The 60078-nt window shown below is 34.2% G+C and overlaps 3 protein-coding genes and 1 long non-coding RNA gene across 4 annotated transcripts; all 4 read right to left on the bottom strand.

The window, feature by feature from the left end:
- Nucleotides 1-825: 825 nt before the first annotated feature.
- Nucleotides 826-2332, bottom strand: LOC145635238 (uncharacterized). The gene is made up of 3 exons (XR_014113813.1): nt 2128-2332; nt 1862-1958; nt 826-1018 (listed from the first exon to the last, which is right to left on the bottom strand). It is a non-coding gene; the product is annotated as an uncharacterized LOC145635238 (long non-coding RNA).
- Nucleotides 2333-12748: 10416 nt separating this feature from the next.
- On the bottom strand, nt 12749-14499 carry LOC145635237 (stem-specific protein TSJT1-like). Its single transcript, XM_081686526.1, has 4 exons — nt 14172-14499; nt 13706-13946; nt 13481-13601; nt 12749-13099 (listed from the first exon to the last, which is right to left on the bottom strand). The coding sequence occupies exons 1-4, from the start codon at nt 14390-14392 to the stop codon at nt 12906-12908; spliced, it is 777 nt and encodes a 258-aa protein (XP_081542652.1). The 5' UTR covers nt 14393-14499; the 3' UTR covers nt 12749-12905.
- A 2987-nt stretch (nt 14500-17486) lies between these two features.
- On the bottom strand, nt 17487-19290 carry LOC145636283 (stem-specific protein TSJT1-like). Its single transcript, XM_081687799.1, has 4 exons — nt 18966-19290; nt 18538-18778; nt 18294-18414; nt 17487-17905 (listed from the first exon to the last, which is right to left on the bottom strand). Exons 1-4 carry the CDS (start codon nt 19184-19186, stop codon nt 17712-17714), a joined length of 777 nt encoding a protein of 258 aa, XP_081543925.1. The 5' UTR covers nt 19187-19290; the 3' UTR covers nt 17487-17711.
- Nucleotides 19291-22524: 3234 nt separating this feature from the next.
- LOC145636282 (splicing factor U2af large subunit B-like) lies at nt 22525-33538 on the bottom strand. The gene is made up of 18 exons (XM_081687798.1): nt 33298-33538; nt 32634-32806; nt 32390-32455; nt 31121-31197; nt 30474-30544; nt 30321-30365; nt 30158-30217; nt 29009-29069; nt 28766-28878; nt 27827-27942; nt 25741-25839; nt 25497-25572; nt 25041-25129; nt 23937-24003; nt 23749-23847; nt 23574-23655; nt 23342-23409; nt 22525-23025 (listed from the first exon to the last, which is right to left on the bottom strand). The coding sequence occupies exons 1-18, from the start codon at nt 33361-33363 to the stop codon at nt 22888-22890; spliced, it is 1566 nt and encodes a 521-aa protein (XP_081543924.1). The 5' UTR covers nt 33364-33538; the 3' UTR covers nt 22525-22887.
- Nucleotides 33539-60078: the final 26540 nt, after the last annotated feature.

Raw genomic sequence — 60078 nt, 5'->3', positions numbered from 1 at the left:
TTATATATTTTAATATGATCATTTAACTTTTATTTGGAGGCGAAGGATTTAGTGTTTAAAGGATTTAATATGATCATTTTTTGAAACTTGTTATGTTCATTTATAATTGTATATCAAAACTTTGTGCAGTGGGAAAAAAAGCTGATATTTCATATCTTGCTAAAGTTTTGTTTTTCTTATCTGTTTATTTAAGTGTTTGTAATTGAACATTTATATATTTTAATATGATCATTTAATTTGTTTTGCAGTCGAAGGATTTAAATATTCCTATAAATAAAAGTGTTGCTGGTGTTTCTGCTGCTCAAGCTCAATGTAATGTTCCTATAAATAAAGGTGGTGTTGGTGTTAAAAATGATGATCAAGTTAATCCAAGAGTACTAGTGCGTCTACAAAATCTCAAACTAGATATTTTGTTCCACCCGTAGTTCTTGGCTTTGTTCCAACTTCAACTCGGGATTGTTCAAACTTCAATCCAGAAATGTTTAAACCCCATTCCAGAAATGTTCAATCGACAAATGTTTAAGTTATTCCTCCCACGGTTCCAATAAATGATCAAGGTGCTCTTATTCAAAGTTCTTCAAGTGTTAAAGACATAAGAATTTGTTTCTATATAGTACCTTTCTTAGTATATTTTTTTTTTAAATTCAACATATGTAAATGATTATTTATCAATTTGAAAATGAACAAAAGTAAAGAACCAACAACCAATTTATAAAACCTAAAAATTATATATTTTTTTTCATACAAATAAAGATTAAAATGAAATATCAATTACAATAATTTTTTTAACAAATAAAATCTATAAGTCTATTTTCTTCCAAAAAAAAACATCTATAAAACTATATATAAGATGTGATCATATACACATTCATTAATGAACATATACACTTTCATAAATGAACATATAACATGTACTATTCCTTTGCAAACTTCCTTGCTTATCTTCTATTTAACCTATATTTAGTGTTTTTCTTCAAATAGCATCAGTTCCGCATCCTTGCTTCCTAATTTGGTCCACCTGTTGAACAAAATGAATTAACGAATGTTAATTATTATATACACTACTTTATAAATGAACAATATATCTTACATTATTGAACATTTATCACTTTTACATTATTTGGTTTCAAATCACAAATCTAACTCTCATTAAGTTTAGTAGTGAATGTTTCTATATGCTTCATAATGTATACTCCGCAGTTTGTATAATCAGCGTTGTTAAGCCATTTTATCTTCTCCAAAACAACTACATATTCTTCAATTCCATGTGCAAATTTATATCAAATGTGTAACTTTGGACATCACTACAATATAGCTAGATTGGTTGTAAGATATTAGTTTTAATGCATACAAATGAACATTATCAATATTATACATGAGCATAATGTATAAAAGAAATGAACATTCGTTATTTAGGCATATAAATATATATGTAAACTGAAATGAACCAATATTAACATATATTTTAAAATGAACATTACTTTATATGTAAATGAACATTATGAATTTCATAAATGATCAAAAGATTTGATAGAATAAATAAGTCAGTTTCTCAACTCAAATGAATGATTATTTATGCATTTCATAAACGTGCATAACGTATCATACAAATGAACATTATTTATTTAGGCATATAAAGTCAAATATAAACTCAAATAAATTCAAATATACAAATGAACATTTATAATTCTATATATGTTCATATATTAACTCGGAATCGTAGAAATGTTAACATCTATACCATAAGACTTTTTAATATCTTTTAAAAGTTCTAGATCTACAACTTGAGACTTTTGTTCGCTGTTTTTTTTTAAAAAAATTTTCTACTCTTGTTTAAATAGGTTTTTGAAATAATACTTACGTTTCTTCAGACTATGCCTTGTTGTGTTCAACGAACAGGATTCTTCTCTGAATCATCATTCTCTTTATCTCTCTACTTCGAAATATATTTTTCGGTTCTGTAAAAAAAAAAAAAAAAAAAAAAACACAAAACATAGTAGATTTTAATGATTTTTGCATAAAATAGTTCTAATCAAGTTAGATTATGTTTCTGAACATGTAATTTCAAAATGAAATACGTAGTAGAAAAAATAGGTTCATACAAAAAATTTTAGTAAAATTACTTACTCTTTCTGTGAATGTTGTTGCGATTGTTGAATTTCTTCGCAAATGTAGACATTTGAAGCAATTTAGCAATATTTTGAAGCAATTTCGTAGTATTTTGAAGCAATTTCGTAGTATTTTGAAGCAATTTTGGTTCATATTTTCTGGTTTTGATGAGAGAGAAAGTCTAGAGAAATGAATAAGAAGGTTTTAGAGATAACGGTGGGTAGTTACAGTAGGTTAGTGGGTTATGGGATGTGGGTAACATGATAAACGCATCGTTTAGAGGGGGGTGTAGGTATCCCTACCTACACTAGGGTCTAGTGTATACCAACTGCTTCACCCTATCCTCCCTACATGACGTCATCTTGGGCCCCATTATATTAACGACCTCTCTTTCATTTTTCCCTCTCTCTTCTCACGATTTCCCCAGTTCTTCCCTCTTTTTGACTTTCTTCTTGCAAATTTTAATTCATTTGTCGCATTTTCGCAATTTAGGATTTCAAATTCTACAATTACTACTTCAACAAATTGACAATTCAAAAACAATGGGAAAATTATGTGTAATTAGGGTTAGTGAAATCAAATTGGGGTTTTTCTTAATTCAAATTAGGGTTTTAAACATCAACCTTCATCACAACCTTCTCAATCAACTGTACAAGGCCCACAAACATAACAAAATCAGGATCAGCAGCAGCAAACTCCTAGCAGGGCCAGAGAGAACGAAGCTTCCAATTAAGAAAGACAAATATAAGACTATAGAGAGTCATCATTAGTACTCTTATTCATATATGTATGAACAAGTGACTGCATAATTTTTTGGGTTGTCTGTGATGTAATTTCAATACTTTGACCCTAATAACTAATATATAAAGCTTAAATTTTAGCTCATGAGACAACAAAACTTGACATTCTAACTTTTCACCGAGTGTCACGCCACGTAAAAACATATTTTAGAGTTTATTTTCAATAAAATTTGAATAGATTTAAAAAATAAAAAAGTTATTTGAGAGTTTTATTTTCAATAAAACTTTGATTTAGAATTTGATTTTCAATAAAATACCAATATTATTTTTATACAAAATGGCGGATCAAGAGTGGTAAGAAGAGAAAAATAAGAAAATCAAAGAGACATGTTATTATATATAAACGTTCTCTTAAGTCTTAACATGCAACCAGTCTTTCCCTAGATGGTCAAAGAAATTGAAAAGAGATCACAAATTTACACAATCATTCTTTTTAGTAGTACATTATTACTTCTAACTTTTTTTTAGATTGTCAAGTGATTATTAATCCATGAATAGAAAATTCAAATAACATATATATTTTAGATAAAAAGTTTTATTTTTAAAATTCATTAAACAATCCGAGCATCACATGGGGCACAAAACTAGTATTGTTATAATCCATTTTTTGAGAAATTTATGGTATGTTGTGAATATTCTGTGATATATATCTTGTGTAATTTAGTTATCTCATGACTAGGTTGTAAATCATATAAATATGGATTAATGAGAAAGCCTCCAATCAAGGAGAATTACACTATTCTACATGGTATCAGATTTTAATTAGGGTTTCTCCTCCCTCTCACACCCTAAACACGATCCTAGGCCTCTAGCCGTCCTCATCCACACTCGCCCAACCTCCTCCTTCGCCCTCCATGGCCGGTGATGACACTCCCCCACCACCTCCCCCTCCTCCCCCCTCTAACAATTTCCACCCTGCGTATGCCGCAACCAACATCAAAAACCTCATGACTGTCACTCTTGATCAACAAGAAGCGCACTATACCACCTGGGCCGAACTGTTTCAAATCCAGGCGTGTGCATTCAACCTCCTTGATCATATTGATGATACGGTTTCCCGTCCGACGGACATTGATGATGCAACTTGGAAAAGGTTAGATGCTATCGTGAAAAATTGGATTTATGCCTCCATATCCAAAGATCTTGTTCATACTATCATGAAGTCGGGTGCTACGGCTCTTGAATTGTGGACCTGTCTAAAGGAAATTTTTCATGATAATAAGCATACTAGGGCGGTTTATTTAGAGGAGCAGTTTAGCACCACTAAACTTGAGCAATTTGCAAATAAGTCAGATTATTGTATGCATCTCAAACTTCTTGCCGATCAATTGAGCAACGTCGACAATCCGGTTTCCGATCGAAAGATGGTTCTTCAATTGATTGCGGGTCTTCCCGAAGGGAAGTATGACACCGTCGCGGCCTTGATCTCTCAAACCGAGCCTACCCCCAACTTTAACAAGGCTCGTTCTATGTTCATCTTGGAAGAGACAAGGAAACACAAGCAAGAAGAGTACGGGCAACAAGCCCTTATTGCTCAAAGTTCTCAAGCCACCGCCTCCACCGGTTCCGGAAGCACCCAGTCTTCGCCGGCGGACCAGCAGCGCGCCACCAGCAAGGGTGGTCGCGGCCGTGGCCGTGGTAGCAACAAGGCAGGGAAGGGTAGGGGTCGTGGGAAGCAAACCAACAGCAATCCACAACAACAAAACAACTCGCCTGGGCCTCAGCAGTGGCAGGCCCAATCCCAAGCCCCACAATGGCAACAGGCCCCTCAGTGTGGCACCCAAGGTTCGTGGCAGCCCGGGCAGTGGGCCTCACCACCCTGCCCGTATCCCACGGCCCAGCAGCAATAGACCCGAAGCCCAACACCCTCTGTTTTGGGTCGTCCACCTCAGCAGGCCTACTATGCCACCCCAACTCAGCACGGTTATGGTCCTCTCATGTCTCCAACGGACTTGGGTCAAGCCTATAGTTCAATGAGTCTTCAACCGTCGGACAATGGATGGTACATGGACACCGGGGCTACTTCCCACATGACTCGTGATTCGGGTAATTTCTCTAAACTGTTTAATTTGAGTTTTCCTCAATATATTGTTGTTGGTGATGGCAAACACATTCCAATTTTAGGCTATGGCAACTCCACCACTCCTTCACCTAACCCTCCCTTCCATCTCAAGCATGTCCTTTATGTCCCTAACATAATTAAAAATTTAATCTCTGTTAGGAAATTTGCCTGTGATAATTCTGTGTCTATTGAGTTTGACCCTCTCGGTTTTTCTGTGAAGGACCTCCTTTCGGGGACAACTCTAGCGAGGTGCAATAGTGTGGGGGACCTATATCCTTTCTCAACCTCTTCTGCAACACATGGAAATAGTCATCTCTCTCTAGCTGCTATTTCTCCTTCAACTTGGCATCATAGACTTGGACACCCCGGCGATCCTGTGTTTGATCTCCTTAGGAAAAACAATTTCATTAATTGTAATAAGAGAAATAATTCTCATTTTTGTTATTCTTGTCCATTAGGAAAACATGTAAGGCTTCCTTTTAAGCCCTCTACTTCTATCACTTTTTCACCGTTTGACATTATTCATGCGGATTTATGGACGTCTCCTATCTCTAGCACATTGGGTCACAAATATTATCTTGTGTTACTTAATGATTTCTCTCATTTTCTTTGGGTGTTTCCTATGAAATATAAATCGCAAGTCTATGATATTTTTCTTAATTTTCGAGCATATGTTAAAACAGAATTCGAAAGAGATATTAAATCCTTTCAAAGTGACAATGGTCGCGAATTTGATAATTCCCCTTTTCACGAGTTTTGTGCAACTAATGGCATGGTCTTCCGTTTTTCTTGCCCAAAAACTTCTTCCCAAAATGACAAGGCCGAAAGAATTATTCGCACTATTAACAATATGTCTCGCACCATACTCTTTCATGCCTCTCTTCCTCCCTCTTTTTGGGTTTATTCTATTAATATGGTTGCTTACATTCTCAACATTCTTCCCTCTACAACCATACAAAACAAGACTCCAACCGAAATTCTATATCGTAGAACCCCTACATATGATCATCTTCGTGTTTTTGGCTTTCTATGCTACCCAAATTTGAGTGTCGTTGCACCTCACAAACTTGCACCTCGGTCCACACCATGTGTCTTTTTGGGGTTTCCTTCTAATCATCGGGGATATTTGTGTTATGATTTGTCTTAAAAAAAAACAATCATCTCTAGGCATGTAACATTCGTTGAGGACATTTTTCCATTCACAAATATTAAAAAGTTTAAAGTTGTAGATTATGATTTCCTTGATCATTCTGCCACTTCCTTAAACCTAATGATACTCCACCAACTCCAAAATCAAACTACTGGCCCAACTCCACAAATAGGCCCAATCCCTACCTCTCCTACCTCACCTTCTCCCACGCCAAAACAGAAAGGTTCACAGGTGGGCTGCGGTTCATCAGGCCCAGCCGCGACCCACCCGTGGACTCCTCTGTCCAGCCCAATCAACTCACCACAAACCCCCACTCCTCTCCCACCGCAATCCAGTTCGGCTCCCTTCCTCACCCAAGCCCGATTCCTCCCTCACGGCATAATACCCAATCCACTCACACCATGCACACACGTGCAATGCGTGGCATATTTAAACCAAACCCGAAGTACAATCTAACGGTTCAAACCATTTCTCCCATTCCAAAAAGTCCCAAACTAGCCATGCTTGACCATAATTGGAATGCCGCCATGAATGAGGAATTTAATGCTCTTACTAAACAGCATACTTGGGACCTTGTTCCACGACCAGAGGGGGTCAATATTATTCGTTGTATGTGGCTGTTTAAGCACAAATACAGGGAAAATGGTGACTTGGAGATACACAAAGCAAGATTTGTTGTGAATGGCAAGTCTCAACAGGTTGGTGTAGATTGTGATGAGACATTTTGCCCGGTGGTGAAACCGGTGACTATTCGTACTGTTTTGAGCATTGCTTTGGGTAGGGATTGGCCAATTCATCAATTAGATGTCAAAAACGCGTTTCTTCATGGTGATTTAAAAGAGACCGTATATATGCATCAACCACCGGGATTTGTAAATCCCAAAGCTCCCACTCATGTTTGTCGGCTTAACAAATCTCTCTATGGTCTTAAACAGGCTCATCGGGCTTGGTATCAAAGATTTGCTAATTTTCTTTTGCAGATTGGTTTTGTTTGCAGCAGAAGTGATAATTCCCTCTTTATTTTGCGACATGGTGCTAATGTTGCATACCTCTTGCTATATGTTGATGACATTGTTCTTACAGCGTCCTCTGAACAACTCAAATGTGATATTATTGCTCTTCTTAAGTCCGAATTCTCCATGACTGATTTGGGGAAGTTGAGTTATTTTTTGGGGATTTCTGTCACCAGAACTAAGGACTCCATGGTCCTTAGTCAAAGCAAGTATGCAGAGGAAATTATTCACAGGGCAAAGATGGACAATTGCAAGCCGGTTGTTACTCCAGTCGACACTAAGTCGAAACTTAGTGCTCACGATGGTGAGCCGATGAAGGATCCCTCTCTTTATAGGAGTCTTGCAGGTGCACTTCAATACCTTACTTTTACCAGACCTGACATTGCTTATGTCGTTCAGCAGATCTGTTTGTTCATGCATGCTCCTAGGGACCCTCATTTCAACGCTCTAAAGCGTATTATAAGGTATATTAAAGGCACTTATGATCATGGCCTACATTTGTATCGTTCTGCACCTACGAAACTCACTTCCTACACAGATGCCGATTGGGCAGGCTGCCCGGACACACGTCGTTCCACTTCAGGGTATTGTGTTTATTTGGGTGATAATCTGGTCTCGTGGTCTGCAAAACGACAAGCTACATTGTCCAAATCAAGTGCCGAAGCAGAATATAGAGGTGTCGCTAATGTTGTTTCTGAACTATGCTGGCTCCGGAATCTACTTCTCGAGTTACATTGCCCTATTCGACGGGCATCCTTGGTCTATTGTGATAATATCTCCGTCGTTTACTTGTCTTCTAATCCGGTACAACACCAACGTACCAAACACATTGAGATGGACATTCATTTTGTACGCGACAAGGTCGCCCTTGGTGAGATCAAGGTCTTACATGTTCCGTCTTCGTCTCAGTATGCGGATATTTTTACAAAAGGTTTGCCCCGCCAACTATTCCTAGATTTCAGAGACAGTCTCAGCATTCGACCTCCTCCCACTTCGACTGCGGGGGTGTGTTAGATAATATGTTAATATTATCTTGTGAATATTCTGTGATATATATCTTGTGTAATTTAGTTATCTCATGACTAGGTTATAAATCCTATAAATATGGATTAATGAGAAAGTCTCCAATCAAGGAGAATTACACTATTCTACAGTATTATTTTCTAAAATTTCCTTTATTTAATTTGTTGATGAAGACTACTAATTAATATCCCTTTATTTACTTTGGATGGCCCTTTAAGAGAATAAAAGATTAAAATAATCTCCAATGAAGAACTAGATTAAAAGATTACTAGGTTAGAACCCGTGCGATGCACGATTTATATAAAACCTATTTTCAATTTGTACATTTTAATAATAAATCGCTATTATACATGAATATAAATAAGAATTACGTACATTTTGCAAAAATCTTTTATTTTCATCAAAATTACGATACAGTCTCTGTTCGGCGTCATTTAATTCATAACTCAATGTAGGAGGTCATTTATTAGTGTGATATTCAAAATTATTTCAATTTTCTACGATAAATTGATAGGTTTTAGTTGTAAGGTAGAAACTTATAATATTTAAATTTCAAAAATGTTAAATATGATAGCTTTACAAACAAATAAACAAACAAAAAAATATGATGACATTATCATTTTATTTTGGCGGGAAAATTTTTATTAAGAGAGCGACACGTGGACAGTGGTGACGTCAGCATCTTCTGTTTTAGTAATAGTTAATAAATGAGTGACCCTATTTAAGACCCCATAACCCATTACCAGCCCGTATAAGGATGGCCCGTTAAAAGCCCAACCCTATCACCATGGGCGGAGCTACATGGGGGGCTGGCAGGTGCTCGGCCCCTGTAGCCCATTCCCGCAGCCTTTAAAATTTCTATTTGGCCCTTGTAAACTTTTACAATATATACAAATTAACTAACTCATTTGTTAATGATATTTCCTTGGCTTAGTAGTTAACATATGTCCTTGTGTCAAGTATGTTTGGTCTGGGGTTCAAAAAAAAAAGTATGTTTGGTCTAAAATGCATTGTAGTATTCTACTAAAATTATCAAAATATTATCACACCAACCCATACATCGATCAATGAGGATTGGTTTGAGTGGTAAGTAACTTATTATCACTGCTAATTAATATAAATAGTTTTGAGTCCGAGCCTAACCAAATGCAAAAAGTCCTCATTGGGAGACTACAAGTCAAGTGTTTAAATAGGGTTGAATCTGGAACTAAACTATACAGAATTCGGCCCCCGTAGGTTCCAAATCCTGGCTTCGCTCCTGCCTATCACAATATTTACCAAGTCAAGGCCCATTTAAAATAGGGCTGGCCTAGGGCCTTAAATGGGCCCCCAGTCTACTGAACAGGTCTAGCATCAGCTAGTCAGCTACATATCCCTCCTCCCTTGCTTTAAGAATAGCCTTCTTAGCTCTTGGAGTAATTAGTTGCATTTATTATATGCGTTAGTTTGTTTATCCCATGTTTTTCCTTGCTCTATACTCATTGCACAGCTCTTTGGTAGTCTGAAATGAGGATACCACTCACTAGTCACTACCCCTCTGATATTACACAAGGAAAAAAAGTATTTAAAAAAAAAAAAACAAAGGTACATACCGTACATTTGACGAGTAATATTCGTCTCAAAATATAATTTCCAAATATTTAATTATTATAATTATACATAAAAAAAAATATAAATAAAGTTGTTTATTGACAGACATGTCAAATCTTAACTAATAAAAGACAAAAAAAAAAAAAAAGTTATTAATGACTGTAGCTAAAACCAAACACGGCACCGTAACCTCGTAAAACAACCACGAGGAAACGGTTGTTAGCTGTAAATGTTGATGTACTATTGTAAGGAAGTTTGACATTTTCACCTTCGATTACAATGCTACCATACGTACCTCCATTCATACGTACTGTCCTTTGTTTCTACACTTACGTAAAAGATGCTTATATTTCGTCTCCTCTTACAAATTGGTAATTTTGGACTCAAGATTGTCCTTTGTTTCTTGTGCCTTCTCCTTCTCAAGTTGATATAACTCGGTCGATTTGTTAAGCATTTACTTAAGTGTAACGATTTCTTTATCCTTTTTCGCGATATCGTCCTTCAACCGTGTAACTTTTTCTTTCTCATCTTCGAATTCTATTGATCTCCACGTCATGATCATCCTTCGTTGATTGACCATATTGAGCCCAATCAAACTTCGCATTAGTATGGCAAAATATAAAATGAAACGAGAAGGTAGTAATTCCTAATCTTGCAAAACTAATTCCTTCCCTATTAACCCACAACCGTGTTTCGCATAGATTAAGGCTAATCTTGTATGCTCTTGCCCTTGGATTCAAGTATGATGCAGTCGGAAAGGTAGAAAGAAAAGCAAGCGCTAATCCTTCTCAAATAAACAGATTTACAAGCGATAAATCTGTAAAAAAAAATTACTCCGGAATCCACCAGAAAAAAAGTAAAACTCTTGAGAATATTATTCAAATGTCCAAACTGGAAATTAAAGGTGGCTAAAGCGTTTAAATAGTCTAAACAAAACCCTAATACGAAAATAAAACAAAATTAAAATCCGAAAAATATTTAAACGCTATTTTTAGGCCTTAAACGAAGTCGGATGGCTTAAAAAGCCTGACGATCACAACGTTGTGAGTTGGACTCGTTCGCCCGTTTCCATTTCCGAAAGTATATTTTATTAAGCAATCTGACTCCGGGAGCCCGACTAGTATCATTACTCTTAAAATCAAGCCTTACGACGTTGCACTTCTTCGTCGAACCGAGCAGCTGATCTCCCTACGTCAACATATAAGAGAATGGACAACTTTTTATGTAAGGTTCAAATTTATGTTGCTCAGACTCGAATTTGAGTGTCGTGTGAGACATGGTGTCAGATCCTCTTTTAGATTGAATAATATATTTCTCATATCAGCAGGCTACTATAGATATCGATGTCATGTTGAAGTGTCGACAGATCAAAACTCGACTTCTAACGTACAATAAGGTGGCGAAGTAACATAGACTTAAATGAATTAGATGGGATCTAAAGTCTTATCTATCACAACACTTAATTAGTTTCATTTAGAAAAGATTATTTATACTCCTTGCCCCTTAAAATAAACTTGTACTTGTATTTGAAAATAGACATCCCTATAAGACTATCCTTATTCCATCAATTTGTTCTTAAATTTTGTTTACTACCCTTTTTAAACGTGTTCCTTTAATTTTGCCTCATATTAATTTTAGTAGTTGGAAATCACGAGTTTACTTTTACATCCACTACATTAGTATCTATTACCTTTTCTCTTTTAGATTCCAAACAAACTAAATCAAATAATACGGACTATGAAATCAAAATCACCTCTAATAGAGCAAATAAAAAGAAGACGGAGAAAGTAGATAACATCTTCCATTGAACGCTCATTTTATTAGCCTCTTAAGTGTTATGAAATAGGACCTTTTTGGGACTTTGAATTTGATTGAGGAACAATGCAAAGCTAAATGAGAAAGCAATTAAAAATGAACAAAATAAAACACACAAGATTTATAGTGGTTCACTCAAAATGAGCTACATCCACTTTTGGGGAGATTGGAGCTTGTATTACTCTTCAATGGAGGAAGAATTACAATGGAGAAAGATGGTGTTCTTGGTGAGCTAATTTAAGGTCTAAGTCTCACTTGTGTTTCTCTCTCATACTCTCTACAATGAAAAACAAGAGTATATATAGTGCAAGATGAATCAACGGTTAAGATTACATCCCGAGCAAAATAAGAAGAAATCGCAGCGCTGGAACAAGGGCTCGAAGGTTCGACCGAACCTACCCAGAGTTCGGTCGAACTTAGTGTGGTTCGGTCACACCTCCATAGGTTCGACCGAACCTACTCTAGAAATCAAAAGAGCATCAATTCTGCCAAAAGGTTTGACCGAACCTATTAAATGGTTCGGTCGAACTCCCCCTGCGCGGACAACACTACTTTAAACAGTCATAACTCCCTCGATTCTTAACCAAATCAAGATTATGACCAGTCGTTGGAAAGCTCTTGAGAAGAGCTATCACCTCCAACTTGAATCATCTCAATATCACTTCTAGATCTTGAGAATGCTCATTTTAAGTCAGCCCTTTCCATGCTTCTTTGCTTAAAGCTCCAAACACCATAATACTAAAGCATATATCAACATGGAGCATTCGAGGCACACATATAACATTAAGTCTCAATCCCTTTAAAATTGCACGATTGTAAGTGATGCAAAGCCTAGGAATATCTAAGCTGAAAAGGGTAGTTGATGCTCCATAATTTGGGTTTCACACTTCCACTCTTCCCACCTTAACTTAAACTTAATATTTGGGAACATGGACTATAACCTTAACTTCATTAAGTTTTGCTTGATTATATTTGGCCCATATTTCTTTATCAAGTCCATTTGGCCCAATTCAATTGGCCCACTTCCCCTACATTGACGCAATTTGTCAGTTTGTGCTATAAATTTACAAAATTAGGATAAATTCATGTAATCTTTTATGAAGTCACATACATCAAACCAAATTGGCTAAACAATTTTCGAAAAATAAGTTTAGATAACTCAGATAATTAAATCGAATTAAACAAGTTCTAGAATATTTCCTGTATATTGATTATCATTTCTCCATTATTCATAACTCAAAAGAGTATACCATACATAAAGTTACCACTTACTAGAGTAAGTAAAAAAATGTTCGGAAAATAAAATTCCATTAAAAAAAAAAAAAAAAAAAAAAAAAAAAAAATTAAGTTTGGGAACCACAAAGGGCCCAATTAGCTTCACTTCCAACACGAGGCATAGTAGTTTTCTTAGAGTTGATATCCACCTTAAAGTTTGCTCCACACATCGCCCCTTCACTGTCTGTTCTTGGCATTGCCTTCATTTTATTTTTTGGATGTTCAAAGCTCATTAGCCCTACTTCACTGTGGTACATACATCCTGTAACACAATAATTAAAACGGCCCAAATTAACATTCCGTAATTAATTAATTAAAGAGTAGTCGTCTAAAGTGTCAAATGATATTACATTAAACAAAATACTTCAATATTCCTAGGGTAGTTGAAAAAAAAAAGGCTCGAGTTATTGGTTAGGATTGGTTCAAGAAAACAAGGGACTAAGGGTCTAAAAGTCTAAAACCCATTAGGTATGTTAACCACATTTATAATGGCTCACAAGTTTTAGATTATTAGCCGGTGGGTTAAGATTTCAACCCATAACCCATCGACTAGACCAACCTACCTAATTAGCCTTAAATCAACGTTGGTCTGGGCTTAATCCGGACCAACGTCCATTAAGTTGAACAAATTTAATGAGCTTACCAGATGGAAAGGGTGCAAAGGATTTAGCACACCCTGCTTTTATGACATCCAAATTATCAGAAATAACCACAGAACCATCAGCAGCGATTCCCCAATAAAGTTTCACTCTTTGATCTGTCCCCTGTTCACCAACACATCAAACAATTTCAGCCAATTTTCCTTAACAAAATACAATTTTTATTATACAAAAATTAATACACTTATTTATAAGAACAATTTAATTACCTGAGCAGCAAAGACAGTGCCAGCAGTTTGATCAAATATGACAAACCCAAAGCAACCTTCAAGATCCTTGAGGACTTGATCAGCCGGGTACGGGCCACGGTCTCGGAGGGTCCGATAAGCTTCAATGACAAACATGGCTTCATTGGTAGCTCTTCCTAAACCATATTGCTTATTTAAGGCATTCAAATTATGCAAACTTCCCAAAAATATGCAATACATGTTGTCCATCCCACTAAAAAACCTACAAAAAAAACATGTGTAAATTTTACACGATTAAAGTTAGTGTAACAAATGGTATACGTACTCATTTTAATACAATAACAACTGTTATGCTCTTTCTGTCTGAAATTAGCTGTCACGTTGAAGACACACAAATCGTAAGACAATTTATCATGGACTAAAACTTTTCAGCTTCCAAATAACAAAACAACAATAATATAAAAAATAAACAGGTTAAATTTAGCACCTTTGGTGATGAACTTGAGGACCTTTGGGAGACGAATAAGCAAGAAAAGCAGAATTGCCAAAACCAACAGAAAGAGGGGTATTTTGGGAATAAGCTTGTTGGAAAGTTTTCACAATATCTTGAGGGTACTTGGGCTTATAACCCGACCCGGATGAATGTGAAACCGGGCTGTTTAGCTCCTTTGGTGGATCCACCAAATCCTTGTTGAATATTGCCAACATATTTTTCTTCCTTAACTACAGAAAAACACTTAACCCTTAATTACAAAGTTAATTAGGAGATTAAACTAGATGATAATTGATTTTGTGAATGAGTGAGTAGAAAGACTAGAAACAATGTAGAATATATGAAAGAAAATTGTGTGTAATGTTTGGGTTTATATAGGGTGGTGTAAAAATGCAAGTTGTATTTGACAAAAGGTACAATAATAATATATCATTGTGATCTGTCAATCTAATCTTCTTTTTTTAATTTTCTTTATGAATGAGTCATTTATTCTGCTTATCCATAGTCTTCTTGATAAGAGGTACTCCTTATTAAAGTTTTGGATTAAATTAATGATGATACGTGTTGTAATTTGTTGAAATATCTTAAATTTATATTTGAAACATTTTCTAATATAAACTAAGTACTTTTTAAATGGTGAGAAAAAAAATACGGAGTATATACGAGTAATATTGCTAGTGGTATTCAACTTTAGGTTTATTTGAGTGTTGTACAGCTAGATTTTGATGTTTTAACTAATGTTTGTTTCGGATGAATTTGTTTTAATTACTCCGTACGTCATTTTAAAACCAACGTTATGGTTTTAAATTGTGTAAACTACAATATGTTTAAAAATACTCCGTAGTAATCTAGTTTAGTGTTTTTTTTTTTTTTTTTTTTTTTTTTGCTCTAGAATTACTACGGTTCTTTAAAAAAATGAAGAGAGTATGTAATACTGAAAAAAGAAAAAAAATCATTTCTCAAGATAGTTTAAGATACTACACATAAAGGGTAAAACTATTACAGAGTGAGTATTAATAAATTAAAATATCAATAAAACTCTTTTAGAAAGTTTTTGTTAAAACTATTTAACGGGCCATAATTATTACTACCTCCGTTTTTATTTAGTTGACACGTTTTGACTGTAGCACTATTCACACATCTTCCTTTGGTCGTGTTTTGTGCTTTATGCGTAATGAAAAATATAGTCATCTGGGATCTTATTAGATTCGTCACGTTATATACTTTCAAAATATCAATTTTTTGTTTTGTGCTTTATGCGTAATGAAAAATATAGTCATCTGGGATCTTATTAGATTCGTCACGTTATATACTTTCAAAATATCAATTTTTTATAATTTTTGTTTATCGATAATTAAAGATATTAATGATTGAATAAGTGCATTGACAAACGTGACTAAAGAAACGTGTCAACTAAAATGAAACGGAGGAAGTAAATAACATTGGCATATTGCATTAAAGGGTTTGTTGACTTGTTCTATCCACTTATTTTAGGTCCTATAAGCATAAATAAGATAAGGTGGACTTTTATAAAGTTATCGTAAGACGGGTTATAGTTACCCTAAAAGTTTTTTAATTTTTAAGGGGTACCCTAAAAGTATTTAAGATTACCTTACCTACTATAAAAGTTATCATTCTTCTAACATAAATATTACCTTTAAAAACCACTTATAAAGTTATAATGTAGTAATATATAGATTAATCATATAACATGCATCCATTAGAAACTACACAATAAAACACAATCAAACTCGTTACAAATTAAAGCTTACCCTTAAAGGGATTAAAATTATCATAAAAATTGTTATTTTATTATGTTCCTTTTCTATATCGGGCAGTTCCTAATGATAGTTCAATTCATGATAGCTGATTGCAAACACTTTGATAGCTAGTGTTGTTATTGTGAAATCAATAAGGATAGTTGATTGAATTTTTTTTTTAAAATGATACGGATTAGTGAGAAAGTTAGTTGTCTTATCTTAATGGTGATATAGATCTAAATTGGGAAAATAAATAAATAAATAAATAAATAAAATAATAAATATAAAAATAAAAAAATCAATAATCGAAGATGATAATTTTCTTAACATGAATTAAGGTCAAAGAACGTGCCATAACAGTGGTTAGAAAATTTTGAGTTTGTTTTAAAAAGTGGAGAAGTAAAAGTGACCAACTTCTAAATAAATTGTTGTTTACTTCATTTGGAGTTTATCCACACATTAGAAAGTGACTTAGATGTGAGTCAGCATATAAGAGTGATTTAAAAAACATAAATTGCTAAAAGGTTCTACTAGATCATCCTTTATGACAATAATATAATGAACGAAAGTCCACGTAAGGCAATCAACTTGTATAAAAATTCAAATTTTTATGCAATCCAATTAAGTAACTTATCTCGCAAAGACTACACGTACAATTCATTTTTGGGCTCATTAACTCAATTCATTTTTGTTACTTAGTTTATTTCAGTCCAATTTAATTCAGCTTAACTTAGTAACTTATCTATTTAGTTTATTTTTCAATCCAATTAAATCAAATAACTTTATGCTCATTAGCTACTTAGTTTATTATGAGATGGACGAAATCATTTCTTTTTATTTGATTTAGTTTCAATCATTCTTTATTTTGAGTTGAATTGTGTAAGTTAATTTCAATTAAACTTAGTGTACGATTTAGATATACGAAGTATATGTTTAGTACTTCGATTGAGACCGTTCAAATTTGGTACAGGGTCATTAGTTCTAGTTATGTGTCTTATGTGTGGTGATTGGTGAATATTCGATTTTAAGTTTGGTTTTGTGATAAAGATATGGTATTACAGTCATGGCTAACCTAATCATTAACCTTCTTACATAAACAATTGAATTACAACATTTTTTGCATTGTGAATGAGAATATTAACGTTAGTCAGAATTTATAATATTGGCAATATTATCCGATTAGATCTCACCAATTTTAACAATAAAAAAATTAAAAAAAAAAAAAAAAAAATCTTGCACACTTATTATTTCCCGTATTTGGCATTGATAGGTGACGTTGCGTGGAAGTATAGTTGTATCACGGGAAATGATTTTAGCACACCTCTATGTGAGAGCACAGCTTTCTATGCTTTTCAGGTCGGATGTGCCAAAATCAATTTCCTTGTATCACTTATATGTGTGTATGTGACGTAATTGTGACTGTATATTGTTTCAAATAGAGTATACAATACCGTTGTAATTAGAGATCATACAAAAGATAGGTTCATAATTAAAGATGATTTGAACTTCTGTTTTAAAAAGTTGGAAGACATTAGGAAGGTTCCTTTACCATTAATTAAACACAACTCAAAGTAAACTGTACATATAAGGGTACATTTTACCCTCATGAAGAGTGGGGATAAGATCTAACACAAAATAAGTCCCTAAATACATAAACTACGAGGAATGCTCAAACAAATCAAAATAAACATGGAAAATGGACGACTTAATTGTATAATTAGACCCCAAAATCGACAAGATTAGCGCGAAAAAGGCTCAAATTAGTGATGATAATTCAAGCTTGGGAACCAGATAATGCCCAATTAGCTTCACTTCCAACTCTAGGCATAGTGGCTTTCTTGGAGCTGATATCCACCTTAAAGTTTGCTCCACACATTGCCCCTTCACTGTCTATTCTTGGCATTGCCTTCATTTTGTTCTTTGGATGCTCAAAACTCATTAGTCCTACTTCACTATGGTACATACACCCTGCAAAATCATACGTATATCAGTATATGTTACAAACTTACAATCATGGACAAGTAATTTTGAGTATTATTCAAGAACACATTTTATACTCGTGTCATTGTGTGTAAGAGTCTAAGGACAAGTCACAATAAAAATGAAAAGTTCGAATAACATTATTTTATCCCATAATTAAATGTCACCCTATTAACAAAAAGTCCAGGTCCCATCAATATTAAAGTTTAGTGGTGACCATTGGACTAAGCCATCCTAATTGTTAGGCGTATCATATATTAATGGTTAACCAAATTTGTGGATCGGGTTAAATCGAGTCGGTCTCAACTTGAATCGGCCCCAGTTGGCATTACTTAAAATAGAAATTCTAATTGTATAAGCCAAACTTGAAACCTACCAGAAGGAAAAGGTGCAAAAGATTTAGCACAACTTGCTTTAATAACATCCAAATTGTCAGAAATAACCACAGATTCATCAGCAGCAATCCCCCAATAAAGTTTCACTCTTTGATCTGCCCCCTGTTTTTTCAACACATCATCAAACAACTATCAGCCAAATTTCCTTTAAATTTATCAAAAAGTAATTAATTTAAACATTTCTAATTAAGGTATTAATTCATAATTAATTAATTAATTAATTACCAGAGCAGCAAAAACAGTTCCAGCATTTCCATCATAGATAACAAACCCAAAGCATCCTTCAAGATCCTTAAGAACTTGATCAGCCGGGTACGGACCGCGGTCTCGGAGGGTCCGATAAGCTTCAATGACAAACATTGCTTCATTGGTAGCCTTGCCAAGACCATATTGCTTAATCAACGTGTTTAAATTGTTTAAATTTCCCAAGAAAATGCAATACATGTTGTCCATGCCACAAAAAATCCTGCTCATCATAAAATAAAATCATATTACTACTTAATGTTAGGTGTAAAAATAATAATACCAAAAATATACCATTCAATCAATATTGGTACAAGATTTAATTTGTCGCGTTAAGGGTCAAGTTACACTATTTACGTGACTATTAATTAATTAGTGATCGCCCGAATAAGTTATGGTAAAATGAGTACCTTTGTTGGTGAAGTTGAGAGCCTTTAGAAGAGGAATAAGCAAGAAAAGCAGAATCACCAAAACCAATAGAAAGAGGGGCATTTTGGGGATAAGATTGTTGAAACATCCTAACAATTTCTTGAGGGTATTTGGGTTTGTTACCCGACCCGGATGGGTGTGAAGCCGGGCTGTTGAGCTCCTTTGGTGGATCCACCAAACCTTTGTTGAATATTGCCAACATTTTCTCTTTACCAAATTAAAATGAATGAAAATTCTCAAAATACGAAATTTGCAAAATATTGGATGATGAATGATTGATGAAGTGTTGTGAATGAATGAGTTAAAGATGTGTATTTATAATGGTGGTGAAGAGAGAATAAAAGGAAAAAAATTAATTCTTGATAATACAAAAAGCTCATTTTCTATTGTGGATAAGGTCATAATCTAAGAGGCTCCTTTTAAAATTAAATAATAATAATAATTTTTTTTTTTTTTTGGTGAAGAAATAAAATACTAGGAGTACAGAATAACGGAGTATTAATTTTTTACTCATGCCTATTATTTTTTGGAGGTTACTTTAAACATTGAATGTTGGATTTTAGGTTATTATTTGTGACTTTATTGGGGTATTATTTGTGAGATATATAATATACCAAAGTTGTATATAATATATAATGGAGATACTATATTTTTTTTGTAGCAATATATATTGAACATTAATGTCAAAGATTACTAGTTCTTCTCAAAATAAAAAAAAATAAAAATTTACTACTTGTACTTTTATTTTTTTGGGAGTTTGAAAAGTTGGATTTTCTGTTTGTCAAATAAAATAAGCCGGGTTTCCTTTTAGACAAAATATTCAATATACATTCACTAAAAGTCCGTGGAGTAATCCGAACTTATACGGAGTAAATCCTTATCTTGAACCTAATTAATATATCCCTTAACACTATGTAGTATGTATCAATCTAAAATCAGACCGGACTGGAATTGAAACCAGAACCGGAACTAGAACCGGAACCGGTTGGCCTAAATGGGTCAATGTGGTCATGTCTGTCACGTGATGATGATATGGAGAGCATTAGATTCAGGCTGTTTGTATTAATCAGCGGCGAGATGTGGGAGACTGACATAGATAATTGTTACTTGTAAAACATATCCAGGTGTACGATAGTGGTTGAAGAATATGACATTGATCTGAGTCAGCCTATCCACTTTGTACATATCACTCAATTTTGGATAAGGCTGACCCCACACTTTTCTCACTTTTCAAACTTATCTGACGTGCCACCACGTTTCGTCTAATGTTAACCCATCTTCAACGCATCATGTCTTTACTTTTTTTTTTTTTTTCGGGTAAATAAAACAAATCGGGAGGACAGAATTATACCACCTTCATTTCCTATTAGTATATCTATTTATACGAAGTATTATTTGCAACGATTTGATATAAAATAAAGTGAAAAAATGTCTAATCGTTACAAATAATATAAAACGGAGGTATCATTTATAACTATTAGATACTTCTTCTGTTTCTTTTTAATTGACACGTTTCTTTAGTCACGTTTATCAATGCACAAATTCAACCGTTAATACTACCTCCGGTCCAAATTACTTGCAACTTTGAGGTATTATTTGTGAGATACTCCGTATAAAATATTCCAAAGTTACGAGTAATTTGAATCGGAGGTAGTATCTTTAATTATCGATATATAAATCACAAACTACGATTAAAGAGAAGTGCGTGAATAGTGCTAAAGTTAAAACGTATCATCTAATAAAAAACGGAGGTAGTATTTTTTATAAATACTTTATGGAGGTAATATTAATTATTCTATCTGTCATGCATTTTTTTTTTTACAGGTATCTGTTATGCATTTTGACTTTTGCATTATTCCGTTATTTCTATACTTTCTTTGTTCCATAATAATCGAAACATTTTTAACTAACATCATTAATATTTGTAATTATATATTATTAGGAAGTATGAAAGGTTAATACAATTTAAATATACATAATGTTTCAAAAAAGAAATGTAAATATATACATAAAGATTAATCTAAAATTATTTTACTTATCAACATATATTTTTACTTATCAACCTATACTATCTCCGTTTCATATTATTCACAACGATTTGTCATAAAGTAGAAAGAAAAAAAAATGTCTAATTGTTGCAAATAATATGAAATAGAGGTACTATATAAAATTATAAATTTCACTTTCTCAAAATACCCCTCTTATTTTTTTTCTTTTTTTTTTTTAAAATAATGTCTGATGGTGTCAATCAGAGATGAGATACAATAAAATAATAATAAATAATAAAAAAAAAACCCCATCTTTTACAAATAAAACTACCATCTCAAAATAATGTCTGGTGGTGTCAATAAGAGATGAGATACAAAAAAAAAAAAAAAAAAAACCCATCTTTTACAAATAAAACTACCATATTTGTCCAAAAAAACCATCTTACCTTTTTAAAATTATTTTTTGAGAGATGTCAAATTTTATTATTTAGCCTACATGACATCATCAACATTTTTTTTTTCTTTGACAAAAGTGCGGGAATTATATTAAACAAGATCACGATCCACAAAAATTTGTAGGCTTTGGGGGAAGGAATTCATACAAATATGCTCCATATTATCATCGGTTTTCCACCTAGCAATTAAATGGGCAACCGTGTTTCTTACACTTCTCACGTGATTACATTTACATTTGAAAAATGAAAAAGAATTGCACACTCCCAACGTCATTGTAAAGTAGGAAGATCGGTGCAACTCCATCAGGTATTGTTTAGCGAATCACATTCAAAGCATCGCCTTCCAACACCACCTTATCACATCCCAGTCTTCTCGCCAATTCCACTCCATATCTCGCAGCCTAGCCTCCGCCAGTCCGCCACTGTCCAAGCCATCTTCAGTCTCTTAGCAGCAGCAATTAAGAGGGCACCTTGATCATCCCTAATAACCACTCCTAAGCCCACTCCAATCACCTGCATAATATGAGCATCAAAATTTACCTTTTAACAAAAGGCGAGGGTGGAGCTTTCCAACTAGCAGCCGATTGTGCGGGGGCCTGGTCATTGGTCATACAAGCCTTCTTATTATATACTTCGTAGTTCGTACAATGGAATCCTCAATAAGCTTTGCAAAGGCACATGCAATACTCGCCGAATCATTAGACTACTTGAGACATACTAAATGTCTGAATACAGCAATAATGTACTCGTAGCATTTTGCCCTTCTAAACTAATTCGTTTACAAGAACACTGTTCTCTCTCTTTTGTGTGTGTGTATCAAAGGTGATGAGGGAGAGAGGTGTTATCTGAGGAGAGGAATAATTTAGTTTCAAATCGTATTACGGCATATAAAGTATAAGGTTAAAGAGTAAGCTTGTGGTATACTCTATACAAAGATGTACTTAAAAGAAAACATTATTTAAGAACAACTCCAATTAATTTTAGGAATGCACACCAAAGGGACATTAATACCTCCATAAACATATTATTCCGTACCATAAAATAGTATAAACCTTCTAAAGTCGTAAGTATTAAAATTACTTTAAAAACACCCCAAAAAGAGAACTATACACAAACCTCTATTAAGTTCACATTAAGACAAAATTTATGTAGTCTATACTCGAGCACATACAGTTCCAGAAAACATACAAATATTAGTGCAACACTCTTTTGACACAATACAATAAGTAACAAGGAAAATTTCCTTTAAAGATATCATAAAAGATACTACACTAACAGGCTAAAAACTGCATTCTGCAATAAGCAGGTCATGTAGCTGATATATATGTAGTACAAGTGTCGATCATGGACTGCTAAGAGCAGGAATATGTCATTGGAAGCTTCAAAGGTGAAAATGAAAATAGAAGTAATGCACCTGTACATCCATTTTACATGCTATCACCAATCACCTTAGAAACCTTTCACCCGCTGTAATCAGCACTGTAGAATTTGTCTTCGGGATAGTAATCAGCAGTGACAGTGTTACCACCAAATTTTCGTCCACCAAGCATGTTTTTTGCGTTTGAACAGGAAACCGTATCAGCATACTCCAAGAACACCTGCAAAGAAGATAATTGAGATGTTGCACTTCAGCATCATATATAACACAGCCACAATGCTAGAGAGAAAGAACAGTTATTGACAAAAATCAAGCCGTGAAGCAAAAGGCCAAAAAATAATCATGCTGAAGATGAACATTTATGAATTGAACACGCGCGCACGCCCGCACACACCCAAACACCCCCCCCCCCCCCCACCCCACACACACCACACCCAGCCACACACCCACACCCACACACACACACACACACACAAAAAGAGTAATAATAGTAGAGAGATTGATATGAAATTCAATGATAAAGAAACCATCTTTACCTTTCCAACACCAGGAATCAGTTTTCCCTCCATATCAGGTCGAGGAATAATAATAGTTGTCAGGTCTCCTAAGCAAAGTAATAATGATGCTAGTTAGTTTCAGCCCAAGGTGAAATATATGAAAGAACAAGAAAAAGTGCTGCTCAAGAAATCAATAAAAGCACATAAATTTCAAACAAGAAAGTCCCAACATTCTACCATAGAATGAGAAAAATACAATCATAGCACTCACCAAATTTAGCACATTCATCTCTCATATCTTCTAAAATTTCCTCATACTCATTATCATCTCTAAGTTCATCAATAGTTACCACCTGACCAAGGCAATAAAAAATTAAGGACTAATTCATTGCTGCATTGAAGGGTTAAAATATAGAAAACAGATAAGTTTGTATAATCATAGATACCTGATTCAAGCAAAGGATTTTAGTAGGATTTTCTGTGGTTGCTGAAGTTGGTAATGTGCCTCCAAGAAGATTGAAACCACTAGCTTCTATAACCATTTTCTGTTTGAATAATTATGCTAAGAGATTAAAAACCACTCACAAACAGAAAACTACAGATTAGAAGCATTAGACGGGTAAGATTACTTCACCTGCATGGCTACATGTTGGTGCGCATGCGCCAAGAGATTTTCATGCTCTAATTTTGCCTGCCCAGTGCTGCATAGTTGTACATGACGAGATATAAAGCATGTACATAGAACCAAAGGCTAGTCTGGAAACTGCAAAAGTGCATACAATAACAATTTCTATTTCTAAGCATTTCATTGTGTACTTTGAAACTCTAGGTCTCTCGGACAAGCAACAACAATAGCACTAAGACTTGGAAAGTTAGAGCAATATATATACAGATATAATGTTGATTGTTGATTAGCTTAGACATAAGCTTTTTTTGTGGAAAAAAAAAAAGCAATAAGTTCAGCATCAAATTTAATGCTAACATCGATATTAAAGTTGTTCATAGATAGTAACAATAAATTGATTTGATAGATAAGCATAATTTCTGAAACAGGAAAGCAACAGACTTGATGCACAGTGCTAAAAAAAAACAGCAACAGCAATTTGACAAGGTTGGGTGGACCGGTGGATGCTGGATTTATAAAAAGTAGGTCCGCAACAACTGACTAATTGCAACTTTTTCAATGAAATGAAAAAGATAGTGTGGCTTCAAATTTATATCAATCTTTCAGTCTATGCATGATATATAAGCTAGTATTACAAGAATTCTCCAGAAAGAAAAGAAAATATTTATCTCAAAGAAAGTTTGGTTAGTCCTAAACGTTTCTTGTTTGCTTGACTATAAATGAAAAGAGAAAATGCTTCAGGTAAAGTTGGCAATAATTGACAGATGCATAGAAACACATTCTTTAGCAAATTGTCTACTTCACTTATAACGCAATACTTCTACATTAAAAAAAATTCACCCCTAATTTCACAAAAAACTAGCCTTCTTCAGTCACAGATGGCTGGTAGCAATGCGTAACAATTTTACAGTCACCTCCCAAGGGGAACAAGTGCAGCAAGTATGATGTTCGTGTAGATGTTGCTAGCATTAAATTCCAATAAACTATAATCTGAGGAATGCAAGCTGACTAATTGAAGTTTAAGGAATACAAGCTGACAAAATGAAGTTTCTCCCAGGGAAAAAATGGAACATCAAACACCCAAAGTTCTAATAGTTCACTAGCTCAACATACCTGACAGCAGCCCTTCTTACAGTTAAGGTTTTATCACCCATTTTCAAGCCATTGAGGGCATCACAGGCAATATCAGTCACAGCCGAATCCTGTGATATATAAGCACACAACATATAGTAGAAAGTTACATGGAAAATCATCCAATTTGAAGCTTAAAATTACAAACAATTAACACAGCCTTAGTCCTCAAATAATTTGGGATTGGCTAACATGAACCGTCAAAAGGAATAGTCCGCAAAAAATGAAACAAAGAAATAAGCTATAAAATAAAAAGTGGACAAAAAGTCTAGAAAAACATAGTGAGCAAAAAACGAGGGCAGTGTTAAGTCAGGGGATGCTAAAAGAGAGGAGTCAGAGGACAAACAAGCAGATAAAGAAAGTTTTAGAAAACCTAAACAAGCAAGTTTCTCTAAACCTAAATCTCAGACACCTATAGAACAGAGGCAGTAAACTAACCTGATAAACACAAAACCCATAGCCTTTGGAATTTCCTGTGTCTCTATCCTTCACAAGGTCAAATGCTTTTAGAGGTCTGCAATAAACAAATAGCAGAAGTAAATATGGATAATTATATCATTCGCAAGATAGAATGATAAATGTGGTAATAGTAGTTAAGAGACAGTTTAAATATTACTCCGTATTACAAAAAACTAAGTACTAAATTATCAATCACCAAGCAGTTGAATCAACAGTTGCATACCCAAATGATTGCAGCAACTCTCGCATCTGATCTTCATTAAAATAGTAAGGTATCCCACCAACAAAGATACGGTCAGGCCCTTCTGTCCCAGCTACAGCACTACCAAAAACAAATAACAGTAATTGAGCACAAAAAAATACCCACTTCCACAAGGTTTGTATATGAGAAGAACAGGCAGAAAGATATCAGTGAAAAATCCCGATGAATTTTATAAAAATCAGCGAATGATTAGAAAATATTGTCCTTATGGCCGGGCCATCAGAAAATACTACCCCGTGTCCCTGCTCAAACTTGATTGCCCTTAACACTGTTTACTCATCATGGCCCTAAAGAGGCAACACTGCAACATTAGAGAAGTTTCTAATCCTCCCCCCAACCCGGCTCTAATCCAGTAGTCAACATTGTATGCTATGTTGCAATAGATAAATTTAATTGGCATTAGAATCTAGTTCATTATATCCGAAAGTGACTCTTGAAAAGAGACAAAATTCACCATATAATCCAATACTTAAAACTTCCAACAAAGAGAATGGATCTGCAAGGAAAATATCATATAATTAACAAACAATATTCTCCATTAACAGGTTCATTAATTTTAATTCACACATTTTACGGGAGGTCTGCAAGGCTATTGTACACTGGGAGGAGGGAACAGAGTAGGTGAATATCTAGTAATGGACAGATAGACAAAGTGACAGGTGGACATTCCTGAAATAGTAGTGCTCCTTAGCATGGAAAAAGTAAAGACAAGCAGATAAACTATTACAGGATCAAGATAATGACGACTACGTCCTAAGAATGTTATACATAACATTTTCACGTTCTCAAATGTGCTTTTGAAAGAAAGTAATATTTTGACTCAATATTAATTATTGATTGACTATAATGTGGGCAGAAATAAAAATATAAAGGCAAGGCAGCAGAAACTAGTTTTTTAAGAAATCCTGTATCCCCAACCATGTGTCATGCTCCATGATTACAATCTTAAATGAAACCTTATTACACCTTGTTCTTTAATTTAAACACATTCACCCACTCATCTTTAAGCAGGTAGACTTGGTTATATAACATATATTCCACTAATACTTCCTCCACCCTTTATGTGTTGCAACATAGGAGATGAACCAACAGACACACGTAATTATGTAAAAGGAAAAGAGAGAGCAACAAGCTAACATGTGTAAATAGTAAGGACAAGAAAGTCATTTTAGCATCAAAACTGTCCAAAATTAGAGAAGCAAATGAGAAATATGTGCAATAAAAAGACCGAAGGAAGTAACACTTTCAGAGAGATGGAAGGAGGACGTTGCTTTTGTTGATGTTGTTCTAAATATTATATCTTAAAATGCAAAAACTAAAATTGATATTTGGTACACGAAGCATTGTGAAAACTCCCATACATTTAAAAAGTCCAATTTTGTCTAATTTGTTAGTCTTGAACTTAGTTTGAAAAGTAGATGCTAGCACTTTTGTATCCCATTTGTTTCTTACCCCTAGTTCATATATTCTTTTTGCACTGGTATCCAAAGATCAGTATTACCCAATACGAAGATTCTATAATGGTTTTCTAAAAAAGACAATCATCATAACATTTTAATCTTAGCCGTCTACTATTAAGATTTAATCTCAACCGTTTAAGATTTAATCTTAGCCATCATCTGCAGGATGGCAGTAAGCTATACAGTAGTTCTAACACTATTTATGAAAATATAAATACCAGATCCTCTAATTCAACTTTTAATCAAATCAAAACCAAACAGACAGAACAATATTTCTTTACTTTGGAACAAAATCTAAATATTGCCATTAAGAAAAAATAAAATACATGTACTTAGGAAACAAAACAACAGAATTATCATCAATTTTACTCAATCTAAGAATCAAGGTATCAAGTTTTATACAACTCAAATTTCAGCTTCCTCAATTTCCAACATATACAAAGTAATTAATAAGAAAGTGCCCTGCATATCATAAGAATCAGCCATATTCTTCTACTTTGGTAAGCAAGATTTAGATGTCATGCATAATGAATCAAATCATCATATCCGTAATATTCTGTATCAAACATCACAAGAATAAAACTCACCCCGGCACAAGGCCAACAGCAGCCAGATTTAAATGGGGACTTGGTAAGCTTGGACCAAGAGCTGCAGCTAATGCTGGATTATAATCGGTGGGTCTCTTCACTCTCACAGAAACCCCCTAAGATGACAAATCAGACATATAAGCCAGTTGTATATAATATGGAGTCAGCATCTCTACTCTGCCAACATTAATCAAACAAACAACTGCATCAAAAAGTCTGGAGAAACAGGCAACAAAGACTTGATCATGTGAGCCTGTCTCCACTAGCTAAGCAAAAATAACCCTTCTAAGCCTTATTCAATCCATGTAAAAGCATTTATTAGAACCTTGCTTTTCTAATTTTATTAAGAAAATGGAAGGATGTCCTAGCCTACAGATGCAAAACACAGCAGCATTCTGACTAGAAGCATCAATGCAGCACAGAAAATTAATCATTCACACAACATATCACAATAAAGTTTAAAAGAGAGAGAGATCAATGCTGTTAAATACAATAAAATATTATAGAAGCTCAAAAAGGCTATCATAATAATCATTCTTGATGAAGATTATCTCCTGCGTTATATAACAGAAAGGAAAATGGCAGCAACTTAAAAGAGCAGGACAAACTACCCAAGCAAAAATACACTTTTCAAATGTATGATCATTAAAAGTTCTGTGCTCCTTAATAGACTAGGACACTTGGACTTCACGATTGGGCATCATCAACAAAAATCGACCATTAAGGAACAATGTAATAAAAGAGGTGTTGTGGTAATTGAAATGAACATGGAAATGTTATTCACTACATTGTTTATTCAAATCAGTCCAGTGGAATAAACTTTGTAATACACTGGTACACACTTTTGCACACTTATGTGGTTTTCAGAACGGTGACCAAATCCAGAAGAAAGATAGGATAAGATATGGGAGAACAAATTGAAGCAAGGAAAGTTCATACCTCAAATGAAATACCATCCAATGCCATTGCATTGGATGCTTCTTCAACAGATCTCATTTCTACAAAAGCAAACTTTTTTTCATGATTGATATACACATTGACAACTGCATCTCCTGTATTCACAAAAACATTTTGCACAAGTTGGAACTTACAAAAATTTCTTCAAAATTAAGAATGACATGACCTCCATGTAATCATACAAAAATCATAAAATCATAAAATATTATCAATCATCCAACTGACCAGGACCAGCAGCATTTCCACCAATAGCGGTCATAACCTGGCTGAAGAAGGTTGCAATTGTCTGCAAAAATCAAGAGGAACTTTTTAATAATGGGTTAAACAATGATAAAAACAGCACAGAAAAAGACAAGGACAAACAGACATCAATCACACTTGGCTGTTGTTGCTCATTAATAAATAGCTTGGGGCAGGATAGCTTTAAAAGAGAATATTTATACTACTAAATGACAACTTCCAATAACAAACGAAAGTAAGTGACTGGTTAAAAAGATACCAAAAAAATAAAAAGGCGGAGGAAGTGTTTTTCCCAATTTTCAAGCACGAGATTCTGGTTTCATATAAAGCTAAACAAGTATACCCAAATTTAATATCCTAAAAGACTCAAGCACTCTAATGGCCCGTTTTGGTAGGCAATAACAGTAATGAATTTATTTGTGATAATGATAATGCAACTCCATCACAAACATGTGTTTTTTCATTCACGATCACCTCTAAGACCTTGTTCTTGTTGCCCTTGGCGCGAGGCACACTTTGGTGCCTCTTTGGAATGAGGTATACTGTATAAAAATTTAAAAGCTTTGACTGTAGTGCTCCACACCAAGAGCAAAAAAAAAAGCTCTCTACCCTAATTGCCTAGAGCCTAGGCGTGCTTTTTTGTACACGGGGTTAAATTTATATCGATTAATTTTAGGACAGAAAAGGTTCATTCATATATGTTCCAAGTTCAGAAAATTATGGATATCTTCAGACAAAATAACTTCTGATAAGTTCGGACAAAAAAAAAAAAAAAAAAAAAAAAAAAGTGTATTTCAGACAATTATATGGACAAAAATTGAATATTTAGACAAAATAAGCTTACTATCAGATAATCAAGTTCATATATAAAAAGTTCTACAACGTTAAAATAAGCTTGGATAAGTTAAAGTAAGATAGGGTGGAAGTGAGTAGAAGAGGAGTTTATGGCTCAAAATAGACATGTGAAAACTTATTGATACTGCTTTAATATGAAAGCGTGAATACCATTGAGGGACAAAGGGAAGCAAAGAGCATCAGCAAACAACATGATTTTCAATAGACAACAAAGGATTTGCTGCTCTTCATGAAATTCAGCATGTAAGCATAGATAATACAACACAGAAAGAGTACAACCTGCTCATTAGCTGAAGGAGGAAGTCCACCAACATAGACTCGGCGAGCATGCCTGGTAGCCTATGAAGTAGAAAGAAATGAGGGAAAAAGGGACAGAATACCAACTAAAATCATGGTTATGATTGAAGGAAAAGGTATACGTAGATAGTGGTAACTTATTTACCTGTTGAGTCATAAATTGTGCTGGCATCAAAGGGAGAGATCCCAACTAACAAACAGGTAAAATTCCAATCAAAAATAGAAAACACAAATTAGATTCTCGGACAATCAAGAAAAATCTATCAATAAAATGTATAAAAGAAAGATAAATGCACACCTGAGCTGACCCTCCAGTAAACATACTCTGTGATAACGCTGACATTGGCTGAGGCATACCGGGTAGTTGATCTACAAAATCAGGCATAAGGGAAATCAAACTCAACTTATGTGATCCCGCTGTCTCAAAAAGCATGTGCAAGATGTCATTAATGTTAACTGAAATATCTGATAACTTATATATTCCTAACATTTAAATCATCAATGATGATAACCTATTTCATACCTAAGAACAAGATCATTCGCACAATAAATAAGAGATAAATTCCATCATGGAAGAAGCTGATGTTTTTTCGTAAGCTACCAAGGGACAACAGTTGTCATTTGACGGCGGACAGGATCTCGCTAAGCCTTGCAAGAAGTGGTTCCCGTTGAACACAATAGCTACAGTGCTCATGTCCATGAGTAGCACAGTTGGACATGTAAACCACATTGTCTTCCTTACTCACACGATAAGCATAACAAACAAACTAGAAACCACACACACAGCCAACAACACAGCAACAATTTTCAGTTTCTATGGATAATGATACGTGTATACAGAGTAACATAATAAATCAAAATGGTTACATTCTCCGATTTCAGATCTTGACCAATAACTTCAGAAGAAAGCATAGCCATATATTATACAGACAGATTAAAGCAAACCTTGAAACCCTTGTCCTGGAGCACTAGACATTAAGTTGCTTGTAGGTGGTGCCATGTCAAAGCCACTTGCACGCTTGCTACACACATGTAAAAAAAACATGTTAAAGCCAAAACATAGTCCAAGAAAACAGCCAAGGGAAAAGGACTGCCAACCAAAACTCCCACGCCTAAAACAATCAGCACCTCTGTCATAGGCACCAAGTAGCAATTTTTTTTACCAAATAAATCTGCAGTCACATACAATTCAGATTGCAAAAACTAATTTCTGGATCCCTAGTTTAGTTTAGATGTGCAAATTAAAATTCAATAACTAAGTCAGCTACTTCAGGTATTCTTACAAAAAATATTCATCAAATAGACCCACCCTAACTTGCCCAATAGCAGAATCCCATTCCAAATTTCCAACCCCCAACCTACAAAGAACTCTTACTTTCTGAACCACATTAGTTCTCTTAGCTTGAAAGGACTCTTAGTCAAAGGCTCACGACCGATCGCCAATTCATATACATTCCCATATCTTAGCACAGTACATTACAGGTTGGAACCTCCATCAAAAACCAGGGCCTAGATCTCTAAAAGACTAAAAGAAACTAGTAGCCAAATGACTACAAGGTCAATTAAGCAAGCAAATGTACCAACACATGATGTTAGCACATGATCTTCACCTCTCCCACAGGGAATCCTACGAACATCACACTAGAAGCTTAGAAACACAAACCTGCAACTGAAAAAACAATTAATTTGTATTCTCAATGACTCAAACTGGAAATCATCTTTATATCTTCAACATAGCCTCATATCACCAATCCACAATTTATCAGTTGTCTTTAGGACTCAATGTGCATGCACCTAACTACGCAGGATGGTGTATTTCTACTCTTTGCATTTTGCTATATTGCTGGCAGTAAATACTCATAGCTATTCCAATAATAAATCATGGTTAAAAGCTCCTAGTACCTCTCAAAAGACTAAGTCCAACTTAACTAACACACAGTATGCTAATTAGAATCAGATATGTGACCAGAACCTATAATGCAACAATCATAACTAAAATAAACGTACAAAAATCCAAGTCCTTCCATTTTTCAAGTGGATGCCGGGCACCTAAAGTGCTGCGGATACTTTCAGATTTCAAATTTAATTAACATGTAAACCAAGCAACATCAACAAATAAAAATATTGACCCTTATAGATAAAGAACAAAATCAAACAAGTCCAAAGACTCCAAACAATTACGAAATTGCAGTATCCACAACAAACCGTACATACCTCTTTGAATGAGATGGTGAGCGAGAACGTGATCTACCTCTATGCCTCTTCTCTCTATCATATGACCTATACAAGTACAGCAATATCAGTGAAGAGTCAAAACAGTAGAGGGCATACAATCAGGGACATGGCCTGTCACTTTTCAATACAATGAACAAGCAGTACAAATGCGAAAACAACAAAATCAACCAACACCCAAAAAGTTTTAAAAATTACATAGAAAGGTTAAAAACAACGTGTTCACCTATCATAGTCACGAGACTCACGACCTCCATAATCTCTTCTTCTTTCATCCCTGCTACTTCTATCTCTATAATCCCTACGATGATCATCACGATCACTTCTTCTATCCCGTTCTCGGTGATGATCCCGATCTCTTGTCTTCGGCATCTCATGGTCTAGCTCCCGCGATTTATGCTGAGAAGAAAAAAAATGAGTCAGTTACTTGAGTAGCAATTTGGACAACATTCACCTACTATAATTTCCAATATAATTCAACAACATTACTCTCTTTTCGACTAAATATTGTTTTGCATAAAGATACTCTTCATCACTCAAAACTTGTCCTCCAAACTAATTTTATATATATATATATATATGTATATATATATATATGAACGCGAGCAGGTTTAGTTGATTAAAGACTTGAAAGGTGATACGCAATGTGATTGAATCTATAATATAATGGAACAAATATCTACTCTAAAAATTACCCAAATTTTATCATAACCGAATCGAAAAAATCAAATTAAATCAAGCTAGATTTACATGAAAAAAAAAATAATAACGATGCAGCAATCAAAACTGAAAAAGGGAAACAAATTTCGTCGCAAAAACAATAAGCATTTTGTCGATCAAAATTGAAGAAAAATTGAAATAAGATATTTAGAGAGGAGCTAGAAATGGACCTTAACACGAGAGCTTCGATCATCAGAGCCTCTTCGAGGTGAAGACTTTGCATGATCACTACTCATATTTTCCGATCGATTATTGCAATCAGTCGTCCAAATTCAATTTTAGAAATTTGCGGAAAAACCCTAACCCTAATGCAATTTGTGAAATGTTAAATGTTGGATATTTTGGCTTCAACGTTTATGTGTTAGCGGAAAAAGGTAGTGTATGGGTTTAGGCGTTTAGGTTATTAGGCAATATGAAGTTTTTTTTTTAAAAAAAAATAAAATAAAATAAAATTTGAAAAAAGAGCTATGAAAAAAACTAATAAAATACAACAATTGCCTACAATGAGCACACAATGAGCACACCCGGCCAACCCGATCAAAAAAACAAAAAAAAATTTGCCTACGATGAGCACACCCGGCCAACCAGTGAGCTGGAAAAACCCAAGCCCGATGAACTTTCCGAATCTGACACACCAACAGGGAACGAATGGCGTCTCGAAAGTCTTGAATGAGCCACCAAACTGAAATGTCTAAGAACCCTCGAGACGAGAGAACTGAAATGACAGTACTACAGCAGCACAATCCGTATGAATTTGGATCTTCAAGAAACCCTTGCGCACAACAAACTGAACCCTCATAAACAAGCATGTAACTCAAAATGTAGAGCAGAACAAAACAACACATATTATGGGCATAATGGAAGTTAAGAACGAAACAACACATATTATTTTTTTTTTATTTTTTTTTTTTAGTGAGGAAACAACACATATTATTGGCCTAATGGTAAGGAAAGAATTTATGAGAGAAAATACAAGCTGATTTTTTTAAAGAAAAAAAAAATAATTAATGAAGTTTGTTAATCTTTTGAACTGAACCGTAAACAAAAGCAACAATTGACTATTGAGTGTTAACAGCTCATTAAACTACAAGTTCATATGTTGAGTCAGATCATTTCCCTTTTTTTTGGATGAAAACTAGCTTTCTCTTCATCTCTAATGAAACTCAAATGCTGCCACCACATTCCTCCATCTTCACACTAGCAAACCACATTTTCCTCTTATGTCCCATTTTCCTCACTTAAACCCATTACCGCCACTAGGCCCATCAGCGATCTTCCCGTGTGCTTGTCGAAACCCGTTATCACCACTGCCACCATTTCTCCATCAACTTGTCGATCAACCACAAGCACATCCTAAAACTACGCTTCAATTATTCACGACATCACCCCTAACCTTTAGGGTTGACCATGTCTTGTATTTCTTTTGGTGGGGTTGTCGATGGCAACGAATTAAACGTGAACACCACAAATCTGATGTGTATGTTCCACTATTCCTTTATAATTTATAAATTACCACATATCATCAGATAAACAAAAATAGTTTACTTCCTCTTTTTTTAATAAGTGCTCCGATTTTCTTGGATACATATACCAATACACATTTTTTACCAATTCTATGTCTAGTTATCAATAAGCATAACTTATAAGAATTTAAAAATAATTTTTTTTTTCATTGAGACAATTTCAACAAGCTAAGTACCCATAAGACTATGTTTTTTCTCATGTATAGTCACAAAACATTAATCAAGGTAAAATGCAAAAAGTGTTAATTGATCACTTTAACAAAAAAAAAAAAAAAAAAAAAAAAAAAAGAGGAAATATGTATAAGATTAATAGGGGTTGCCTCGTTTTTATGAAGATTGTAAAAGTTAATATTTTAAATAAAAAAAAAAGGGAAAAAGGAAAAAAGATAGTAGAAATTTTTTTTAACCACCTGGTTTCACTTTTAGTACAGTACTACTCCATCCTAAATTTTACGGAAATTTCACCAAATGCCACTGAGCAATTTAAAAATTCACCAAATGTCATCGAACTTTTCAGAATTCACCAAATGCTACCCAGTTTTTAAAAAAATTCACCCAGTGTCATTAATGACCAACGGCCGTTAACTCCGTTAGTAATTAGGGGTTAATCAGGACACGTGTCATGACATAATTGGACCATTTATCTTAATTCATAAAAATTAAAAAAAAAAAACAAAAAAAGTTAAAAAAAAAAAACAAAAAATTAAAAAAAAAAAACCCAAAATTTTCCCAATCACCCCGACCACCGCCAAACACTAACCCCTCCCCTCATCTCGCCGGAAAACGGCCGATCACCACCGGAACCACCAACAATCGGCTGGCCGACCATGTAGCTCCCCACCTAACCCACCGCCGACCCCCAAAACCACCCACGCTGCTCATCCCGACCCCAAAAACCACCTACACATCCGCCCCGATCCCAAAAACCACCCGTAATAAGCCCCTCCTCCCTTTCCCCACCTTAAAATCGGTCGTTTCGACGGCGGGAGAAGGGGGGAGGGGCTTTTTACTGGTGGTTATTAGGGTCGGGGTGGCTGTGTGGGTGGTTTTTGGGGTGGGTGATGTTCGTGTTTGCGGTTTTATGGGGTCGGGGCAATTTGTGAGTGTTAACTTAGATGGAACACACAAGAGGGGGGGTGAATTGTGTAGGAACTAGTGTTCCCAAATTTTGCGGAAATTAAAAACGTAGAACAAAATAAAGAGATGCAAAGATATTTTTACGTGGAAACTTCTTGTGCCCAACAAGGAGAAAACCACGACCACTTGGGATTTTCGAACACGACTTCACTAAATAGGGCAACTACTCCGTTACAACCTATAAGGAACTCGACAAAACTTAAGTTCCAATTGGAACCTAAGCCAACCCCAAATGCTCACTCTAGCTTATGCTCCGAAGCCTACACTCAAGACTTAACTCTAAGTCTTTACAAGGATCACTCAACCCTTTCCCAAATTACAACACAGTAATTTGAACTCTACGTGTTTAGATATCTTACAATAGTTGGAACATAGGAATACTCTCACTGACAAATATATTTTTTACTCAAATTTTGTACGATTGTCAGGATGCCTTTAAAACTAAAACTCAACTCCTTTTTTATACTGTTTCATCAACCCAACCACCTTCCCCACATTCTCCACTTCTTGAGGTGGTGTTCCTAAACTTTAGGAACTAACTCAAGCAATGTAGAGAAGTCAGGAAAGTCGTTCAATATAGAACGTGGGATGAGGTTTGAATAAATCCTTTCCTTGGAGAGTAATTTAAGGAATCAGTTAAAATCTTTTTACAGAAGATATTTATTTTGTTAAAAAAAATAATAAATAAATATCTTTTTATAATTTTAACAAAAACCAAAAATAAGATAAAAACCAATTTTATAAAACTAATCGATCGTTTCACTTTTAATTCTAATTAACTCTCGTATTCCTTGTGTTCCAACCAATCATAAAATAACAAACACTTACATAAAGCCTAAAAATAATAACTCATACTTTTTAGTCTTCATGTAATACTCGTTGCTTTTATGATATTCCAATTGGACCTTTGATAACTCTATCTTGCCAAATAGAACATCCAAGCATAAAACCTTCTTTGCCTTCTTCACTTCAAATTGTTGTGTATGCCATATGTAGATTAAGGACTTCTCTTAGTTCCAACCCCGGAACTTTGTTCTTAATAAGAACCTGCCTAAATAACCTGCACACTTAATACACTTTTATCAAATCGAGTTTGCTTGTCATCACCAAAACTAATCGAGGTCAACAGTGAGGAAGGTTTTGGGGGTCGGCGGTGGGTCAGGTGGGGACCTACAAGGTTGGCCGGACGATTGTTGGTGGTTCCGGTGGTGACTGGCCGTTTTCCGGCGAGATGAGGGGAGGGGCTAGGGTTTGGCGGTGGTGGGGGTGGCTGGGAAAATTTTGGGTTTTTTTTTATTTATTGTATTTTTTTTAACTTTTTTGTATTTTTTTTTAATTTTTATGAATTAAGATAAATGGTCTAATTAAATCATGACACGTGTCATGATTAACCCCTAATTACTAATGGGGTTAACGGCCGTTGGTCATTAATGGCACTAGGTGAATTTTTTAAAAACTGGGTGGCATTTGGTGAATTCTGAAAAGTCCGATGGCATTTGGTGAATTTTTAAATTGCTCAATGGCATTTGGTGAAATAACCGTAAATTTTATTTTCTCAAAGTAAATTTTAGTTATAAGATTATTGACATCTTACACTCCTAAATTATTGGATTATATAGGTTTTTTTTTTATTGTTCTAATTAGGTCATGAAATCGAGACTGTCCCCATTGATATCCGATATCAACCAAGTTTGTTAATATTATGGCAGTTTCGTAAATACTTGGCTAGAACTCTGAAAAGTAATAATAAAGTATTGGTATGGTGACTTGGACACCGTTTGCCCAATTATTTTAATAAAAATTTACAACGGTACTTTCATCAACAACCCCCTTATTCCATGAAACCAGAATGAAAATCTCACCACACTTGCTTCTTTTTCACTCCATGAACGCCACCAACAACCCCCTTATTTCATGAATATCAGCCAGACTGTGGCTTCGCTGCCAAACTTAGAGAAAACCCTAAGAAATAACACATAAGTTAGGGGAATGCTAAACCCAAAATGATAGGTGTCTTCGAGCAATGGTATTTGGGTTTAGCAATGGAGCAACTTTGGGGTTTGATTTGACGAAAATCGAGCTTGAAGAAAGCTTCGTGGGTTCAATTGTTGATGAAATTGCTCCAAACTTGGGTTGAAGAAGGTAAAATTGTATCTTTTTCGGTGGTTCGGCAGGAACTCATGATAAATGGTGGTGGGTACGGTGGTGGTGGTTGTGGCGGTGAATAATCAGTATGGCCAATTTTTCCTTCTCTCTCCTCCCCTCACATGGCTACCACTTCCTTCTCTCTCCTCCATTCCCATGGCTATGCCCAAGATCGACCACCTTCGCAGATCAAAAGCAGTCGGCCGGCCAAACAATAGACACCCTAGAAGCAAATTATGAAAATTGGGCCCATACAAACCCCTTAGGGAATCTCTCTCCTCCATTCCCATGGCTATGCCCAAGATCGACCACCTTCGCAGATCAAAAGCAGTCGACCAGCCAAACAATAGACACCCTAGAAGCAAATTATGAAAATTGGGCCCATACAAACCCCTTAGGGAAGGGGTTAGCTCGTACTTGTGGTGTTGCGACGGTCGAATAGTGGTGCTCGGTTGGCTGGTGGTGCTAGAAAAATGTGCGGTGGTCGACTAGTGAAGGTAAAGGGACGTTGTGCGGTGGTTGGCTAGGGTGGAGTAGTGAAGCTAAAGGTTGTCGGTGGTCGGTTGGTGAAGCGGCAGGTGGTGGTCGACTGTTAAGCTTGAAGATGGTGGGTGGCGAGTTTGAGTTAATGATTTTTTCTCCGTTAACTACGACTTTTCCTTTGAACCCTTAGAACGGGGCTGACATAACGGGAAATGAGTTGGATTATTCGCATGGACCACAGTGCCCCTCATTAAACTGACAAAAAGACCGAATTACCCACGATATTAACAATACAAGTTGATATCAGATATCAACTTGCATTGTATTTTCTCCATGAAATCAAACCCCCATTAGCTAATAGAACTTAGCTCCGAGTTAAGGCACAATGTGGTTGAGATTTACTACCCTCAGCTCCTACTCTTGAGTGTCTATCCAACTACAGGTTAAGCAGGGTGATTTGTGATTGAAGGTCAATTGTAGATGAGTTAGAGCAAGATTAGCGTAGTCTCATCTTAAGACTTTAATTCATTGTCGCATCAGATTTTAAGATTAAATTTAATAATTTTTCTAATTATACTTATGTAAGACTCCTTAAGACTCGATAAAATTTATCTCTTGAATCGCCTAGACTCATTTTTTTACATATAAATTAAATTATTAGAGTTTTTAAAAATTAAAAAAAAATAAAAAAAAATTAATTGACGCTAAAGTAAATCTGAAGTTGAGTCTTGAATTTTCAAGACTCCGCTTCAGATTTTATTAAGACCAAACTTCATAAATACTTTAAAATAATAAAGTCTTGTCTTAAGACCATAATATTAGAAAATGATGACCTAGGGCTAATCTTGCTCTTATTCATCTATCCTTTCGATAAACTTCACTTCAGTGAATAAATGACAAACAAATTAAAGGTTGGCACTTTTATACGAGTAATATGACCCATTGACTACAGATATTTTGAAATGTTGTCCTTATCCTTGCATACGTAAATTAGAGTGTGTGTTGATCCAAACATTTTTATACATATTACTATGAATCTTAACCTCCATGTATATAAATATAAATGTACTTTGTCTCAAAAAAAAAAAAAAAAAAAAAAAAAAATTGTACATTATATTATAATGTACATTATATGAATGTACTTTAGCTTTGGATTAGTTGTGAGATAATCTATATATAGTTTATTCTTATAAATTGATATATTTTTTTAGTGACTGTAACAAAATTACTCATATTGCGATGATATTGTGCAAATTTTTCCCTTATCTACTTTGTTTCTCATATAACGAAGAATAACCAAGCAGTAGGTTTAAAGATTTACTGTAATCCTATCAATCCTATATATATTTTTTAATTTATTTATTTTTTTTGAAGAAAAATTTATTTATTTTTTGATAGAGCCTATATATATATATATATATATATATATATATATATATATATATATATATATATATATATATATATATATATATATATCAAGTGATATAGAGTGATAGAAATTAAAAAATAAGACCTTTAACTAAGCTATCAAATAAGAAGTCCCGATACCAATTGGCTGTTGGTGTAGTGGTGATTGGGACTACACTTGGTAGGGAGGACCCGTATTCGATCCCCCGCAACAACAATTGGGAGGGGACTGGAACCTAACCACCCAGAACTGATCCCCGAATCCGGATTAGCCCAAAGGTGAATCGGGTAGAACAAAAAAAAAAAAAAAAAAAAAAAAAAAAAAAAAAAGTAAAAGTCCCGATTCCCGCCACTAGATAAATCATTATTGTTTGCTTTCTCCATAAATTGTGCTAGTCCACTTTTAGATATTGGTGCATAATTTGCAAAGAATATCTCATTATCAAGATTCTAATTAACACCATGAAATCAATAAAATTTCCTCAAATAAATAATACAGCATTAAAAAAAAAAAAAACTTATAAGAAGTTAGAAGTATCCTTTGAACTAAAAAAAATAAAAAATTAGGGCTTGTTTGGCATCGTTTTCTTTTTCAGTTTTCTATTTTTTAAAACAAAAAACCAAAAATAGGAAATAAGAAAAAGATGTTTCTATTTTTCTGTTGTCAATTTTTAAAATCATCATGATTTTAATAAGTTTGACTAATTTTTGTTTCATTATATGACTTATACCATATGAGTTTGAAAACCAAAAAACTAAAAAACAGAAAACCATGGCAATGCCAAACAAACCCTAAACTTTACTCATTCGGTCATTCCTTAGACAATCTCTTACATTAACAAGTTATCTCATTAGTCAATATATATCGCTTAATACAAAACACACTGCATATTTAACTAACTTAATCATTGTTTTAATCCATCTGCCGATTATAATTATACTCCGTATCTTCAATTCTACGGGATTCGCGCACTTTTCACCATTAAAAGTTCATGAGCTTTATGTTTCACAAGCTCTTGTAGATAAGGATATGGTCTTTATGGAATAATAATATACGGAGTATATCCACACAAAAAATGAAGAAATTAAATATAATCTGATATGACATGAAGAATAGCCAAAAATTTGTAGGGAAAAACAGATCAATTATGATAATTTTGGTGGGTAGTCTTCATCAATACGTGTCGTTTTAGCGTTACAATAACATGAAGCGAATTGATAAGCTGGGGGCCATTTTTGGATCTCATTTCCATTTTTAGCTTTTTTATAATTTTAATTTTTGTCCTTGGATTGTCGTACGCTGATTTTATAAAATTCGGAGTTATTAGGTGGATTGTACGGCTGATATTTAAGGTAGTACCAACAGAATCTTTTGTGTTGCACTTGAGCTTGAGCTTGAGCTTTCTGTTTCACTCTAAAAAATTTTCTAACGGTAAGGAGAAGAGCCCTATCGAATCAGATTTTTACACTAGTCTAATCTAACCCGAGATAATAGGTTAGTCAATTTGAAAGTAGGAAAAAAGATAAGGAAATTCCCACCCCAAATTATTCCTAGGTGACAAAGCTTATCACCGGGATAAACATATTCTATACAAGTATTTTTGTTATAATTGATTGATTGGAGTATACCAATTGTTTAAGGGGAGTTGATGAAAAATAATTCGATAATAGGTCAAAACTCACTAACAATTTTGCAAATTTGAAGCCACTAACTAATTAAGAATATAATATTGTGACAATAATGGGTTGAGGGAGAATCTAAATTAAATTATACTAGGTCAAATATTTCTTGTTAGGTTTGCTTTTTGTTTTGCTTTGTTATCTACATTTTTTTTTTTTTTTTTTGAAATATGCTTTGTTATCTACATTTGTGAATGTTTGTCCTAATTTTTTTGGTTTTTCTCAATTTTTTAGGATTTTAATTATCATTTATAAATGAGAATTTTATTTTTAGGATCCTAATAATAATTTAGAAGGTCCTTTGAATTCATATGGATTTAGGGGTTGTCATCAATTCTATAATTAAACATAAAGGACTTTATCTGGAAAGATGCAAAGACATCGAAAATCGCGATTCACGTCAAGTTTGAAGCGGTGGAGTGTGAGTATTATGCCAAATATGTAAATTAGTTGTGATATTGATCGTAAAAATTACCAAAAAAATAACATCTTTTTCTTTTTTGTATTTTACAATCCTTAGCTAATTCCAAACAATTAAACTCCTGAACATCTCATTTCTACATCTTAGAGTAATAGTATGCACTCTTCCCATCATCTAGTGATAATTGCCTATTTATGTGACATGCATTTTCTTGTACTTCTAAAAATTTGTGAGTCTCAAATTTACAATAAATACATGCGTATTTGATGTAATTTCCTTAAAAACCTAAGTTAGATGGTCCATTAATCAATCAATTAAACAATATATATATACACCAACTTGTACACCTCACTTTGATCCTAGTCATGCTACTTGGCAATCTTGTAGGAGTAACACGTATTCTTAATCATTTTAATTTCAAGGCATTTCTATGAAAAAAATATATCAAATAAAGGAAACATTTATATTAAAAATAAAATTAAAGTTTGAGTGATTAGGGAGAAAATATTTAGTTTATTTAAGCGAATTACTTTGACTATTATATTTTATAAGTATTGTTTAATCATATGTTATAATTGATTGAAAGTACGTGGACAACCTCTAATTAATTTTCAGGTTGAGTATGCATGTAAGGTCTGCCTAACCTTAAACAATTCTTTCTTTATTACTCCCTCCGTCACTAAATTACATTCCTCCTTTCTATTTTTTGTATTCCAAAATTACATTCCTTCTTTCTATTTTTGGTAAGTTTTTTTTAGTAAATCAACTCTCTTTTTCTGTTTTATATTTAATGCTTTCTCACTCATCCTTACCTAATCTCACTCATAATCCTTGTGCCAAATTACAATGAATATGATTGGTTAAAAATTTTCAATTAGGAGCATGTGATGGGTCATCTTTTTTTGCTAAGGATTGATGACATGTCATGATCGAGTAATAACTAATCTATCTTTGTACTTCCCATTGCATTATCTAATTATTGTTATTTGTCTTATTCTTTCCTCCTTAATTCCCGTGTAAATTTCCAAAGAGGAATGTAATTTAAGGGCGGAGGGAGTACTAAATTTGTCTAACTACTTAGGATTTTTGCAAAGGCGTAAATAGCGTCACATACTCACATGTATATTTAATGTAAATTATTTTGAATTTATAGTATATATAATATATAACTAACAAAGTAACTATCAATGAATGATTGAACTACGTTTCTCTTTTTTATCGCAAATTAGTCAATTGATTCTATATAATTTTTTAAAAAATTTATATAAATTATTAGACATATTTTTCATTTTAAAAATGTTTTTCTGGAAATTTTATGTACTACCTCCGTTACAAGTTATTTGCATCGATTAGACATTTTCCCTATTTGCTTTATGGCTAATTTTTTTTGATGCAAAATGCGGGACTAAGCCCCAAAGAAAGAAAACAACATAACAAAGAAAAAACTAAGGTGGAACCAAACGTGGCATAGCCACGCCAACAACATCATCATATAAAATACGACCCAACGGTAGTGGGGGGACTTAAATCAACTCGATCTTGTTGTTCTGCGTAACACCTTGATTTGCTAGTCAATCCGCGGCTCTGTTAGCTTCTCTGTAAATGTGATGAATTTCCACCTCCCATTTTGCATCTTGTATCATTTCTTTGCATTTGTTAACAATGTGGATACTTTCCCCTGCATAGCTGCTTGTAATTTCTAAGGCTCTCACTAAAGATTGACTATCAATTTAAATCTGCACCTTTAGAGGTTTAAGTCTTGCTGCCAGCTCCAGCCCAAATTGCACAGCACGGGCTTCTGCCATAAACGCATTACAGGCTCCAAGTTTAAGAGAGAAAGCATACAGCATCTTACCTGTGCAGTCCCTGATCACCCCACCCCCCCCCCCCCCAGCTGGGCCTGGTGCACCCTTGGCAGCACCATCCGTGTTAAGGGCTAGCCAACCTTGGGGAGGGGCAAGCCATTTGATGAGAGCTTCAGTTCTACCACCTGTTAGATTGTTTGCAGAGTTTCCACCATCCCCTAACACACGCCAAACTTCTTCAAACCTTGTGAGCAAGAATTGGTTAATATCAATCGGATTATCCTGGCTCTTACCAAAACCAATATTGTTCCTCCATTTCCAAATCCACCGACATACAATAGCAAAATAAGTAGGCCAGATTTCAGGGCAATGATTATTCCTCACTTGAATTTTAATATTTCGGATTATCCATTGCTGTAAGTTACCTTCACAGAAACTTCTAATGCTTGCAGGACCACCAATTTGCTTCCAAATGCCTTTTGCCATCTTACAGTCCCTAAGTAGATGCAGAGTAGTGTCATCGTGGATATTACAAATCGAGCACCTAGGGTCATCAGTGAGATTTCTTTTGCACCTATTAGCATTATTCATTAATCTATCATGCAGCACTAGCCAAATGAAAACCCTTATCCGTTGAGGAACCTTCAGCATCCAGGCCAAATCCCAGCTCCCATCAGTTGGTATTTCCTCCTCTTTTTTTATAATTTTCATAACTGACTTTATGGTAAAGCGTCCCTGAGCTGAACCACCCCAGAACACAAGATCACCAATGCTAGAGTCAGGTTGAATGGAGTAAGCTTCAATCTGCTGAATCACATTGCTGGGCAGAATATCAGCAAAGCATTCCCATTTCCATCCAAGAGTATTATCCCACATCTCACACACTGTTGCTCCTTCAGTTTCTGCAGGAATTACATCAGTAGCTAGGCTTCTGAGTGTATGTTTTCCCACCCATCTGTGATCCCAGAAAAGGGTAGATGCTCCATTATTGACAGCCACTCTCGCACCCTCATAGATGTGAGCAACACTTTTAGTGATCCCCCTCCATACATTAGACATGTTAGCTTTAGGTTCGAACATGTCAAGGTCGCAACGCCCTTTACAGTATTTAGCACGTAAGACAGTAGACCAAAGAGAGTGAGGTTCTGTAAGTACCCTCCACCCTAGTTTGGTCAAGAAGGCAGAGTTTACATTCCTAGATGATCTCATACCCAAGCCACCTTGATCTTTTGGAAGTTGAAGCTTTTCCCAAGAAAGTAAATGAATCCTTCGATGCTCTTCACTCCCACCCCAAATAAAGCGACTAGTTTTCTTATCAATTTCATCACAAATCCCTCTTGGTATTTTAGCGGTTTGCATTGCATAAGAGCTCATGGTATTCAAGGTAGATTTAGCAAGAGTGATCCTACCTACTAGCGAAAGGTACTTTGACTTCCATCCTGATAGTCTCCTATCTATTTTTTCACACAAATATGCAAAAGTGTCCCTAGTAACCCTACTAGTAAGGGTTGGCATACCCAAATTTGTGCCAAAATCATCAGTTTCTGCAATTCCCAAGGCTGCACTAACTCTGTTTTTATCATCAGGAAGCATATTTTTTGAGAAAAAAGTGCGAGACTTAGCATAGCTTATTTTCTGACCAGAAACACCACAAAATCGAGCTAAGCATTCATGGATAATGGTAGCTTGATCCACCGAGGCTTCCGCAAAAAGGACAATGTCATCCGCAAAACACAAATTGGACAATTTTGGACCATTTCGACTAGCAAATATTGGTTTCCACTTGCCATGGATTATAGCCTCCTCTATAATGTGATTAAGCCTCTCCATACAAAGTACAAATAAATAGGGAGATAAAGGGTCACCTTGACGGATGCCCCTATCCGGTTTAAAAACTCTAGATGGCTCACCATTCCATAGAACACGCATTGAGGAAGTAGAGATACATTCCATTATCACTTCAATGATGACAGGGGGAAATCGAATTTCGAGGAGAGTGTCATGAATGAAATCCCAACGAAGGCGATCATAGGCTTTCTCGAAATCGATTTTAATCGCCATAAAGCCCCCTTTACCCGATTTATTTTTCATAGTATGAAGTACCTCTTGGACTATCACAATGTTATCGGTAATTTGCCTCCCCGGAACAAAACTCGTTTGTTTACAGGAAGTAAGATGAGGCATCATAGGTTTTATACGATTAACAATTACCTTAGTTATGACTTTATATGCTACATTACATAGGCTAATCGGCCTAAATTGAGAGGCGAGTTCAGGCGAGTCCACCTTGGGGATAAGCACTAGGAAGGTATCATTAAGCTTATCTGGAATACCCTTGCCTGCTAAAACATCCAGAGCTACCTTATAAAAATTGTCAGCCACAATGTCCCAGTGTTTTTGAAAAAACAAAGCCTGGAATCCGTCTGGCCCAGGAGCTTTCAAGGCCCCCATATTCTTAACCACTGCTTCAATTTCACACTTAGAGAAGGGACGAGACAGAGATTCCCAATCTCTTTTTGTGAACTCATGAAAAAAATCAGAAGGAAGCACATCATTGATAACCTCCTCATCCTGAGTAAATAAATTTTGAAAGTACCTGACAATGTTTTCTTGAACTGCTTCCTTATCATGTATCCAATCTCCACCTTCACTTTCTTTAATTGCCAAGATTTTATTTTTCCAACGTCGTGCTATAGTGCTTAAATGAAAATAGGTAGTATTTCTATCTCCATCCCGTATCCAGTCAACTCTTGACTTTTGGTACCACAAGAGTTCTTCTTGTTGAAGCACCTCATCGAGTTCAAGCCGCAACTTTGACTCCAATTTTATAAGATCCCTTGATTTCTGTTGAGCAAGGGATTTTTGAACACCTGCTATTCTAGCCAACAAGTTTCTTTTCTTTTTAAAAATATTATGGAACACTGATTGGTTCCATTCTTGAAGCGCACTCGCAATTTCCCCCAGGTGGGGGACTAAAGGAGCATTCTTATCCCATTTTTCTTCAATAAAAGTTTTTAAAGACTCATGAGTCATCCAAGCTGCTTGAAACCGGAAAGGCTTGTTAATAGAGGAAATTGGAGCAAAACCATTAGGGGATATTAGGATAGGACAGTGATCGGACTAAACTGCAGGAAGTACTTTAGAGGCAGCGTTTGCAAAACGGAGACTCCAATCAGCATTACATAAAACTCTGTCCAGTCTTGCACTCACTCGAGTCTCAATGCTTTTCCCCCGAGCCCATGTATGAGAAGGTCCACTAAATTCCACTTCCAGTAAACCCATATCTTCAACCCACTCATTAAACCTTGCAGACCTCCTGGAAGTCTCAGCACAACTCGAATTTCTTTCCCAGGCAAACCGAGTATCATTAAAGTCCCCCGCAAGAACCCAAGGTTTGTTATGGGTGGCAGCAAAATCTTTAAGTTCTCTCCATAACTCGGACCTTTTAACAGGGTCCGGACTAGCATACACTGCTGAGAAATACTAAGGCATTTCACCTATTCGCTTAATCTCCATGGATATGTGTTGCCCGTGCTTGATAATTGGATCAACTGTCACAAGATCCGTTTTCCAAAAAATCCATATGCCTCCACTAAAACCATGAGCGTCGACCCTAGTATGCCCTTGGTAGTTGATACAGTTTGCAATATTTTCCGCTTGTTGACCACCCATATGAGTCTCAACTAGAGCTAGAACACTAGGTTTGTTTGCACGAACTACTTCTTTTAAAGCCGAGACAAAGGCACGGCTACCAGCTCCTTGCACGTTCCAAACCATGCAAGATATCGGAGTAGAATTTGAGGCTAAATTCGGAATAGTGTCTCCCATAGAAACTGGAATTGAACTAAGGGAACTTAAATAAGCATTAGATAACAATCGGATTAACCGATTTATTTCATTGGGAATTTGCAGGGTGAACACTAATTCCATTGGCTCCGGAATTGGTTCCACCCAAGTGTCCATGTTGACTTCCATTATATGAGTCAGGGGGTTCGCTATGCCCATGTATGGGACCTCCATTGGCTGTCCTACACACAGTATCTTCATAGGGGGGATCTCCAACCGAATCACATTGGATGGTGGGGGAAATATGAGATTGTTCATTGGTATTCTCAGTTTCTGGCACAAATTCTTGACTGTTTGAGATAGCTTTCTAGTGTGTTCAGGCTTGACTTCTCAAAAAGGCTGCTTGTAACGTTTTCTTTACCAGTGTTAGGGGCTTCTTTAATCACTTCCCTCGTGGCTTCTACATTCGTTATAGGGTTTAGAGGTAGGGTCTTATTTTTAGTTAAAATTTGCTGAATTTTTTGGGAATATTTTTTGTTATTTTTGGAAGGGGTCCAGATCTTTTTTCCTTGACTATCTTTACCAGAATCAAAGGGGATATTATTTGGAATATTATCTAAAGAATTTTGGGAATTATCTCCTAAATTTATTGTACCAAAATTGGTACCTTGGGTATGTATAGAAGATAAACTTGTTTCCTTAAGTTTATCCCTTGCCTCCTTAGCCTCAGCACTTTGGTTAACTTGATTCAGACGAATATCCCCTTGGAGAATTTCTACCTCATTATCATCCTGATTAAGCGCTCCAAATCTTGATCCCATCCCATTATTCACTGCTTGAATTCCGGAATTACCATGATCCTTGACTAGAGTATCTTTTTCGTATTAATGCTATCCACTTTCCCGGCCGCCGGAGCTGATTTTTCCGGTCGAATAATTTTTTTCCGGGCAGGCTTTTTAACCAGCATCCATGAGCCAAAATCATCAACCTCTTCAGGTTTTTGTTCTGGTGGTTTCATCCCCTTTCCTCTGTCATCTGATTGTTCAATGTTTCTGTCAATTGCCATTTCTTCGTTTGGATGAATTAGATCACATTGATCCTCTGAGTGGCCAAGGATTACATTTGGATGAATTAGATCACATTGTTCAATGTTTCGTCAATTGCCATTTCTTCATTTGGATGAATTAGATCACATTGATCCTCTGAGTGGCCAAGGATCACATTTGGATGAATTAGATCACATTGTTCAATGTTTCTGTCAATTGCCATTTCTTCATTTGGATGAGCACATAATAACCTGTAACGGAGGTAGTATTAGGTAGGTGAACAAAACAGACTAATCAAAAACTTTGTGTAACATAATACGTGCATTGGCAAGGTTTTCGTCCTACGTACAACAGTGGAGACATACTCTTCCAGGTTCCTAATTAAGGCATGCATGATACAATTAAGCTTAATCACTCTAATGCTTCGTGTCTTTGTTTATAAGTACTCTGTGCATTCCTCAACTCCTGATTGTGCTGAGTAGAATTTAATGTAGTTGGTAAGAGTTTCACCTCATGACTCATGGGCTCGATTTCTAGTTTTCTACCATTTACGGTTCTTGGGAGTAGCTTAGGATTACTTATCCTTCCCCTCATTTCCCAACGACTTGTATAACTAGGTTGATGTACTTGTGAGAGGTTCCGGTCAAGTAGGGTTGTTCTCCTTACCCGCCAAAAAAATTTGTGTTGGTCAGCAGTGTTCATTGTAAAACATACTGCCATAGTCCCTTAATATTGTGTTTATTTTTATTTATACAGTTTGCAATTAAGACGTATCTTTAACCATCAATATATCTAATTTTACACCAATAAAAAAAATACTAAAAGTTAAGTATATTACACATTGAAACAAAGATAACATTATATAACATGATTTTAACCACAAAAATAATATTGAACATTATATTATAGTATCAAAAGGTTTTGTGTGAGACCGGACTCACGTGAGACCGGGCTCAGTAACAAAAGTCTAACAAAAAAGTGTGGGATAACTAAACCCGATCGCGAGGCCCGCAACACCAATTACATGACATGACAGTAATATTCTAATACCTGACAATAATATTCTTATACATGACACTAATATTTTAGTACCTGACAATAATATTCTATTACATGACAATAATATTCTAATACCTGACAATAATATTCTTATACATGACACTAATATTTTAATATTTGACAATAATATTCTAATACATGAAAGTAATATTCTAATACCTGACAATAATATTCTTATACATGACACTAATATTTTAATATCTGACACTAATATTCTAATACATGACACTAATATTCTTATACCTGACAATAATATTCTAATTCCTGACTAAAATGGTCTTATTCCTGATAAAAATTATCTTATTCCTTACTAAAATTATCTTATTCCTGACTAAAATAATCTTATTCTTGACTAAAATTTTCTAATTCCTGACAAATATAAACAATATTTATATTAATCTAATCCTGACAATACTAATCTAATACCCGACAATAAACATTTAATACCAAACAATAAACATTTAATACCTGACATTATTTTCTCCTTCCCTACTGACCTCTTCTTCCATGGCTACAATATTTTTCTCTCCTCATTACATCCCCAAATTGGAAGTGGGTAACGAGAATACTTCTCAGTCTCAGAGAAGATTCTAGATTGAAACATTGGAGTATAAGCAGAGCTCCATACTTGCGGCAAAGCATCCTAAACGAAAGCTCAGAGCAATCAACCATGGGAGCAACTATCAATTTAGGCCGACCCAACTTCTTCTAATGGGCCCAAGCCCGACACTGTGAGTTGGGATTTGTTGGAAGAAATTTTTGAAGAGCTTAAGTTTCCTACAGCTTTTATTAATTTCAGATACGAAATCCAATCAAATCAGTGACAATCGGTCAATCTGTCACCCAACTTACTTAAACAACCTAAAGGCGGTAGCGTGTGGTTAGAGTAGCCATGAATGAGAGCTTTGGAAGTTGAACAATGTGATGGTTATGGCGGAGGAGAGAGAATCTCATTATCAGATCATTGCTTGCCGGCAGTTTCTTGTTGCGGGGGAAAGCAACGGTGGTGGAGGAAGAAGGTGGAAGTGGATAACGAGGTGATAATGGTTGGATTTGGATTTTAGTGAGAGTTGGTGAATGAATGGTGTTGTGAGTGTTGGTGGCGGACTCACGGTGAGTCCGTCTCACCCAAAACTTTACCAAAAAGTATTATAGGACGAATAGAGTACTTTTCAGTCGCGAGTGGTATGACTATTGACTAATAATAAGTTGGAGAAGACTCGGCCAATGTTTTGGGACACTCACATAATTAAAATTATGATTAGTTCCACTGATTTCATTTTAATGACCTTAATAAGCTACTTTCGTTGTACCAACTTAAAATAGAATTATGTACCAAGTGCAAAGGTAAAGGTGGTCATTATTGATCCACAACAACTAGATCATTTAATTTCATCAATATAATCATCAACGTCAAGTATAGGGACTTAGGGAGGGGACAACTTTCTTGCCTTTCTCATCAAAATTTAATACTCCGTATCATGCAGGGCTACTATAGGCCGTTATAAACTTGTGAATTATATTGTATACAGTATATTTGTATATAGTAATTATTTAGATTATTTTTCTGAATTTTAAATCCCAGATATTGTTGAAATCAAAATTAATTCCTACTTTGCATTGTTTTAAAAACTTATTCTTTGAACGGTGTCCATATTGGAGATAGCTTTGTTTTATTAATTGTTTTGTTTTGTTTTGTTTGTTTATGTGGATATTAGCCTTGTTTTTTTTTTTTTTTTTTTTTTTTTTACATTTAGTGATTTACATGATACTAGATGACTAGTAATCTAGTATACTGTTGTAGTAGTAAAATACGATTATAATGGTGATAAAACTTAAAATTGGGCCCTATACAAAAAAAAAAAAAAAAAAAAAAAAAATCTCTATCTTCCCATTTTCTCTCTCCTCTACTTTCATTCTGTAAACATCAATTTTTCTTTGATCTTCTCTGTTTGGTTCTTCCTCTCTCTAAACCCAGCTTTTAATTGTAATTTTGTTTTTATTTTCTGGGTAATTTCACACAATTATGAATTTAAGGGAATACCTCAGCATTCAACCTCAAGAACTCCAATTTCATGTACTTTTTTGTTCTTCCTGTTTTTCTTTGTAATTTTTTGCAGTAGAGGCTGTTAAAAAAACTTGCAGTGTAAATGGTGAGATTATATCATATTATCGGTGGGATGGCTAACAAACTTGCAAAAAGAAACGCCAATACCAAATTAGCAATATTGGTTCAAAATACATGTAAACCCGCTATATTAATTGCGGTTCTACTCATAACCAAAAAAAAAAAAACAAAACAAAGCTAATATCCAATCCTATGTGGACACCATTCAGGGAATAAGTTTTTAAAACAATGCAAAGTAGGAATTAATTTTGATTTCAGCAATATCTAAGGAAATCGTTCATTTTAGATCAACACATTTCTGCCTTGAGTTCCCCTGTTATTTGAATAATTGAGTATGATTGTCCTAATTATAGAGTAACTATATTCTACACACACAATTTTATTTGACCACATTGTGTAACCGGGTTTACTTATTTAGGGGTAACCCCTGACCGACTGAGTAACCTCTGACCGACCGAGTTACCCCTGATTAAGTAACATCTGACCGATTGAGTAATACCTAAATAAGTAACCTTTGACCGAATAACCCTTTAATAAATAACCATGCCTAGTCATATGGTATTGCTAGCAACACAAAAAACGCGCTGTTACACAACATTATTCGAAAATAATAAAAATAATTTATCTTCCAGTCCAAAAAAAAAAAAAAAACACAAATTATGTTAAAACTAGAAATGGGGTATTGAATTCTTTTAGGGGGCTTGTCTCTCTCTTTCAAAAAAAAATAAAAAAATAAAATGAATAATAATAATAATAATAATAATAATAATAATAATAATAATAATAATAAATAAATAAATAAATAAATAAAATCTTACAAATAATATTCAAATGTTTAAAAAAACCCTAGCCTCCGATCCCCTCTCTTCTCTCTCCTAAACTTTAGCCTCCATTGTCAATTTTGAAGGGGCTTCCATCGGATTTTACCGGTGGAAAGCCCCAATCTTTATTTTCTTTTAAGTTTTTTGTTTCTTAGGTTACAATAATGTCTTCCTCGAAAGAAAGGGTTTATCTCCTTCGAAAGACAAGGTTTTTTCGATCTCCTTCGAAAGACAAGGTTTTTCGGACTCCTTCGAAAGACAAGGTTTTATTTGCGCTTAATTTGGTCTCTGGTTGTGAGGGGCTACTATTGATTATGGCTCGAATTCGGGTTACGGAATCAACACAAGGATTTACTTTCTCACAAAATTGCGAAGCGGCGACGGATCCACTCATAAAGTTGTATGAGACAACGAACCGAGAATGTGCCGAATTGCTATATTTATGTATTTGGATTCTTAGCCCTTCCTCGATTAATTCTTGTTTGATTTTGTTAAATTCGTTTTCATTATTGTTAATTGTCAATTGTAGATGCCGTATGGCTATTATTAATAAAATTTAATGTCCTTTAGGACTTTTTCAAAATAATAATAATAATAATAATAATAATAATAATAATAATAATAATAATAATAATAATAATAATAATAATAATAATAATATGCCTAAAAAAATACGAAAATTCTACAGTAAATGACGCGTACCGCTATGTACCACTAAAGTAATGTACCACAATGTACCACTATTAATTTTAATTAAATTTATTAAATATTTTTTGTATCTCTTTATCATAGTTTGACTCTAGCTAAGATGGTGAATTGCATTATTGTTTTGATTAGTGGTTTAAGGATCAAATCTTTGTGCTCACCATATATATTTTTGTTTCCCTTTTCACATATTTTTTTTCCAAAATTGATAACTATATAATTAATGCAGTCCCTTCTCATTTTTTAAAATTTTTTTCCCTTCTCATATATTTTTTTTTGAAAATTGATAACTATATAATTAATGTATGTAGTCCCTTCTCATATTTTTAAATTTTTTTCCCTTCTCATATTTTTAAATTTTTCCCCTCTAGACCACCTTCAAAAAGAAATATAAAACACATATTTGATTCATTTTACATCATACAACCTTTTTAAATTATTCGTTGGACTATATTAATTATAAACTTATCAATTTCGAATCCTTTGCAATTTATTAGATCCATTTTTTCCTCTCTAATTACCTTCAAAAAGCAATATCAAATACTTGTTTGATTTATTTTACATCATACAACCTATGTAGATTATTCGTAGGACTACTTATATTTTAAAATTCTTATCAATTTTAAATCCTTCTCACTGTATTAGATCCACCAAAGTTATTATTCACTACAAAAACGAGAGCATTTTAGCAACAAAGTTTGACAACAAAATTATAAATTATTGCTGAATAGCGACAAAATATTTTAAATATAGACTTCTCTAAAATTTGAGTTTTAAACAATTTTAAATGAGCCAATAAAAAACACAAACTAATGGGCTTATAAACAATCACGAACGAATTGATGTTTGTGAGCCTAAGAAAATCGAATACCAAGTTGTTCTAGATGAGCTTGTTTATTAAATAACTTGAATTTTTGTTTATCGACTAACAAACGGGTTTTGAATGAGTTGTTTAAGGAGTGCTTTGTTTAATAGACATCCCTTGATCCCTATTTGTTTCTTTGAATAGGTTACTACGAAGTATATTTTATGAAGATCTTTGCCTTGACTTATAAAAGATTAAAAAAATTACTTCCTATGTTTTTTTTGGTACTCATTTATCTTTTCTCACTAATCAATTGCACTTTTTTTTTAATCATCCGTATCTTTAATTTCGTATTGTAAAATTTATACAACGTTAGTCTTGTTAAGACCACACACAAACATGTTTTTTCTTACATAGTTATGACTAGCGAGTGGTCTAAATTTGAGTTATTTTACTGAGACTAGTAATTGTGTCATTTTACATGTTTTATTTTTCGATAAACTATTAACTTCATCATATTTTCTTATTACGAAGTATATTTTTATACCTGACTCACATCTTACTTTTTTTTTTTTTTCAGTTTAATTCTCAAATCTAGTTATTTATTGATCTAATGTAATTTCCACCAAAATTTGTACAATCTTCAAATTCGTTGGCAAAATTAGTTTTGGTGGTGTTTCAAATCATTGGCACACATACACCTTAAACTTTTTTACAAAAATTATTTTTTTAAAAAAATAGAGAAAAAAAAAAGCTATAGCCAAATCAAAAAATCAAAAACACAAAGCCCTAGAAAAAAGCCTAACCGCCATCTCTAATCTCCACATTGCTCTGCTAGCTCTTAGTCACCGGCTACCGACTCCATGCTGCAATTCATCACTAGTCATGAAAATCTATGATTGATTTTTTTTTTTTTTTAAATCACCATCAATTGTATTAGAGAATATAATGCAATTAATTTGTCGTATAATTTTTTTTTTTTTTTGAGCAATTATGCACATGACCATATATACAAAAAGTTTGTAATCATGGGATATAATTTTCTGCAAGTTATTCCTAATTTGATATTTTGTGCAATTTCGAACTCAGATTTTCAATTGAATCCTCAATTGGGTGTTAATTTGATAGAGGTTTGAATGAGAGAGCAGGGAACAATGGAAACTGAAAAAACGTGAGAAAAATAAAATTAAATCCTTAAAGGGGTTAACTGTTTTTTTTATTTTTTTAAAATTTATTTGTCTATATATATATAATAATTTAATAATACATAGCAGTACATAACATTTACAATACATATCAATATTTGTCATGTACTGTAGACTCTCCCAAAAAAATAATAATATTGATTTAGTCTAAAAAAATTGCATAATTGGAATCAGTTGTCCGCTTGTCCCCACGGATTAAAAATATTGGGTGCAGCCGTGCAGGCAGTCGCAGACCGTGCAGTCAATTTTGAAGGAACGCAATAATCGTTCCACTATAGATTTGCAAAATTTCCACAAATATCATATCATTATATTGTTAGGTATCCTAAATTCCTAATGCATGTACTTATGTAACGCATAAAAATCATCCACTTTTATTCGTGCAGTTCAATATTTAACACATAATTTTTATACATACATCACGATATCGTAGATAATTAGACATTCCACTAATTTGTCAAGTCTTATCAGTATTTTTTTAAAATTGATACTAATATTCCGTACTCCCTCCGTCCCTAAATTACATTCTTCTTTCTAGCATTTATTCCTCACATAATAGAGAGAAAGAGGAATGTAATTTAGGGATGGAGGGAGTATTAAGATAAGGTAGCGTTTATTAAATGAGCAGTCGCATACTTCGTATTACAATTTGTGATATTTCTAAGAGCCACCCTTTTTACATTATCACCATTGAATTTGTTATTGAATAGTAGGCCAGTAGCTATCAGTCTAATACTACAAGACTACAACTAGTATCAACCACTTTAAATGGTGGTCACTCGTCACCAAACAAATTACATAAATAACAAGGGGCCGATTTTATTGGCCATATTTGCCTGTCCCATTCGACAAAATTCCATGGACCGTGCTCATACTACAAGACACATTACAATTCTAAGCTTACAAATGTGATTGATCAAAGTGCCAAATGTGTTCCTAATTAACGACCATTAGTTTGATTGGATGATTTTGTGTTCTCACACAAGCCAATCCACTATGTATAATTGAATAGTCCTTAGATGAGATTAAGAATGCAATGGTTAACGGCTTTTTTTTTTTTTTTTTTTTTTGCATTTGGTGGGATACATACTAAAGTCATCCATACAAAATTAACCTTGTATCTAGATTTATATCCATTAACCCCCTTCCCACCCTAAACCCTAAATGATACCCCTGGGCATATTAGATTATTAGCTGTATTTGGGGAAATAATAAAAGGGCAAGAAGAGGTGGTTGGGGAAGGGGGTTAATTAGGTTGGGAACAGGGTTGGTTAATGCGGGGGTGGGAAACGAAAATGTGGGCCCCACAAACGGTGAAATTAGACAGAATCCGTTTGTGGGTAGTGGTTCACAAACCTTTGCAAAAAATGGGTAGCTGTTAACTAATTCCTAAAAAATGGATAATACACAAATTTTAATTTCCTATTTGATATTCAGATTAAGACGTTTTTATTTTTCACATTATTTAATTATAATCCTTCGAATGAGCAAGTATGACATGGTTAGATGAGCTAAAAAAAACATGAATTGACCTAATCACATTTATTGAACTGAACTGAACTGAACTGATTAGAGCTGGATTGAATTAAACTGAAATTAAGCTAAAGTGAACATGCCCTAAATGCACACTTGGTATTGTGGTTCTCAGTACCAGAAGGCCCTAGCTAAGTGAATAGTATGATTAATAGAAGTATAAATAAGCTTAAATTTTCAAGTTTTGACCGAACAAAAATCAGAAGGTCCTAAGTGAATAGTATTATGATTAATAGAAGCATAAATAAGCTTAAATTTTCAAGTTTTGACCGAACAAAAATATTAAAATAACATACTAGTAAATAGCATGGATATGTCCTACTCATAACTTAACATATTTTTGCTTGAGAAAATGAGAAGCTGGTAATCCAGTTAGCAATTGGCTAACAATTGCATCATCTCATACTTAATTTGGTATCTCTGAGTATCTAACAATCTTTAATTTCTGATAGAGTATATAACATATTCCTGGGCCTCAACCATAAGCTTATGGTTGAGGCCCAGGAATATGTTATATACTCTATCACTACCCCTCACATGAAAGACCCTTTGGGCTTGAAATGTGGATGCAGCACAAGTCCTCTCATACCCGGCGCGAATTAAATGAGTCATATTCAACTAAGATATACAAAACACATGCACGTAGTTATCAATAGTGATTGTGAAATAATTGACGGGTTTGAGATTTTACTTTATTATTAAGGATTAAATCAACAAAGATAAAATGAGTAACGAACGTTATTATTATTATTCATAATAACACAATCCGTTCACACTACTCAATCAAATTTCAACTCTTAACGCTTTAACTATTGTTCTTAATTATCCGTATTTAATTTTATTTTGAGACGGAAGAAGAGTACCTATACGTTATACATTTTCAAACGTGGAAAAATGTATGGGATCGCCTTGTTTAATCACTTCTGTCACCATGCGCAGCCATGCTACAATAAGGGTAAAAACTAACATGTGATAATAAATAATAATGCCTCATTCAACCTAGAATTGAAAATGTCGGCTATTTGGACTAATATATAAACAATTCAATTCAATATTTCTACTTGATCCAAAACAAATTATAAAATATAGTCAAGCTTGCTTTCTGGACCGAAACATGCCACGCTCTACCGCATCTTCGTACTAATTTGCATTATTAAGCTAATTAAATTTCTAATGTTTTAAATTTTTTTTGGTAAATGACTAATATTATAACTCTCCTTTTCTCTCCTCCAATCAACAATAATACAACATTTGTATAAAATGATGGGGAGATGTGAGATCAAAACTAACTTAGATTATACTCATAATATCAATATATTGGTCAATATTAAAATATACGAAGTAATTAAGATAATGGTCTAAGATCAAGGGGTTAAGGCCTTAGCCCTTAGGGGGTATGTAAATAGATTAATGAGCTACATTTAACAAATGGAATAGTATATTAATGACCATTATATTATTTTAATGATAAATAATGTGAGCGATTTATTTTTTCACACTATAAAGTGAACACAATTAGTATATTTTAATATCTATAATGCAAATATGATTTTTGAAATACTTTATCCAATATAAATATATAGAAAATTTATATATAAGAATAAAAATTACTTAAATAAAACTAAAATATTGATAAATTAAAAAATATTGATAATAATATTATATACAAGTATTAAAAATAATATAATATAATTAATTACTTGGAAAAAAATATTGTGAACTACTCGCATATAATTATCAAACAACATGCACAATTTTGACGAGCTATCAGACATCGGAACTAGGGATGAGGGTAGCGTACTTCACAGTGTACGTGCTGTTACAGTGTTACGGCCTCATGGGTTTCAAGCAGTGACTTATCCTAAAACTTTTGCCTTATCTATCTTATGATTCTTATCTTTTGTGTGATTCATCCATTACACACTAATTTTACTACGGACTACGGAGTATTTACTTTTTCATGGTCATTAGTACACAAACACTATTTTAATTAAAAAAAAAAATAAAAAACTATTTTGATTTGATTATAAAAAATTTACTATGGAGTAAAAATTTAGTGCCATGCACATCATTACAAGAACACATAAAAAAATTAAATGGTATTTTAGGTCGGTTCACTTTAGCTTAATTTTAGTTCAATTCAACTCTTAATATTCTTCTCTCATAAAATATTCATTTCAGCTCAGTTCAGTTCATTTTAGTTCAACACCAATCAGTTCAGTTCCGTTCAGTAAATGTGAACAGACCATTCATAAGTAAAATTTATTTTAGACACATAATTACATGATTACCTTTATTTAAAAAAAAAAAAAAAAAAACTATGAGTATGACATAGTGGCACATGGCCTGATTTTGGACTTTACATATAAAATTTTTGTGTGACATGAAGGGAGCGAGCTTAAACATAACTACACAAGGGTAAGTTTATTGCAAGTCTTGAGCAAAGTCTCAACATGAGTCTTACTCAAGATTCTTGCAATAAACTCAACTAAGACTCATGTGAGTCTTACATGGAGTTTGGAAAATCCAAACCCATGTCAAGACTTTGCAAGGCCAATGAAAATTAGCCACCTCATCAACCAACGGTTTACAATAATTTTTAAAAAATAAAAAAAGATATTTTACAAAAAAATAAAAATATTTTGAAAAGGATTAAATGAGTTTGGAGTGAGTCTTGGGATAATGTGTAAATTTGGAGAAAGTCTTGTATGAATCTGAATAGGAAAATTTGTCAAAAATAAAATGACATTTGGGCGGTCTTCCAAAAATAATACGACCTTTTGATTATTCCAAAATAAAATGACCTTTGATAGACATCTTCTCAAAATAGAATAAAAAACCGGTAACCTATTTTAAAGGTTACACCTAGACACGTGTCATATTGTGATAGGTTAACTTTTTTTTTTATTTATATTTTTCTTTTTTAAAAAACTGATTTTTGTAATTTAAAAAAAAAACATAAACTTTTTTTTAAAAAAAAAACAAAATTCTTTCTCCCTCGTCCACTCCCCCCACTGTCAGTCATCTTCCTCCCGTAACCCACCACAACCACAATAACGCCAACCCCACCACAACATATCTTTTCCCAGCCACCCCTCGACCACCCGCCACCACGGAACCCACCCTACAGGAACCCCCCCTTGAAACCACCACTAACCCTCCTTATCCACACCAAACATCCCGAAACAACCTTTAAACTCCTCACACCTTGAAATAACCCCCTTAACCAAGCCCATAAACCATAAATTGTTGAACCCCT

This window comes from Chenopodium album, chromosome 6 (assembly GCF_948465745.1).
Source record: "Chenopodium album chromosome 6, dcCheAlbu1.1, whole genome shotgun sequence".
NCBI lineage: Eukaryota > Viridiplantae > Streptophyta > Magnoliopsida > Caryophyllales > Amaranthaceae > Chenopodium > Chenopodium album.
The sequence above is the reverse complement of the archived record's forward strand: the minus strand, read 5'-3'. Positions and strand labels throughout refer to the sequence as shown.

Coding starts and splice junctions, on each gene's coding strand:
- LOC145636282 (XM_081687798.1), bottom strand. CDS start 33,363: ATGAGTAGTGATCATGCAAAGTCTTCACCTCGAAGAGGCTCTGATGAT. Junction 31,198..32,389: donor TCACCATCTCATTCAAAGAG/GTATGTACGGTT, acceptor ACATGTGTGTAG/CAAGCGTGCAAGTGGCTTTG. Junction 30,218..30,320: donor CACAATTTATGACTCAACAG/GTAAATAAGTTA, acceptor TCTACTTCATAG/GCTACCAGGCATGCTCGCCG.
- LOC145636283 (XM_081687799.1), bottom strand. CDS start 19,186: ATGTTGGCAATATTCAACAAAGGTTTGGTGGATCCACCAAAGGAGCTC. Junction 18,779..18,965: donor TCTCAACTTCACCAACAAAG/GTACTCATTTTA, acceptor TATGATGAGCAG/GATTTTTTGTGGCATGGACA. Junction 18,415..18,537: donor GAACTGTTTTTGCTGCTCTG/GTAATTAATTAA, acceptor TTGAAAAAACAG/GGGGCAGATCAAAGAGTGAA.
- LOC145635237 (XM_081686526.1), bottom strand. CDS start 14,392: ATGTTGGCAATATTCAACAAGGATTTGGTGGATCCACCAAAGGAGCTA. Junction 13,602..13,705: donor GCACTGTCTTTGCTGCTCAG/GTAATTAAATTG, acceptor GTTGGTGAACAG/GGGACAGATCAAAGAGTGAA. Junction 13,100..13,480: donor CTTTGCACCCTTTCCATCTG/GTAAGCTCATTA, acceptor ATTGTGTTACAG/GATGTATGTACCACAGTGAA.